Source organism: Oreochromis aureus, linkage group 3, assembly GCF_013358895.1.
Source record: "Oreochromis aureus strain Israel breed Guangdong linkage group 3, ZZ_aureus, whole genome shotgun sequence".
Classification (NCBI taxonomy): Eukaryota; Metazoa; Chordata; class Actinopteri; order Cichliformes; family Cichlidae; genus Oreochromis; species Oreochromis aureus.
In genome coordinates, this window is record NC_052944.1 from 53,168,628 (window position 1) to 53,234,540 (window position 65,913).

A 65,913-nucleotide genomic window follows, 5' to 3' on the forward strand; every position below is an offset into this window, starting at 1 on the left:
TCGAATAATGGTAATATTGATACAGAAGAAAACTCTGAGAAAAAAAACATGCAGTGTTAATTAATCTTAAAATAGGGTGATATGGTACTATAAGGTCATTAAGATAAGATGGGGCCTGATTATTCAAGACCTTGTATGTGAGGAGCAGGATTTTGAATTCAATTCTGCCAAAAGCCAAAGCCAAAACAGGAGAAATATGCTCTCTCTTTCTAGTCCCTGTCAGTACTCTTGCTGCAGCATTTTGGATTAACTGAAGACTTTTGAGGGAGTTTTTAGGACATCCTGATAATAATGAATTACAGTAGTCCAGCGTGGAAGTAATAAACATGAACTAGTTTTTCAAAGTGAATAGTACTCTTTTTTTGCCTGATATAAGTGGCAAACAGAAAATAATGGTGGGTGATCGAAGAAGTAAGGTAGTAAATATCTACAAAGATATCAAAGCTCCTGTATAGATTTTCATTCATGTATATTAAAACTGATTATTATTGCAAAAAGAACAAGAACTAAAAATTTCAGTTGACCAGCTGGTGGATTTAACACTTTATTTCGTCAATACAACATACATTTGTGGCCAAATGTTTGGGCTACAATTTATATGTTTATATGTTAATTTTGTATGTTATACGTCCCTACAGTATATCATAGAAACATATAAAAACAGTTATCTAAAGAAAAACTGAAGCAGCAAATTGAATGCAACAGAATTTGTGTCAGTAAAAAGCTTGCCACACCACTATTTTAGTATTGCAGCGCAATAATATAAATACTAATAATAAAACAATAGAGAATATTAAAAGAGCAAAGATGGAAGAATTCGGAAACATATGGTTGTGCACCCAAACTGCTTTAAGTCGTCTATGTTTAGTGTTTGCTTTAATATAGCTTAATGAAGTAATCACATAAAATAAATCATAACATATTTATGTTGTCTTCATCTGTAACTAGTTGTCCTGTATGTCTTGTGTGCAGTAACAGTGGCTCTTTTTTCTGACAGTTCAAGAGATAGGTTGACAGAAAAAAAAATCCCCCACACGTAGCTGTGGCTTCTATGCTGCACAGAAAAAGGGAAGTACTACCCTGTCACGTTTTACTTTTATTCAGTCAAATAGTGAGGCCCATGTGAGGTACAAGATGGAGCTCTGCATCAAACTGAGTGAGTACTGATCCTCCTTTGCATCTATGTGTGTGTCTATTAAGCAGTTGTGAAAATTAAATATGTGTCTCTGCTTAAATACTTTTTTCACAAGTCACATTTATTTATAAAGTACAGTGCATGTGAATTTACACTGAGTGATTAATAAGATTTTTTTATATGGTGCAAGTGTTAACTCTGTTGCCTTAAAGAAACCAGATCATTTGGTAACTTTAAATTGCTTCTGCTGATCGCTCTAGAGTGTCAGCTGGACACTCTGAACTAAAAGTACATAAAAGCAGGACTAATATTGTTACTATTATTATTATTAGCAGTAGCAGTATTAGTATTTTTTGCTGATGAGATTCCATGTCTTACATATAAAGACATCTGTAATGTGTCAATTTTTTTTTTTTGCCTTTACAGTGGTGAAAATACTGTTGCTGCTCACAGCTCAAGACCAGAAATATTGTATGTATGCTAAAGAATGTAAGACATTCATTTGTTAACAGATACAAATGTCTGTAAGACAGACTTTTTTTTAACTGAATACACTTGCTGGTCACTTTATTAGGTACACTTTGCTTATGCCTGGTTGAATGTAATGACAAAACAACCTTTACTTTCTTCAAGTTGGGAAAATGTAACGTTATAAAACAAGATTAGAAAAAAATATCAACATAAATTATTATTATACTATTTGTTTAGGGGTGCTATCATGAAATCAAGGGGTGCTTGAAAAAAAAAAGTCTATCTATGATAAATGTATGACTTACGACAACCCATTTGGCACCATGCCACATTCAAAGTCTCTCAAATCAGTTTTGTTTTCTATTCTAATTGTTGATTTGAATGATTAGCTATTTCGTTAAAGAGCAGTTAAACATATGCCCCTAATAAAGTGACCTGTTAGTGTATATAACAATTACAAATACTTCCGTACATGGCTTATCTTTCAATTTCCCTGCAAATGATTTGGGAAAATAAGTATATGGTACTTTTTTTTTGAAGAGTAGATATCAAATGTCAGAAGTAATCTCTTCATCTAGCCTTTTTTGATTTAATTTTATCCATATACTTATTTTTGTGTGTGTGCAGCAGAAGGAGCTTATCTTCATCTTCATCCAAACAGACTGCAGTTCTTTGAATATGACTCCATCTCATTAAACTGCTCGGGGTATCGTGGCCCAACAGAATGGAGAGTGATCAAAAAGCTTGGCTTAAATTCTACTCGGTGGGAAACATCAGCAAGAACCTTGTACATTGAACCTGCCTTTAAGTCACACAGTGGAGAATACTGGTGTGAAAATGAAGATGGAGAGAAAAGCATGACTGTCACCATCACTATTACTAGTATGTTTAGTAACCACCAATTTAATATTTTTCAAAACTTTCAATATGCTGCTAAGACTCCAGAAAAAGTGAAGATGGTCTTCAGTTAAAATATTTTTACATTTATCTTCACTTTATTCAGAACTTTGTATTAAATGGAAAAGGGGGGGGGGGCATTGTATTAATCATTAAAATTGTTGTTTTTTAAGGTGGAGATGTGATCCTGGAGATTCCTGCTTTTCCTTTTATGGAGGGAGACAATATCGCTTTGGGCTGCAGAAAAAAAATACAATCTTCCAATCTTCCAGCTGATTTTTATAAAGATGGCCACTACTTGGAAACTGGATATGTAGGGAAGATAACCATTCTCAATGTTTCCAAGTCTAATGAAGGACTGTACAAGTGCATCTTTACTGAATCTCAAGGGGAATCACCAGAGAGCCGGATGGTTGTGAGAGGTGAGCTATGACATTATTTAGCACAATAGATGTATGATATTTTCAAATAAACTATACAGTTCTGCATTTGATCAAATGCAGTGCACAAATACATATGCAATAGTTTCTTTGTTATATTCTAAACTTTGTGTGGTGATGTCAGAAGAAAATTACAGTTTTAAAACAGGTCTCTGCTTGCCTGTAAGAAAATATCAAGCATAAGGAAAAGCTTGAACTGAATGTTATTCAAGAATAAAGCCACATTTTGGGGTTTGTAAAGCTCTAGTTTTGTAAGGCACAGTGATGCTTTGCGAAATATCAGCATCAGCCTTCAAACATAATTGTAATTTTCACTATTTCATGTCCCACTGTATAATGTTCAGATTTACCATAGATAATGATTGAATGACTGGAGACTATATTGTCATCATTATTACTATTTTTTTATAAGTCAGACAACTAATGTAACTAGGACAATGTTAATGCAGTTCACCTCTGGATACCATGGATGCCCGTGCCCAAATAATTCAATTGAATTCAATTGATGTCAGTTTTATTTGTATAGCACAAAATCACAACAACAACTACCTCAAGGGGCTTTATATTGTGAGGTAAAGACCCTACAATAATACAAAGAGAACAGAGAAAACGCAGACAATCATATGACCCCCTATGAGAAAGTGCTTTGGCAATGGTGGGAAGGAAGAACTGACTTTAAACAGGAAGAAAGTTCCAGCAAAACTGTTTGGGAGTGAGGGGAGGAAGACAGGACAAAGACACGCTGTGGAAGAGAGCCAGATTAATAATAACTAATGATTAAATGCAGAAAGGTGTATTTAGCACATAGAGGGTGGAAAAAGTGAGTAAAGAAAAAATACTCAATGCATCATGGGAATCCCCCAGGAGCGTAGACCTATTGTAGTGTAAATAAAGGTGGATTCAGGAGCAACTAATCCAGCCCTAATCTTAAATCTAATCTTAAAAGTAGAGCGGCTGTCTCCCCAACTCTGAACTCGAAGCTGGTTCCACAGAAGAGGGGACTGAAAGCTGAATGCTCTCCCTCCCATTCTACTTTTAAATACTCTAGGAACAACAAGTAAGCCTTTAGTCCAAGAGTGAAGCGCTCTAATGAGGAGTTTTTTAAGGACATTTTGATAATAATGAATTACAGTAGTCCAGCATAGAAGTAATAAATGCATGAACTAGTTTTTCAGGGTCACAATCCTATCTCCAGAATTATTAGAATGAATCGTCTGCTGACCATGACTGTGCAAAAGGTCATTGCAGTTTTTTTTTAGTTATTGATTTAGTTGGTCTATTAAAAAACACTGCCTTCACTCACGTCAAGGTAATATAAATTAGATTGTTATCCATTTCATCATCTTGAAATACTTAACCAAAATTAACAAAATACTATATTGTATATTTATTGTGTTAGCAGCACATGTTGCTCCCACACCTCAGAAGACAATACCTCAAGATGATGAAGAGACTGAACAGGAGAGCTCTCCATCCAGGTCCACTGGACTCTCCATCTTATTGCCAGCTATGTTGATCATTTTGGCTGTGGATGTGATAATAGTGGCGGGACTACATTACTGCCAGAAACACACAGGTTTCTTTCTTTCTATATTTGTGCATTTACTTATTTATTGTGCCAATAATTTAAGGTGAACAGAAAATTAAATAATACAGTTTAATTCATATGATGGTCATCGAGGTAGAGCTCTTATAATAATAATAGATTAAAATGTTCAGTAGCAAAACAAAGAAAGAGAAATAATTTTTGGAATTATTAAATGGATGTTTATTGAAGTAAGATTACTGGTTACTAATTGTTGAAGCTAAAATTCAGCAAGATATGCCAGTTTCCTGTTTGTTCTTCAACTTTTTATGTATTGTTCTTCTTTTTATTTTATTTTGTTCCATCTAGTAGCAAGCTCTTCTGCTGTCATGTCAGTAACAGGTGAGTAGTTTATAAAAGTATATAAAAAATAGGCAGTGTTGGGGAGTAACGGAATACATGTACCGGTGTTACGTATTTAAAATACAAAATATGAGTAACTCTATTCCGTTACAGTTACAGTTTAAAAAAGGTGGTATTCAGAATACAGTTACTTTGTTGAAATAAAGGGATTACATGGTGGTCTTTTCCTGTTTCATATGTTAGGCTACACCCTCTCTATTTTTGGTAATTCCACGCCGGTGGAAACCCAAACAAAACACGAATTAAGAGGCTCTAATACCTAATGTCTCAATCTCGTGGCCCATGTCACCCCTATTTGCGGCCCGCATAATGATGTGAAGAATTTTTTTAAACTTTTTTATTATTCAATATGAAGGCAATAGGCAGAGTGTTACAGGCATAGCCCTAAAGAATGTAGCCTCATGGGCAGTGTAACCCAGTTGTAAGTAATTATTAAGACTCGACTGTACACTGTGTTCGTGTTTTACTCCGAAACAATAAGTTCTGTTGGAGCAGCCTTTTCATAGCCTCTCTCTGTCTCCCACTAGCAAAGTTGATCCAGACAACAAAGTAAAGCTAGTTTTTGGCTATGAGCCCGACACGGAACCCACCGTATTAGCCAGAGGTCCCTTTACTATGGTTCGGAGCCGTGCACCTGTTTTATACATGCGCGGAATAGTTTTCTATACGAGATTGCTGCAAAAAGAGCAGCCTTACCTAATGTCCACCCTACTGTTACTCATTTTATATTAAGATTTAAAGATCTAGTTGTTATTGGTATGGCGAGTATCCTTCAGTAATAGTAATAAATCACACAGCAATAGTACATTCATGTAGTTGTAAAAAGCATGATAATATATTAAGTAATCCAAAGTTTTCAGAATATGTTACTCTCTTTGAGTAATGTAACAGAATACGTTACAAAATATATTTTGGAGCATGTATTCTGTAATCTGTAGTGGAATACATTTTAAAAGTAACCTTCTCGACACTGAAAATATATCTCCAAGAGATATAAAAACTAGAAATGATTAATAAATAACAACTCGCTAAATTTAAGTAAAATTAAAACGATAAAAAGATACTGCCACTAACTATGTACAATAAACACAGACAGGACAACAGACAATACAAAATGGTCATGTGCAATTGCAGTAAAGTGAGATGATTGTGCAGTAGGTATTGAATACCAGGTTCAGGTTATGGTCAGGTTTTAGTAGACAAGATAAGCCGAAGACATGTGCAAGGTGTAAAATGTGCAAATATAGCATAATGTAGATGTGTTCAGTGACCATGTGACTGAGGTGTGCGAATAAGCATATCGTTCCAAGGTCCAGTTTGTAGTAGATTTGTGGAAGTTTTTCTTGTTTTTGAGTCTTTTTGGTGAGTATTGTAAAGGTGTTTGTAAGAGTGTTTGTGTTTATAGAACTCAAATAGAACTTAAGTAAAACTATAATAATACTATACTCATCTCTCCTGCATAGTTTTGAGTCTCAGTGAACTAATTGTAAAATTAGGAGGCTGTAACACAGTAGCACCAAGATAGAGTGCTTTTACGTGAGTAAGTTATCTTTCTGTCACCACACACTACTTATGTCAAAACTTTTTTTATCTGTTTCAGTGTATAAAAATGCTCAGGTAACTCATCTACAAATGGATACTTACAACAATGAGACAAAACAGAAAAAGAAATGAGGTACTCATTTTACATTTTATTATTATTATTACTATTGTTACTTTATTTAGGAAAGCCATATAGGAAAACTATATTTTCTATAACTTATAGAAAAATATATATCTTCAAATATGATCATAATCATGATATCATCATTTATAGTGTTCTGTATTTGACATTTGACATTTTATATTTTTGATTTGCTTGATTGTTCACTAACAATGGGACACAAAGCGCATTATAAACATTAGTGCTGAAATAGACACAAAGCTATTCAGGGTGTACCCCACTTGCTGGGGAAGTGCAATTAGTGAGAAAGCTCCTCCAGATGATGATTGTTATCAATTGACAATGAATAAAAAAATACATTAAATTAAAATATCCAGTGCCAAGTCAAGTCAGTTCATTTATAAGCACACAAAACAATTCTGACCAAAATACTGTTCAACTATATCATGAAAGCAATAACAACAACACAATACACATAACCGCAAGAACAACCTAAAAAGAAATATGAAGGCTTGCCAAGGAATGAAAATTAGTGTTGAAACAGGTTTTGAAAGGTGTTACTGATTGTTGGTGAGGTCCTAATGTGAGGCCAGGCTGTTCCAAATTACTCTCTTCTTTAACTTCTTGGTACAACCAGAAGCAATTTAATGACTGAAACAAATAAAATATTACAATCAAATCCAAAATGCACAGGCATTTGGATATGATGTTTTATCCTAAGAGCCTCAGTGGGTAAAAACTAGCTCTGACATCAGCATTTTCTTTCTTAAACGTAAAGATATTGTCAAAAATAACCCACCAGGCTTATTACCAAAGGTGTTTTTCAGAGGATCAAGATCACCTTTGAAGTATGAATCTACAATTAATAAAAGATCACTGAACATGATTAAAAGTGCTGATTCTGCACTATGATGCGCTTCTAAACCATTCTGAAATGATCCATCCAAGTGATGGTTGAATTGATTGCTGATTTTGATGCTTTTCATGTTGCTTTAGCATTTACTTTCATCTATTCAAGATTCGTTGCTCTTAAGCCATCAGCTTTGAATTTTTCAATATGGACACTGTTGTCAGCTGCTATTACAAGTGCAGCTGTCAATACAGGGAGTGCAGAATTATTAGGCAAGTTGTATTTTTGAGGAATAATTTTATTATTGAACAACAACCATGTTCTCAATGAACCCAAAAACTCATTAATATCAAAGCTGAATGTTTTTGGAAGTAGTTTTCAGTTTGTTTTAGTTTTAGCTATTTTAGGGGGATATCTGTGTGTGCAGGTGACTATTACTGTGCATAATTATTAGGCAACTTAACAAAAACAAATATATACCCATTTCAATTTTTATTTTTACTAGTGAAACCAATATAACATCTCCACATTCACAAATATACATTTCTGACATTCAAAAACAAAACAAAAACAAATCAGCGACCAATATAGCCACCTTTCTTTGCAAGGACACTCAAAAGCCTGCCATCCATGGATTCTGTCAGTGTTTTGATCTGTTCACCATCAACATTGCGTGCAGCAGCAACCACAGCCTCCCAGACACTGTTCAGAGAGGTGTACTGTTTTCCCTCCTTGTAAATCTCACATTTGATGATGGACCACAGGTTCTCAATGGGGTTCAGATCAGGTGAACAAGGAGGCCATGTCATTAGTTTTTCTTCTTTTATACCCTTTCTTGCCAGCCATGCTGTGGAGTACTTGGACGCGCGTGTGATGGAGCATTGTCCTGCATGAAAATCATGTTTTTCTTGAAGGATGCAGACTTCTTCCTGTACCACTGCTTGAAGAAGGTGTCTTCCAGAAACTGGCAGTAGGACTGGGAGTTGAGCTTGACTCCATCCTCAACCCGAAAAAGGCCCCACAAGCTCATCTTTGATGATACCAGCCCAAACCAGTACTCCACCTCCACCTTGCTGGCGTCTGAGTGGGACTGGAGCTCTCTGCCCTTTACCAATCCAGCCACGGGCCCATCCATCTGGCCCATCAAGACTCACTCTCATTTCATCAGTCCATAAAACCTTAGAAAAATCAGTCTTGAGATATTTCTTGGCCCAGTCTTGACGTTTCAGCTTGTGTGTCTTGTTCAGTGGTGGTCGTCTTTCAGCCTTTCTTACCTTGGCCATGTCTCTGAGTATTGCACACCTTGTACTTTTGGGCACTCCAGTGATGTTGCAGCTCTGAAATATGGCCAAACTGGTGGCAAGTGGCATCTTGGCAGCTGCACGCTTGACTTTTCTCAGTTCATGGGCAGTTATTTTGCACCTTGGTTTTTCCACACGCTTCCTGCGACCCTGTTGACTATTTTGAATGAAACGCTTGATTGTTCGATGATCACGCTTCAGAAGCTTTGCAATTTTAAGACTGCTGCATCCCTCTGCAAGATATCTCACTATTTTTGACTTTTCTGAGCCTGTCAAGTCCTTCTTTTGACCCATTTTGCCAAAGGAAAGGAAGTTGCCTAATAATTATGCACACCTGATATAGGGTGTTGATGTCATTAGACCACACCCCTTCTCATTACAGAGATGCAGATCACCTAATATGCTTAATTGGTAGTAGGCTTTCGAGCCTATACAGCTTGGAGTAAGACAACATGCATGAAGAGGATGATGTGGACAAAATACTCATTTGCCTAATAATTCTGCACTCCCTGTACAGATGAGTTTGAGTTGAACATGTTTACTGGCAGATGTCTGACATGAAAAAAAAGAAGAAGAAAGAAGTGATTAAAGATTAAGTTTATCTAAAATTCCACCGTAGCAAAACATAACATAGCCATGTGTGTTTTAGTTAATAGGTATTTGATAATTATTTGGCATTTGTTTTTAATTTTAGAATCTTTCTGACTCTTGCATACAAAAGGCAAATAATGAGTGAATATTATAGTAGACTCAATTTGCAAAGGTCAACTTTAAGTGCTATGTAACTACAGCAAAGAGTCATTTTTATGATGTTAATTGCTATTGGTGTTATTAGGTGTTATCTTCATATATTATACTGGCATCTGCATTTATGTTTGACTCTTTGACTTCAGTTGCAATACATGTGACTTCTGGAAGAGCAGTTGCATAACTTTTTGTAACTTCTATGGCCAGATTTCTTATATTGGGCATGTAATACACTGTCCTGTATAAAATTATTTTTTAGCCCATGTGTCTCTTTATTTGTGCCTGTATTATGTGGACCTATTAGTTATACATTTAGAAGACATGTACATGTATTAATTAGAAACATAATAAAAATAGATATTCAGATTCAGTTTATACAATGGAATATGGAAAACAGCATATTTGTCAGATATATTTATGAATTTATGACATATCAAGACAAAAACAAACAAAAAAGAAACCTTGAAATGCAACAAACATTTAGAATTACTATTCTTAAACTGTTTCAACATTTCAAACTTATACATGCCTTCCTATTAGAGCTTCAATTTTTGTTTTTTAAGGTAGTGGTTTATTATAGTTTAGCAGTTATACCACAATGCAGTTTTACTTTAGATGCTGGTAGATACTGTGGTTATTGTGAATATAACCATTGGATGTTCGCTAACCTGAAGTAGACATGCAATGTGACAGATATAACTGTGGCTTAAGACATTAGAATATATATAGAATGCAATTTAGCGGTCCAATTCAGAGGACCTTTAGAGGTCACCTGCCCTCTAAAGGCAATAAATAAAAATAAAACTTGTTTTTATAATAAAAGAAAAAGAGAAATGTATCTATAAGATAACATCATGTATCCACGTGTGTTCATTAACAGCTATTGTATAATGTGTGAATAATTATTTGAACACTTTTGCATACTCCAAGACATGCGTCGTTCTGTTTTAGTACTCTGTGCTATCGTGGCTCAAGAGTTGGGAGTTCGCCTTGTAATTTGAAGGTTGCCGGTTCGAGCCCCGGCTCGGACAGTCTCGGTTGTTGTGTCCTTGGGCAAGACACTTCACCCGTTGCCTACAGGTGGTGGTCCCGGTGGTGCCAGCGTCCGGCAGCCTCGCCTCTGTCAGTGCGCCCCAGGGCAGCTGTGGCTACAATGTAGCTTGCCATCACCTGTGTGTGAATGGGTGGATGACTGCATGTAGTGTAAAGTGCTATACAAATACAGGCCATTTACCATTTATGCCTCCTATCATGTTAAGAAAAGAGCGTGTGCAGTGGTGATTTTGGAGGCAGGCTGAGGGCTGCATTGTTGGTTCTCCACAGTCACTTCTCTGACTTTCTCTGTAGGTTAAGTACACTTTAGAGGTTACAAGGAAGGCCCAGCAGCATCTCCACTTTCTACTCAGAAGCCTCAACTTGAAGCAGAAGCCCTTGACCGTCTTCTACCAGTACTTGACCTTTTTGCACCGATATATTTCTCTTTTTAATCTCTGAACGTAATGCACATTTCATTACTGTATATTGTTGTATATTTTATTCTGTACATATGTTATTTATTAGGACTACTGCTTGCCCCATTTTGTGTATGGTGACCCTGAATGGCCAAATGGACTGCACACAAAGGAAACTGAAAAAAGATGTAACATGAGAAATTGATAGACCATATCCAGACATTACAAGCTAACCGTAAATAGTTAATGAGTTAATAGCATGTATGTGATTAAAACACGGATTGCCTTGCATCTTTCTTCCCTCACAACATTAATGAACCCTCTGCTTCTCTTGAACGTGTCTCAGTGGGTTAATATGCTTCATGAGACCAATGACAACCAAGCTTTGGTAATATAATGTAAATATAATACAGGGAGTGCAGAATTATTAGGCAAATGAGTATTTTGTCCACATCATCCTCTTCATGCATGTTGTCTTACTCCAAGCTGTATAGGCTCGAAAGCCTACTACCAATTAAGCATATTAGGTGATGTGCATCTCTGTAATGAGAAGGGGTGTGGTCTAATGACATCAACACCCTATATCAGGTGTGCATAATTATTAGGCAACTTCCTTTCCTTTGGCAAAATGGGTCAAAAGAAGGACTTGACAGGCTCAGAAAAGTCAAAAATAGTGAGATATCTTGCAGAGGGATGCAGCAGTCTTAAAATTGCAAAGCTTCTGAAGCGTGATCATCGAACAATCAAGCGTTTCATTCAAAATAGTCAACAGGGTCGCAAGAAGCGTGTGGAAAACCAAGGCGCAAAATAACTGCCCATGAACTGAGAAAAGTCAAGCGTGCAGCTGCCAAGATGCCACTTGCCACCAGTTTGGCCATATTTCAGAGCTGCAACATCACTGGAGTGCCCAAAAGCACAAGGTGTGCAATACTCAGAGACATGGCCAAGGTAAGAAAGGCTGAAAGACGACCACCACTGAACAAGACACACAAGCTGAAACGTCAAGACTGGGCCAAGAAATATCTCAAGGCTGATTTTTCTAAGGTTTTATGGACTGATGAAATGAGAGTGAGTCTTGATGGGCCAGATGGATGGGCCCGTGGCTGGATTGGTAAAGGGCAGAGAGCTCCAGTCCGACTCAGACGCCAGCAAGGTGGAGGTGGAGTACTGGTTTGGGCTGGTATCATCAAAGATGAGCTTGTGGGGCCTTTTCGGGTTGAGGGTGGAGTCAAGCTCAACTCCCAGTCCTACTGCCAGTTTTCTGGAAGACACCTTCTTCAAGCAGTGGTACAGGAAGAAGTCTGCATCCTTCAAGAAAAACATGATTTTCATGCAGGACAATGCTCCATCACACGCGCGTCCAAGTACTCCACAGTGTGGCTGGCAAGAAAGGGTATAAAAGAAGAAAAACTAATGACATGGCCTCCTTGTTCACCTGATCTGAACCCCATTGAGAACCTGTGGTCCAACATCAAATGTGAGATTTACAAGGAGGGAAAACAGTACACCTCTCTGAACAGTGTCTGGGAGGCTGTGGTTGCTGCTGCACGCAATGTTGATGGTGAACAGATCAAAACACTGACAGAATCCATGGATGGCAGGCTTTTGAGTGTCCTTGCAAAGAAAGGTGGCTATATTGGTCGCTGATTTGTTTTTGTTTTGTTTTTGAATGTCAGAAATGTATATTTGTGAATGTGGAGATGTTATATTGGTTTCACTGGTAAGAATAAATAATTGAAATGGGTATATATTTGTTTTTTGTTAAGTTGCCTAATAATTATGCACAGTAATAGTCACCTGCACACACAGATATCCCCTAAAATAGCTAAAACTAAAACAAACTGAAAACTACTTCCAAAAACATTCAGCTTTGATATTAATGAGTTTTTTGGGTTCATTGAGAACATGGTTGTTGTTCAATAATAAAATTATTCCTCAAAAATACAACTTGCCTAATAATTCTGCACTCCCTGTATGTTCAACATTACATTGATTGTATTAATAAATTCAATGTATTTAATTAGAAAATCACAGTAGTAGTAGTAGTAATCACAATATGAAATTTAACTCTGTTCCAAATACTGTGCTTAAGCAAACATTCAAGGTGCAATTATTTCTGTTTCATATCACTTTATATCTTTTTTATCTCAAAGAAAAAATATGTTACAGTGAACAGACATGAAATGTACCCAAAGATCAGATTCAACCAGAACACAGAGATGCATGAGAAGAGTTTATTTACACATGTGAGCAATAGATACAGTGGTGGTTGAGGTAATGCAAGCTATATACATGTGACAGTTAAAACAGGTGTATAACTATAACACAGGTGCATGGGCAGGGAATATATGCAGGGGACTAGACACTGTGAAACTATTAACTATGAGAACGATTTAACTATGACAAGGGCTAAGGATGCTGTGACTCTGAATCCTAGAGACAAAAATCCATGGAGTAAGCACATTCACTATGAAGACATATAAAGCATAAGCTATAACTGTGAATCTTACTGTGGGAAAATACACATGAACTAGGGAGCTCTACTTATGTGAAGAGAAAGTCATGACTATGAATAGCTTATGCTGTGGATGAAACTAGAGTCTAAATCTGGGAACGGGCCAGGGACTGGGATAAGCGATCCGGGAGACAGGGTGACTGTAACACAGGAGAGGTGAATTAGCAAATGCAGGAGGAACAGGTTACAGTGTTACTTCCTGTGTGAGTCCTGTGTGGCTTACTTGTTGGCAGGGAGAGGCAAGCATGAGCGGGGGGTTGACAGGTGAAACTTCGGATAAGTGTAAGACAAAATTCTGATTAAGTAACCTGTAAGGCAACTGTAAGGGAGGCAGGCAGGTGAGTTTGGAAATACTCCCCAAAATGGAACTACAGCATTGAAATCTCCAAAAGTTGATTCTGTTCATCTGGACGTAGCGTTTTGTGGGAGAAACGTTTCGTCACTCATCCAAGTGACTTCTTCAGTCTCAGCTGACTGCAGGTTTCCAATCTTATAAACAGTACATTTGCATAATGACTGAAACCAGCCCAGTGAAGGAACAATGGGCTGGGAGGTCAGTTCCTTAATCTTAATTATGCAAATTCTCATGACCACTGATCAACAACCACTGATCAAAACCCACTGATCAAAGAACACTGATCAATGGCCATGAGTACCATTCACAGAGAGTTGGGGAATGGCTGCAATCACAGCGTTGTAAGATGGCGAAAGATGGACCCTTAGCCCCCTCCTCAATTCAGAGATGGTCTTTCCCTTTTCACATAAACGGCCTCCTTGACTCCGCGCTCAAACCAGCGTTCCTCCCTGTCCAGGATGTCAATCAATCAATCAATCAATCAATCTTTATTTATAAAGCACTTTTCATACAAAAAAACTGTAGCACAAAGTGCTTTACATGGTTAAAAGCAGCCCACCCCACCCCACCCCACCCTCCCACTCATTCCCCACACTCTCATTAACAGAAACAGTCATGGATACACACATCCCCCCCCCCACACACACACACACACACACACTTAAAGAGTAAAATTGGGCTGGGTACGCATTAGCCAAGTGAGGAAACACTACCACAGGGAGCTGTCTGCACCGGGAGCCAGTCACAGACCGCAGCCTCCAGGCTGGGCACACAGCAGGAGGGAGGCAAAGAAGCCCCCCAGCCAGGCTGAGAGGATCCACAGGGCCCCAGCAGCCACGGTCGATCACAGCCCCGGTGCAGAGAGCCCCCTCCGAGGAAACACTGGAGATATGACCTAATAAGAATATAAACAGGATAAAAAGATAAAATAAATAAGAATGGGATACAATATAAATATAAGTATAAACAGAGTAAGAAGATAAAAAATGAATAAGAATACAATCAATAAATATTAGGTAAAACTAAATTAATAATATAAATAGAATAACAGGATAGAATAAATAAACATAAAATAAATAAACGTTAGGTAAAAGCTAAATTAAAAAGGTGGGTCTTGAGCCTGTTCTTAAAAACATGTACGTTCTCTGCGGCCCTGAGCTCCTCCGGCAGGCTGTTCCACAGTCGAGGACCATACCACTGAAAAGCTGCCTCTCCATGAGTATGTGTCCTGACTTTAGGGACAATCAAAAGGCCAGTACCAGAGGACCTCAGGGTCCGCGAGGGTTCATATGGTAAAAGCAGGTCTGAAAGATAAGAAGGCCCAAGACCATTAAGACATTTAAAAACCAATAAAAGAACTTTAAAATCGATCCTGAAACACACGGGGAGCCAATGCAGCGATTGTAAAACCGGTGTAATGTGGGCCCGCCCTCTGGTCTTCGTCAGCACACGAGCTGCAGAGTTTTGCAAAAGTTGCAAAGGTGAAATATTCTTTTTGGGGAGACCAGAGAGCAGGGCATTACAGTAATCAATGCGACTGGTAATAAAAGCATGCATCAGCATCTCCGTGTTGGCCCGAGAGAGAATAGGGCGGACTCTGGCTATATTTTTTAGATGATAAAATCCAATTTTGGTTACGTGTTTAATATGTGGGATAAAACCAAGCTCAGAGTCAAGAATAACACCCAGGTTTTTCACTTGTAGTGAAGGGCATAGTGAAAATGCCTGTAATTTAGACAAGAGTTTCTCTCTCTGAGCCTCAGGACCGATGATTAAAACTTCAGTTTTGTCCTGGTTAAGCTGTAAAAAGTTTTCTGCCATCCAAGATTTTATATCTAGAATACAGTTAAAAAGAGCATCCATTGGTCTGGTGTCATCAGGAGACACGGAGATGTACAGCTGAGTGTCATCAGCGTAACTGTGGAAGTTCACTCCATGCCTCCTGATGACGCCGCCAAGAGGGAGCATATACAAATTAAAAAGTACAGGGCCTAAAACCGACCCTTGAGGCACACCACATGTCATTTTATGGATCTTAGAGGAGCATGTATCCATACTCACCATAAAAGTTCTGTCTGAGAGATAGGAAGTGAACCAGTTGTGTACAGCACCAGAGAGGCCCACCATGTGTTTCAGTCTCTTTAAAAGAATAGCGTGGTCTACTGTATCAAAGGCTGCGCTTAGATCCAGTAGCACCAGGACTGAGAGCTTTTGGGAGTCCCAGTTACATCTAATATCATTTAAAACCTTTAGGAGAGCGGTCTCTGTGCTGTGGTTCACCCGAAATCCAGACTAAAATATCTCTAGGATCTGTTTATCAATCAAAAAATCATTGATCTGAGTAAAAACAAGTTTTTCTAAAATTTTACTTAAAAATGGTAAGTTGGATACAGGTCTGTAGTTATTAAAATCATTACAGTCCAAATTGCTCTTCTTCAGAAGGGGCCTCACCACCGCCGTTTTAAAGGCAGCAGGGAAGACACCCGACTGAAGAGAGCAATTCATCATGTATAAAAGCTCAGCTTCAAAAAATCCATAAAGTGTTTTAAAAAGTGGAGAGGGGATTGGATCTAAAAGACATGTGGTGGGTCTCACTGTGGAGAAAACTTTCTTAAGTTTCTCAGCATTAACCAGGGCAAAGCTGTCCAGTGTCTCCTCAGGTACAATCGAGCCCTCAAATGTGTTTAAAATCATATCGCGAGAAGATAAAATATCACATCTGATGGTGTTGATTTTTCCCCTGAAGTGGTCTGCAAACTGCTCTCAGAGTGAGTCTGTGGGGTTCTTTGGGAGCTGTTAAAATCAGGGTTAAATAAGTGATCTATGGTGGAGAAGAGGACCTTGGGATTATTTTTGTTATTACTGATTATTTTGGCGAAGTATGAATTTCTTGAATTCCTTAGTGTATTATTGTAAATTTTAAGTTGCTCGCAAAGTATTTGATGGTTGATTGCATTTTTATATTTCCTCCATCTCCTTTCTGCTGCCCTGCAATTTCTTTTGAGTTTTGTGACTTCTTCGTTTCTCCAGGGTAATACACGTTTTACGTTAATCTTTTTGGTGGTGAGTGGAGCAACGGAGTCAAGGCTTTTCTTCAGTTTGAGGTTAAAATGATTAAAAATAAAATCACAGGGTGCAGGTAGAATCACAGGGGGGCATTCGTCTAAAACCCTGGTAAAATTTGCAGCCACTTCAGAGGTTAGATAGCGCCTCCTCACAGTTCGCACCGAGGTCTCCCGCTGAATAAAACCGGTGTGTACATCCTCATCATTGAAAGAGTGTCCACTGGCCTGTAGGTGTAAATAAACTGCAGAGTCCTGGCCTGACGAGGTAGCTCTTCTGTGTTGTGCCATCCGCTTTGCCAGAGGTTGTTTGGTTTCCCCGATGTATAAATCCTGGCAATCCTCCTGGCACTTAACAGCGTACACTATGTTACTCTGTTTGTGTCGGGGGACCCGATCCTTGGGGTGGACCAGTTTTTGGCGCAGCGTGTTTTGGGGTTTAAAAGCCACAGAGACCCGGTGTTTAGAAAAAATGCATCTCAACTGCTCCGACTGGGGAAACCTGCAGTCAGCTGAGACTGAAGAAGTCACTTGGATAAGTGACGAAACGTTTCTCCCACAAAATGCTACATCTAGATGAACAGAATCAACTTTTGGAGATTTACTTACCTGGATAAAGGGTTAACTAAAGTCTTCATCGTATTTAGATTGTTTTTTTCAAAGTGATTAATGATGAGAAAGTAAAATAAATGTACATGTGTAGATTCATTCCAAACGGTTCTCATGTTTCTCATGCGTAACATACAGACGGGTTGGGTGGCCAAAAGCATAACATACCGACGATTTGTCACATGGCGTCGTATGTTACATTTTGGGATGATTATGTGTTGGAAGTGATGATATCTATAGTGAAGTGAAGCAGTGATCCGTATAGTAGTGGTGGGAGGATTGATCCAAGCATCGATTAGATCAATACCAAGTCGGTATCGGATCAACACTAGCCTGGTGAGATTGATTCTTTACTTTAACTTCTGCCTTTGTTTGTACTTTTTGCAAAAAACGAAACAGCTAGGTTGCTGGACTCACCACTCCTGTGTCAGCGCAGAGCAGGCACACTTTCCCCCACACCATTTGTTTAGATGTTGTGCTGTCACATGACGTGTCTTAGACGCTTTGGGGGCTGTTAAGTTCTTTACATATATTTATATATTTACCAGTTGTTTTTGTTGTTGAGAATTTTAATTGTAAATCTTGTATTATAGTTCCTCAACAGTGCTTGTTTTAATTTGTTCACTGGTTTGCACACTTTATTGTAAGATTTTTATAAAAAAATAAAAAAAAGATAACTAAACCACCACGGCAGACCCGATGGCATTTTCATGCTTTGCATCGTCATTTATTCTTACAATAATCACACAGTTGCTTTAACAGTACATTCAATGGCTGCAGCTCTCATGCTGCCAGCTATACACATCAATACCAACTACAACACAGAACAGAGCACAAGTTTTAAGCAGGCGAGGCGTGATTGTAGATACCGTGCATGTGAGTCCATCTCAGCTACTGTGGCATCGCAGACCGGCCACAATAATAAAAAAATATGCAGTATCGCACACCACTACTGTATGGCAATCTTGTCAGCAGATGTTTCCACGAAGAACAGTTGCTGGACTAAATACTGCTGCGATAACCAGCATCAGGTGTGGCTTTTAAGGGAAAGATGAATGCTCCACCCAGAGGACGACACTGAGGCTATGTACACACGTGCACAGGTATTTTTGAAAATGCGGCTTTTCCTATGTGTTTGGGCGTTTCGTCCACACGTAAACAGCGTTTTGGGTCAGTTTGTCAAATTCTCATAAATCTTTGATCACTAGAAGTGCGACTCTGAAGTGTTGTACTGTATGTTTGTATGTTTTCTCTCCAACAAACACAACAATGATGATGAAAGGTTTTGCACCATCAAAGGCACCTGTGGTATTACCCAGAAGACAGAGGAAGATGCTGCCCTTCACACAAAAAGTTGGACTTCTGGACATGCTAAAGGAAGGTAGAAGTTACCGTATTTTTTGGACCATAAGGTGCATTAAGCAAAACAAAACAGTCAAATAAGTCAAACTTTACTCAACTCATTCTTCTTGTTTCCTCTACTTCCGTATCATTGATTCATTAATGTTGAATTCTCTCGCAGCTGCTCTATTCTCATGTTCTGGACCTGAAAACAGGGTATGATCTTTGGTTTCATTCTATAATACTGGACTTATTTTTCTACGAAGGTTTGTACTTTGAGAGTGTTTAAACAAGAGAGAAAAGTATGAAAATGTTGATGCCTGTCTGAGAAAAGTGTATAAAGTATGTAGTGAGGGGTTTTACAGCCTTAAAACATCTATAATAATTGTAAAAAATAAAGATGTCTACTTCATGGATTTCATCTATCGCAGGTTATTTTTAGAATGTAACACCCGCGATAAACGAGGGACCACTGTACTACTAATCCAAAATACAACATGTTTCATTTACCTGAAAAAAAAAATACTGACATTTATAATCAGTTACATTCTGCTGCTGATACATAGTTTAGGTTTCTGAATACAGAACTCTAACTGCCTTTTATACTTTTTATGTGAATGACCTGAGTACTTTCTCCCACACTGAAAACACTTTAATGATAAAATTATTTTAACATTAACTATAAAGATGGATTCAGGTCAGATAAATAGCTGTTTGAAACTTTTAAGTGAGAATAGCCCATCTATTCTCTCCATTTCTCAGCTGTTGCTCTTCTTCCTCCTTCTCTTCCTCACACACTGCTGAGTTTGTCCTGATGTATCATCAGGGATGTAAAGCCTCCATCTCATCATCTCTCCTTCAAAGACACCACAGATGATCTGCAGAAGTGGATTTCTCAGTCTGTCTTGACTCTGGACACTTGCAGTTTTCACACATGGTAAAATGCAGGATTAGAACACAGGTTTAATCTGAATAAACTACTATTTTTCTGCTCGTTTCTCCTTATAACAAACGTCCATTTAGCTCGACACCACCAATAGAAGCAGCTTAGGCAGCAAAATATCAGTACTAACATTATCATTAATGTAAACGATCCTGATGTTTGTGGAGGACCGTAAAAGTGATATTCAGCTGAGCATCATGGCCCTCCTGTCCTCCACAGCTTTCTGCCAGTGTTTAGACAGCATTCACATCCTGTGTACGTTTTTCATATTGTTCTATTTGTGGATATTGTGGCATTAATTATCTACAAAATCATAATCTCTCCTTTAGGTAAGACAATCTTTGAACGGTGTGCATTCTAAAGTGGAGGCTTTTAAAGCAAGTAGAACGTGAGTTCTATTTGATGGACTGACTGACGATGAGAACACAGCTGAACATAATCGGACACATAGGAAGTAGAACATATGAAAAATAAACAGTGAACATGAATGAACTGAAAACACTGGGTCACAATTCAGGAACCCTGACATTACTCTTTGTCATGCTGTTTGAGCATTCAGCCATTTTTGCAAAAAAAATTATCCACCACCCCACTTCCGCATCAGGTTTGTCAAGTTAGTGACTGATTTGTTTATTCTTTTAGCTTTTGCTGCATTTTCTATTTGTTTTCTTTCTATTGTAATCTTTTTTCGATTTCTGTTGTGTTTGTGGTGTTTTTATTTGCTGGTGTTTTCTTAAGTTGCACTCCTTTTGGCCTCTCAGGACCACCGTAACTTTTGCTGTTTTTTGTTAAGTGCCATGGTTGGTTAATTTTGCCTTAGGATTGTGTGTCCAGAGTCAAGAGAGACTGAGAAATTCATCAAGGCCAGAGGTGCCCAGACACAAGGTTTTTCTACTCTTGATGATACACCAGGACAAATTCAACAGTGTGAGGAAGAGGAGGAGGAAGAAGTGCCAGCTCAGAGATGGATAGAAGAGCGGAGGTGAAGACACAGACTGCTCTTTCTTGATGAAGGCTGTTAGAAAAGTTTAAAACAATTAGCAATGGTCAAATAAATAAACTAGCAATGGGCAGTGAAAAGGTATACATTCAAAAAGTTAAAGTATGTAAGCACTCACAACAAAATATGCCTGAAAATAAATGTCAAGCATATTAACTTCAGTTTTTATGTTTCTTCAGTTAAACATGAAATATATATATATATATATGTTTGTTTCATATTGCTGTTTATCTGCTTTATATATTTTGAGATAAGATTATCTGCTGCATTACATCATATTTTCTAAGCATGTTATACATCTGTATCATGCTCTGTTAGGCCCATTCAGCCATTCATGGATCAGATATCTTTTCTATCTGACCTAAGAAAATTATATGTCATGATTTTCTCACCCAATAAAGGGATACAGGCTATTCTTCATTTTATCAGCAGCTTACTCGTTTACAAACAAGAAGGCCCAGAGGTAGCACTGATGATTGCCAGAATACTTTACAGTATGTAACTTTATTTGTTTTGTTTATGAAATGTATAGTTTTGTTTTTTTTAAAGAACCTTTTGATATAATGTGATGTGCATTACATGTCGAATCATGACTTAATGGCTGAACTGCAGCACAGATATAAATGAGATCTTATCTGGACAAGATGCTAACTTTGATTTCTTCTCTATTTTAGCACAGTTTTTAAAAAAATAACTGCCTTCAGAAAATGTCATCAGAAAAATGCAAAAAGATATAAATGTTTTTTATTCAGTTAAGCCTTTTCACCAAAAGAGCAAATGACTCTTGCTAGAGATTTAAGCAAACAAGCTGAAAAAAAGAAAGCTCAAACTTTACCTTCATGTATTTCAAAAACCTCACATCTAAAATTGCATTCATCTTATTTAACTCTACTCAAATAAAAAATACTGCTACATTAATATACAGTACATCTATAGTGTGTGTGTGTGTGTGTGTGTGTGTTTGCTTTAGCACCTGAGTTGTTTTTTTTAAGTAGATGTATATTTTGTATTTAAATGTTTAAGGTTTCCTGGTTTGACTCTAAATTTGATTTCTTATGAATAGTTTCGTTCTGTTTCTGTATCTCCGACAGTTGCAAAATTATGTTTTCCTTCTGTTTCTCTGCTTCTGTTTTTATGTTTCTCATTTTATTACATGCTCGCTGTGTGCTAATCAGATGTCTTTCAATGTTTGTTTTCATCTCTTCATATGCTAATCTTTGCTGTGGTAATTTGTTTTTGCTTTTCATTATTATTTCTTTCAGATCCATGTATCCCTTTGCTCTGTCCTTTTCTGTGTTCTTATCCACTTCCAGAAACTGCTCGCCCAGGTTCTCCACCTCAGATGCAAATGTATTGCTTTGATCTTCGAGTTTATCTTTCACTTCTTTCAGCTCAATCTGTTGTTTCATCAGGATATTAATCAGCTCTCCCAGGTCTTTCAGTTCTTCATCTTTCTTCTGTAATTCTTCAGACTCCTTGCTTTCTGCCTTTAGCAGCTCTTCTACTTTATGTCTCTTTCTCTCTGTGTAAATGCATAAATAGTTATTTTGTTGAAATTGGCAGAAAAAACGTGTCACATAACTTAATTAAAATATTTCTAATATGGTTTGAAGGAAGATTATGGACATTAAATAAAGAATATTAGAAATTACCCTTCAACAAAACAGATTTTTTTTTTTTTTTTTTTTTTTTACATTTCATTGCTATAGATTCTGGGCCATGCATCTAGTATCAGGGGCTTTTTAAATGAATTCCATCTATCATGATACAGTAAGTACACTGTAAAGGTTACTAATGCTTATTCACATTAAATTGTTAAGAGTTACCAGAGTTAGATACCTTTAGATCTGTTTTGTTTCCATTTCCACACAGAAATAGCTGCTGCAGTTAATATGAGACAAATTGCTAAGATAATGCTGACACGGTCAGCAGGAAAATGTGGAACTGCAACACAATCACCTGAAATGAAAAAGACAAGGGAATTACATTTATACAAAAATCTGTTTCCCCAAAATTCTGGGACTCTATAAATAATGTCTAAAAATCAAATAAGAGAAAAAACATTTCTTTCATATCTGAGTTAATAAAAATGATGCCAGAAGCAATTGTATAAGTGTATGGAACCAGAGGAGGTTGTTTCCTGTAGATTTGAAATTAAAGTATATATTTTTCATATTCTTAACGAACATACGAATTGGGGCAACTGAGACTTAGGAGGGTCGTTTACCAATCACAATGTCGGTTGCTCAATCCCTGGCTACTCCAGTCTACATGTCAAAGTGTCCTTTTTGCCTCCACCCATTAGGAGTGTGAGCATGTGTGCAAGTGTGAAACAAAGTGCTTTATTGCATCTTAAAAATTGTTTGCATGAAAGTGTGTTTGGGTGAATGAGCCCTGTAGTAAAAGGAGCTGTGAGTGCTCGAATAGACTAGAAAAGTGTTTTTTTCTTGATCCTTTTCACTACAGATTAACAACAATTTTTAATGCAGTGATGGTTTTCCTAGTTTCCTACGTGTATTGCATGTCTTGTTTATTGCCTGATGCATTATATAATTTCTGTATGGTTTTGTTATTTCATGTTAAGTTAAATTTTGGAGAGCCTTGGGCTTACTTAGTAAATTCTTTTTTGTGTTCCCATTCTGTTCATCCAGTCTTGTCTTTGTATGTTTGTCTGCACATTTAGCTATATTTAGTTTTATTTTGGTAACTGCTGTATTCGGTGTGTTGTGTTCTTTTCACATCCCTCTACCGCCATATGTCTGTAGTGTTCAGTCTGTCTCCATCTGTTCAATGTTGTGCCGTGCTAGCTGTGTTTTCCCAGGCTTTGTATTCCCAGTGTTTCCAGGCCTACCCAGAGCTCTCTTGTTCTGTATTCCCTAACCCACTCTCTGGTTTTTGGACTTTATATATTCTTCAGATTTCCCTGCACCTATTTGAGTTTAAATCCTGCCTTCAGCATTCTGGATTGGGGTCATCCTTGAACTGGTACACATAACATATGTGTAACACACACACACACACACACACACACACACACACACACACACACAAAAAAAAAAAACAATTATGTCTTAACATCCACTGTCAGATGTTTCACTGGGTTCTTTTTAAATTATAGAGATTTTTAAATATTGTGGCTTGTGTCCATTTGGGAACATCTTTTTTCAGTTTTAAGATTTGATAATGATCTTTTTAGTGCAATCAATTAACTATAGCATTTTTTTTAAAAAAATCTAATTTTGCCTTTATTTATATTTCTAAAGATTAGAAGAAATACAATTTACCTGAAACATGTATGTGTGTCTCTCTGCTCTGTTTTATATCCCTTTGCTGAACTCTGCACGTGAAGCTGTTTTTGTGTCTCTTCTCCACAGTCACTCTGCTGCTGACAGTATAGAGGTCATCAGGACCTCTGAGGGTCTCTGTAGGTCCAGCAGAGAGGAGGTTTCCCTCACTGTCCAACCACAGCAGCTCAGGCTCTGGATACCAGCCTGCAGACTCACACTGTAACACCACCCTGCTGTTGTTTATGTTGATTCCTGATATTGTTGGTAATGAAAGAGAGCCTGAGGATGCCAAAGAGAAGAATGTGTTCTTACAGAGCACAGTGTTTCTGGTCAATTATATCAGCAATAAAAATGTTTTAATCAGTTTGGATAAAGGTTTCCTCCAAGCGTACTGTGCAGAGTTTGATGTTCTTACAATAATTTACTTCCGCAAATTGTTTATTTCCAGCTGGAACATAAAGGTTGAACTGTTACTAGAAAATGTCACAGTTCAAGAAACTGCCATGGTGCTATTGCCAGTTTCACACAAAGTCATAGTGTACACAGCTCTATTAGGATGAAGATGGAAAACTAAGATAAATTATTTTCAAAAATATTCAAAACCTGCCTAGGATTAACTTTCTTATTTCCTGCCATATAATACAAAAATCAAACAATACATGCACCATTGTAGTTTGTAAAGGACAAAGTGACTGGTGAGTGATAAAATAATATAAAAAAAAAACAGCAAAGACTGGATAAAGTTGATTACTTAAAACAGCTTTATATTAACTGCAACAGGTTCATGTAACTATACAGCCAAATGCTCCCCACGGCATATGATGAGACATCTTTATAAGGATCACCTTACTGTGTATTAAAGTTTTTTCTTTAATTTATCATCTATCTGTATCTCACAGTGTGAAGAAAAATGTCAACTTACCAACAAGAAGTTCAATGATAGATTCTTTGTGCTGTGAGGGAAAAAAGCATCTATATCTGCCATTATCAGAGGGTTTGACTCTAGAGAGTTTCAGTGAAAGGTCTCCCTGCTTCAGTTTCTCAGTGGACAGAGATGTTCTTCCTTTGTAAGATGGGTTTTGATTAACCAGATGGTTTTGGCCCTCAAACCACACATGGACAAATCTGGGATCCAGGTCAGGTCTTCCCCACTCCAGAGTCTCAGAAACAGCGTCTGATGGAGGATCCAGGTGGCATGGTAAGATGACGTCCTCACCAACTAATGTGATTATTGTTTGAGATGGTGTTACTGTCTCAGACTGACCTGAAAAGCACAGGACAAAGTTTGTATCTTACAGTCACATTAACGTTTGTGGATTATTTGCAGCTGACTCGTGATTGTTTCATTTAATTTCAATTGTGCTGATATATATGTGCAAAATCATGAAATATCTTCAAACCTTGTTTAACTTTATATTGAGTTTAAAGTATTCAAATTAGCTGATGAGGTTTGTGTAGAAGTTACCTGTCCTATCTATCAGAAGGAGCAGAATCACAGCATGGTGAAAAAACAAAGAACATAACTGAGGTTTCAAGATGAGCTGACCATACTGGGGAAACATCCTGGTGCTCTGGAAATAGAAAGAAACAAACCAGTAAGAAGAACATACTTCAAACCTGATTACACAGAGTGAGTTGACCTTAAATATTAAATTACTGCGATATCAAGTTTGTATATTCAGTAGTAAGCATTTTGTCAAAGATCAGTTAAAAATTCAGTGAATTATCATAATTTAAATTGTGCATACACTTCCTAGATCCATAGACCATATTATATCAGTAGAGACAGCTCCCCTAAAATACAATCAACAGTCAAATTAGTCAAATGTATTTGTGCTATTCTGGTTAGTACTGTAAGTCCGTAAATATAAATAAAGTAAAAAGTAAAATAAGGTCTGTGAGATCACTTGTTTAAAAAATGTGAATTTGGTAATTACTTCTCTTAAGTCAGCAACAATTTACAACATAAAACAGATCATTCCACATAACTTAGTGATAGGATCGAACGGGAGCAAGTCTCAACCCCCCCCCCCCCAAAATGCTCAATGTGTGATATTCCGTGCAATATCCTCAGTTGGCAGCAAATGTTGTATCATAAGACCGTTAGTATCCAGTATCTAGCTAATATGTTATCATGGCATTGTAGCTATCTAAGGAAAATATGTTGCAACCACAGATCTTCCCCTTGGTGCAATCTTTTTTCCCCTTTTCATTTGGTCTTTTTTTCTTGCTGAGGTGTGGTGTCTTGTGAGGAGTGTGGTGTCTTGTGATAATTATACTCTTGATCACAAAGTCCAGCACTGGTGATACATTAACAGCAAAAAGTAAAGGCAGATTAAGACAAGCAAGTAAAAAGAGATCCAAACTGCTTCCCAATTAAGAAAAAAATGGTTGAGAGTGTTGTTTTTACATGGCTGACAGAAGAAACACAATATATCATTCTACATTTAATGAAAGCTTAGTGAACAAATACTCAAACAACAGTATAAATGAAGAGAACTAGTTTTAAATTCATATTTATCAAATTAGAACTACGACAAAAGAAATACAGTTAAGATTAAAATAGAATCATATTTAAGTAACTTTATACACTTACCACTTGTTTCTCTGAGTGAGTTTGCACCTACGTTCAAAATGCTACACAGGATCTTCGGCTGTGCTGAACTTGAAAATTGGGAGTGTGTACTTTGACCGTCTGTGTGATCTTTGGTACAAGGATCTGCTCCAACTGTCATAAAATCACAGCCTTTGATATACAGTTGTATTTTACAGCTCTCTGATTACAGATGATACAGTAAGAGTTAATGGACATTGACAGTTTACACTGATTCAGAACAAGGAGAAAAATTTCATGAAACTCTTCCTAATGTGAAAACGTGTTTACAAATACACATTTTCCAGTGATGTTAAAACCATCGTTCCTTTTAAGGGCACAATAATAATGCTGTGTGTGGTCATTTACAGTGGCTTGCAAAACTATTCGGCCCCCTTGAACTTTTCCACATTTTGTCACATTACAGCCACAAACATGAATCAATTTTATTGGAATTCCAGGTGAAAGACCAATACAAAGTGGTGTACACGTGAGAAGTGGAACGGAAATCATACATGATTCCAAACATTTTTTACAAATAAATAACTGCAAAGTGGGGTGTGCGTAATTATTCAGCCCCCTGAGTCAATACTTTGTAGAACCACCTTTTGCTGCAATTCCAGCTGCCAGTCTTTTAGGGTATGTCTCTACCAGCTTTGCACATCTAGAGACTGAAATTCTTGCCCATTCTTCTTTGCAAAACAGCTCCAGCTCAGTCAGATTAGATGGACAGTGTTTGTGAACAGCAGTTTTCAGATCTTGCCACAGATTCTCGATTGGATTTATATCTGGACTTTGACTGGGCCATTCTAACACATGGATATGTTTTGTTTTAAACCATTCCATTGTTGCCCTGGCTTTATGTTTAGGGTCGTTGTCCTGCTGGAAGGTGAACCTCCGCCCCAGTCTCAAGTCTTTTGCAGACTCCAAGAGGTTTTCTTCCAAGATTGCCCTGTATTTGGCTCCATCCATCTTCCCATCAACTCTGACCAGCTTCCCTGTCCCTGCTGAAGAGAAGCACCCCCAGAGCATGATGCTGCCACCACCATATTTGACAGTGGAGATGGTGTGTTCAGAGTGATGTGCAGTGTTAGTTTTCCGCCACACATAGCGTTTTGCATTTTGGCCAAAAAGTTCCATTTTGGTCTCATCTGACCAGAGCACCTTCTTCCACATGTTTGCGGTGTCCCCCACATGGCTTGTGGCAAACTGCAAACGGGACTTCTTATGGTTTTCTGTTAACAATGGCTTTCTTCTTGCCACTCTTCCATAAAGGCCAACTTTGTGCAGTGCACGACTAATAGTTGTCCTATGGACAGATTCCCCCACCTGAGCTGTAGATCTCTGCAGCTCGTCCAGAGTCACCATGGGCCTCTTGGCTGCATTTCTGATCAGCGCTCTCCTTGTTCGGCCTGTGAGTTTAGGTGGACGGCCTTGTCTTGGTAGGTTTACAGTTGTGCCATACTCCTTCCATTTCTGAATGATGGCTTGAATAGTGCTCTGTGGGATGTTCAAGGCTTGGGAAATCTTTTTGTAGCCTAAGCCTGCTTTAAATTTCTCAATAACTTTATCCCTGACCTGACTGGTGTCTAAATCCAATCGAGAATCTGTGGCAAGATCTGACAACTGCTGTTCGCAAACGCTGTCCATCTAATCTGACTGAGCTGGAGCTGTTTTGCAAAGAAGAATGGGCAAGGATTTCAGTCTATAGATGTGCAAAGCTGGTAGAGACATAACCTAAAAGACTGGCAGCTGTAATTGCAGCAAAAGGTGGTTCTACAAAGTATTGACTCAGGGGGCTGAATAATTACGCACACCCCACTTTTCAGTTATTTTTTTTTAAAAATGTTTGGAGTCACGTATGATTTTCGTTCCACTTCTCACGTGTACACCACTTTGTGTTGGTCTTTCACGTGGAATTCCAATAACATTGATTCATGTTTGTGGCTGTAATGTGACAAAATGTGGAAAAGTTCAAGGGGGCCGAATACTTTTGCAAGCCACTGTAATTTCCATGTAAAGTTCATATTGATGAAGTATTGAGTATTGTTTGTTTGTGTGTGACATGTTTACTAAATTAAACCTTTTCTCACGGGCCCTGGGTCTGGGTGACGGACATGTGTGTTTTTGGTGCTGCTGTCTCCTGTTTCCATGTTTGTGTATCTAGGGCTGTATCCCAATTCAGGGTCTGCAGCCTTAACGGTCCACAAGGGCCGCATACTCAAAGACCGCTAAGGCCGGAAGTGCGAGGCTTGTAGGCTTGTGAAATGGGACAGTCTAGCCTCCGTTGCGCTGCCCAGGTTGCCTAGCAACCATGATAGGACCCGCTGGAAACGTTTCATACAGCTTTGTTTGACAGAAATTAAGGAGAACATATTTTGATCATTTGTTTGTTTTTATATGATATTTGTGTGACTTGATAAGTATCTGAGGCTGAGACCACGGGACTGTAAAACATGATTGTTGGGCTTCATTTCTGTACGGTCATTTTAAGATTAGCTAGTAAATAACAATTAGCTAATGTTGTTCATGAGACTAAAGTCATCTCACTTTGGTAATGTAAATATAATATGGCCAATATTAAAGTTATTATTATATTAATCAATGATTAATAAATGATTAGTTATTACAGCAGTGAACTTGAACTCCGTGTCAAATACTGAGCTTCAGTAAAGATTCAAGTTGCAGGTATTTATATTTCCTATCACCTTAAATCTTCACTCAAAGACAAGTATCTTATCTATATAACATCTATATATAGATGTATCATATGTAAGAGACAAATATTGTTATTTTATTATGTTGGCATTACATTACATTTGGCTCAATGCTTACATATGTGTGTAAAAAGCAAATGTACGAGTTGTCTGTGAAGGTTCTCAGTCATCCAGGTCATTGTAGTCTAAGGAGCTTGGAAAGAAAAGCGTCTGGACTTCTTTAAGTTGCTTGAAGATGTTTCACCTCTCATCCAAGAAGCTTCTTCAGTTCTAAAGTCAAATGGCCAAGAGTCCCAGATTTAGTAGTATCCCCCCAAAGAGGGACAAAAGCTGTGATAACTGTTGGTGATAGAATGAAGATCAGACTGATATATGAAATATTCCTTTATTGGGTGAGAAAATCAGACCATGTCATAACTGCTTTAAGTCATACAGAATAGATATCAGAGCCTTAAACAGGCTGACTTCTGCTAAATGGGTCAAACTGGGCAAAAAGTATACAAACACATAACATCCTTATAGAATATGATGTAACTCTATAGATCAACTTACCTCAGAATATATAAAGCATATAAACAATTACAGCAATATGATGCAACAAACACAGCAGTACTACTAATCCAAAATACTCAAAGCTTCATAGAACTGAAACAAACATTTATTTTAGCTCCATTCTGCTGCTGATACATACTTTAGGTTTCTGAATATTAAACTTGTTGCTGCCTTTCATAGTGTGTAACTTGAAGGCCCTGAGTACTTTCTCCCACACTGAAAACACTGGAATGATAACATTATTTCAACATTACCTAATAAGACTGATTCAGGACAGACAATTAGTTATGTTAAACTTTCCTAGCAGTCCTTCACAAACAGGGAACAGTCTGTCTATTCTCTCCATCTGTCAGCTGCTGCTGGCTCTTCCTCCTCCTCTTCCTCACACACTGCTGAGTTTGTCCTGGTGGATCATCAGGGGTGCAAAGCCTCACAGATGATGTGCAGCAGTGGGTCCCTCAGTCTGTCCTCACTCTGGACACTTGCAGTCGTCACACATGGAAATCAAATGTGTGATAAGCTGCAGGATTCAAACACAAGTGTAACTTATAAATACATGTTCATACTTTTATTCCACAATCAGAGAGAAAGAAACAGAGAGAGAGTGCAGGACAGACAGACAGGTGACAGTCTCAGGTGTATACACTGCTACAAAACAGCACAAGAGAAGGAGGATTTAGTGTTTGTGTTATTACGAGTGCTAAACAAGAAGAGTTCCAGATGGTACAGTGGACACATGTGTGACTCCTGTGATTAAAGCATCTTTCTTTCAGCTTAACGAGTGAACCGTCAGCTCGTTCAAACACACGTTAAAGTCCGTTTGGCTCGACACCACCGAACAGAGGCAGCAATATAACATAGCTAACATTAACAGTGCAGTGAATCCTGCTTGTGCCGTCATATTCAGGACTGCAAACCGAGCAGCATCACTGACTTTCAGCTTGTTGTGTTTGTGGATATATGACTGACTTAATTAATTAATTGTCACCCAGGAGCCTGGCCACACCTGCCGAGGAGAATTACTCACACCTGCACCTGATTAAGCCTCATTGGATGAGCTACTTAGGAGTGTGGTGGAGCTGTCTCTGACGCTTACCTTTATATCTGATACTAGTGATGAGAAATTATCAAACAGAGATGAATTGAAAAGAGCAATTTTGAACCTGCTGCAGGAAGCTGATCAGATCAACATACTTAACAGAGAATTTAACTGCTGCTTGTTTTGTTGCTGCTCATGTGTGACGGAGCTATGCCATCACGGACTGCTGATAGCCGACATGCATGCCGGCATCTGGATTCCAAGCATTTCTATCTTCGTTATTGCTGCACGTTGCTAGGTCAACCAGTCAGACAAATGGGTAGGGGTAATGATGTTACGTCTGACACTGAAGCCCTGAGGCATGTGTAAAGTAAAGAGGGCTTGTCCAAATGAAGCCTGTGTCGAGGGCTGTATCATTCTTTAGAATATCAAGTAACCAAAGATAAACAAGACCCGTTATCTGACTCAAGCAGTTCGGAAGATGTAACCAATATATTAGTTTAGCAAAGAATAACTGTTATGGCCCAGGTCATGATGTTGTGTGTCGTTTTTGCTCCTCACACCTGAGGGTGGCATTGTTCGTTGTCTTTGTTTGTACCTATGTAAGTTCCAGGTGGAGCCGTACCATTGGCTGAGGATGTAATGAGGCTTTGAACTGGCCGAAGGAGGTTTGGGCCTTGCTGCTGCAGTTTAGGCTTGTGTGTAAAGCTCAGGAGGTGTGTGCTAGCCTCTCAGTGGACCAAAGCTTGGATTATGATGTGGTTAGGGCTACAGTATTGCTTGCTTTTGAATTGGTGCCTGAAGCGTACCGACAGAAATTCTGACATTGTGGGAAAAGGGACAACCAGATATATATGAAGTTTGCACGTGAAAAAAGGTTGCTTTCTGATAAATGGTGTCAGGCTAGCAAGTCAAAGATTTTGCACAGCTGAGGTATCTAGTGCTTTTGGGGGATTTTAAGAAATGCTTGCTAGAGCATTGAGTATGTGATATTTTATTTAAATGAACAAAAAGTTGAGTCTCTTGCAAACGCTGCTGTCTTGGCAGATGAATTTGGCCTAACTCACAGGAGTGGGTTTTTTTTGTTTTTGTTTTTTAAATCTCGGATGCATCAGGACGCTATGGTTTCCCCTGGTGTGGGAGGACACGGTCAGTTCTCAAGAACATACAATCCAGAAATTTGTGTTAGAGATTGGACACAGATGGTAAACTGCTGTCAGACCCTGAATAAATTGTGAAACGTGTCTGTGATTACTTGGGTCCAAAACTCGATGTTCCAGAAGAATATGTAGCCACCGCTAATCTCTCAGTGGCACCAGTAAGACGGCAGGACCGCAGGGCCTCTTCCCCATAAGAAAAGTCTCCTCCACCACTAGCAGTAGAATGAATAGTGAATATCTTAAGGCTACTGCTTGTACAGATATCATGGCTGGCTCACACAAGCTTACTCTGCCACTGCCACAGGCCATGTGAGTTTACAGCCCCTCCCACCAGAGTTTAATACCCAGTTGACTGTCGTGAAACAGGCATAAATCAGTGACATTGTAAAACTTGCAATTATTGTAGGGCATGTTCTAACAAAACAACCAATAGATGTAACTGAATGTCACACAATATCAAAAGACTAACTTAACACTGGGTTAAAACGACACAGGTTTTTACTTTGCTCCGTTTTTGCATGAAATGGATCTGAGAAGATGTTGAGGGTGATAGTATTTTGAGATGCTATCACCCAATAATAACATAAGTCTTGAATCAGTCTCAGAGAGGATGGCTAGTTGGGGATATGTGTGTGTGTGTGTGTGTGTGTGTGTGTGTGTGTGTGTGTGTGTGTGTGTGTGTGTGTGTGTGTTTGTATGTGTGTGTATGTATATATTTATATTACACAGGACCACAGGTTTATTGTCAGCTCAGAGTAAAATCTAGTCTCCATGTTCCTAAATGTGCCAGTCTGTGGGCATTAATACAACTGTCAGACTGTCAGTTCCATTGACTGCATATTACACACTGATCGGTGATCATTTGTCCTATTATTATCAATCACACTGACTGAAAAATGTTTATCACAGTTGGATCTTGGAGACGATGTAAATATTTCACAGAACATGAGGTGGAAATGACTTTATAAATTTAAACTGGAGTTTAAACTGAAGAAAAGAAGAAAAATCGGGTCAAAAGTCGTACTTGTAAGTTGAAACTCACACTCAGCCAGGAAACTTGAGCTCAGTTTTACACATAGTTTTTTGCTTTGTATATGTAAGCAGACCTTACCAAAAAAAATTTGTAACTTGTGTAAATATTTTTTACAAACACAAATCTTTTTACACACACACACACACACACACACACACACACACACACACACACACACACACACACACACACACACACACACACACACACACAAATTCTAATTTATAGATGCAAAAACATCATATTTTCATATATTTTCATTTGAAGGTTACAAAACTCACAACTACACATTCTGATTAACAAGTACAAAATATTTATGACCACAATTTGAGCCCATACACATGGGAACCTCAAAGATGCTGCCAGGAAAGCTGTAACAGTGAAATACCTGCAGAGAGTCAGGTAAGACCTGAAGAGTCAGCTGAATAGGAAGAAGAAGATCCAGGCAATCAACACCTACACACTGTATCTCACCCATGATCAGGCACCCTCGTGGGATAATAATCTGGCCAAAGGCAGAGATAAAAGCCACTGACATCAAGACAAGGAAGCTCTTTACCATGCATGGGGTTTCAGTTACACTTTACAGTTTAGAGTAAAACCATACATATTTAATCCCTGTAATGTTCTGGATATTTATAATCTGTATATTTGTATATATTAGAGCTATTTCTTATATTTTGTAACTTTGTTATATATTGTATTATTTAATTTCAGTCTGTTACTGTTCTTATTATCTTGGAGAAGGTGTACACACATAGTTTAATTAAGGATTAATAAACTATTCTAATTCTGATTCACCCCAAATCCATCACCCTGAGTCTGTACGCTAAAGCAAAGAAAGGTGACCGTGCATTAATGAGTGTCAGAACCACCGTCCAGGATGAGACAACAAACATCCATGAGGACGTCAGGAAGATGGCCACAACAGATGATGTGCTTAGTGAATACCTCAGGTAGCAGACACCTGAGAAAGAAGGGGAGAAGGGGATGAGATGAGCCATCATGGAAGGACAGGCTGGCGGTACGTACCATCAGCAGATACAAGAAGTACTTTTCAAACCTCTCTACATGAGGTTTGAGATTTTTTCTAAATGTTTAAAGTTTCCTGATTTTGCTCTAAATTAAGTGTCTTCTTAATCTCATCTTTCTGTTTCTGTAACTCTGCCAGTTGTTTCTCGACTTCCGGTTTTCTTTGGGTCATTTTATCATATATGTGCTGCGTTCTAAGCAGACGGTTTTCAATGTGTGTTTGCAGCTCTGAATTTGCTTCTTTTTTCTTTAGTAATTTGTCTTTGCTTTCTGTTATTATTTCTTTCAGATCCATGTATCCCTTTGCTCTGTCACTTTCTGTGTTCTTATCCACTGACTGAAGCTTGTTTTCAATATCCTCCACCTCACCATCCACCATATCCCTTTGTTGTTTGAGTTCATTTTTCACTTTCTTCAGTTCGTTTTCCTGTTCAATCAGTATATTAACCAGCTCCTCCGGGTCTTTCAGCTCTTCCTCTTTCCGCTGTAGTTCTTCAGACTTCTTGTTTTCTGCCAACAGCTGCTCTTCCTCTTTCTCCTCAGCTTCATCCTCAGTTTGCCTCTTTTTCTCTGTATAAGTACAGAGTTAGTTATGTAAAAGTTGTCTGACGAAAAGGTGTTACACACACCTTGATTAAGTTGTTAATCAAGGTGATTTTAGTTGTTAAAAACTTGAATTAGTACAGATTTGGTGACACCTAGCAGATAGACCAATATGATTACCTTTGATTTTGTTTTGTCTCCATATCCACAGAACAATGACTGTTGTACAAGTACAAATGAGAAAAACTGCCAAAATAAGACTGACACGGAGGGCAGAAGAAGGTGGAACTGCAACACAATCACCTAAGATTAAAAAGACAAGATAATTTAATTCATAGTAACTTCCAAAAATGCTCAGACATGCATTCAAATTGTAAATAAAACAGATAATCATTTTATGAGACACTTAGAGCCTATACTTTAAAAGAAATACCACAAAGAAAACCTGTTGAAACATGAAGGATCTTCCCTGACAAAGACATCTTCTGGATGGCAGCCGATGTTACTCCAAAACCAGTATGTATCATTATGTACCGACTGGCTGGCTTTCACAGATGTCCAAGCTACCAAGCCCCCACATACATCACTTTACATTACTTTGGACTGTGTGCTGAAAACAGCAGTACAGTTTCCCACTTCTCTTCAATCTATGTTTAATGAGCTCAGATGTTATTTCGATGCAGAAATGAACTGTGTTGACTGAAAATGGTTTTCAGAGTTGTTTCAGACCACAAAAATTATTTTCTCTTCAAAATCATGACAGTGTTTAAGGCACTGCCACCAGATGGTCTGAAGATCACAGCCAGTCAATGTTTCACAGACTGGAAAACTCATCCCTCTTCAGTTCAGAAAGACTCAGCCTCACTGGGTGGTTTTCTTTAACACCAAACATGAATTATGAAGTAACTTCATCAACTGTCAGATGTTGGATTGGTTTGTGTTACGTCCACTGACCTTTAGGCCTCTTCCTGCAAGAGAGTTGCTCTCTCCCTCGCTCTCTGTTCCAGGTTTCTACACCTGATTGACACAGCTGAGCAGCATCAAGATCACTTGTGGAGCAGCATAATCCCCCCAGCAGCAAGTGTGTTACTCGTTTTGTCTTTTGGCTACTGAGTCCTGGGACACATTAGTGCTGTTTTTGCTTTCTTTGTTTTGTACTTTGGAAGCCAATTTTACGGTTTAGTCGTGGTATTTAGAAGTTAGTGGAAGTTTGGTAGGGTCTCTGCCATTTCTTTTTTATGTGAACCTTGGAGTTTTTGTTTGTTGTTTTGGCCTTGGAGACCCTGGAGATTAATTTGCTTCCTTTTCCACTCCTACTTAATTTAATCATGTAAAACTGTAAGAATTTAAAAAAACCGCTAAATAAATTTTGACGCACACTTTATTGTTTGTAGTCTGAGCTTATAAACAGCTTGTGCTATTGCCCTTGTATTACACCTCTCATGCCCCATACAGACAAAGTCAGTTTATAACAGTTTGAATTTATCATTATATAAATTATCCAGTATTGTTCTTTCAGTTTAAGAAAATAGAAATGTTTCTTATATCAAATTTTAAATGAATTTAGATTTGCATTTAATTTCTTTGCAAGTCTTAATAATTATGAAAAACTGACTTTATTTAACTATAACATTTAAATATTACACTTCAGATTTTTTTAATCAGTTTTTAATCAGAGGTTGTAACATAACACATCTTAAGACTGAATCAAATTTCAGAAGAAAACATTACCTGAAACATGCATCTGTGTCTCTTCTCCACAGTCACTCTGCTGCTGACAGTATAGAGGTCATCAGGACCTCTGAGGGTCTCTGTAGGTCCAGCAGAGTGGCTGTTTCCATCACTGTCTATCCACAGCAGCTCAGGCTCTGGATACCAGCCTGCAGACTTGCACTGTAAAGCGACTGCACTCCTGTTTATGTTGACTTCTGCTACTGTAGGTAAGGAAAGTGAACCTGAGGATGGCAAAGATAAGAAGTGTTAATGCATTCACAGAACAGTGTATTTGATTAATGATATCAGCAGTAAAACATGTCTTAATCAGTGCGGAAAAAAGTCCGGTAAAACTTTGACTGCTTTTTTCAGTGCTGACCAATACTTCACTTCCTCTAATTGTAACATACTTGGTAACTCAACCACAACGTGAGAACAGCCATTTGAGGTTCCAATAATTTACTCCTGCCAATAGTTTACCTCCAGCAGGCTTTGTTACTTCAGCTGTTACTGGAGACGAAAACAAAACATGTTCCAGTGTAGTTGATAAAGGGTAGCAATACTGGGGTGTGATAAAAGAAAAATGAGCAAGGAGTTGGGCCACCAAGCACCATCTGAACTCCACTGACGTAAACTAGAGGAATAAACACCTTCAGTTATTACACCAAATAACACATACTGTCATTTGGTGTTTTGATGATGGTTGTGCAGAGCCCTGTCTAACTCAGTGGTAAAAAATCTTCCATAGGTGTTCATTTTTGTCTCAGGATAGAAATGTGTAGTCACTGAATAAAGGTGATCACATATAAAACAGCTTTATATTAACAGTGACTCTTCCCTGTAAATGCACAATTGGATTCAAACCCTTGCATTCAAACATTCGTAACAGCATAATAAAGTCATTGGATGTCCTTACTACAGGACAATTATTTGTCATCCATCTGTATCTCACAGTGTAATGAAAAATGTCCACTTACCAACAAGAAGTTCAACGGTAGATTCTTTGGACTCTGAGGGAAAAAAGCATCTGTATCTGCCATTATCAGAGTGTTTGACTCTAGTGAGTTTCAGTGAAAGGTCTCCCTGCTTCAGTTTCTCAGTGGACAGTGATGTCCTTCCTCTGTAAGATGGGTTTTGATTAACCAGATGGTCTTGACCCTCAAACCACACATGGACAAATCTGGGATCCAGGTCAGGTCTCCCCCACTCCAGACTCTTAGAAACAGCGTCTGACGCAGAGTCAAGGTAGCATGGTAAGATGACATCCTCACCAACTACTGTGATTATTGTTTGAGATGATGTTACTGTCTCAGACTGACCTGAAAGGACAGGACAAAGTTTGTATCTCACAGTTATGTTTATGTTCTTAGATTATCTGCAGCTTAAGCTTGACTGCTCAGTTTCATTTATATTTTTGTACACCTAACAAATTATAAAATATACACAGCCCTCCAAGAAGGATATATTTTGTGTAAAGTATTTACTTTAGCTGATAACGTTTGTTTAGATGTTACCTGTCCTTATATCTGTCAGAAGGAGTAGGATCACAGTGTGGTGAAAAAACAAAGTGCATAGATGACGTTTCAAAGTGAATTGACCACATTGGGAATTTATCCTGGAGTTCTGGAAAAAGAATACAAAGTCCCCAAATTTGAATTACTTAAAAGTATATCATGACTTTAAGACAGCAAAAAGCATAAACAAGTAAAAATATCAGCTGAGATCACCAATAAAAGGTGAACAAAAAATACTGATCATCTTGTAAAATTTATCCAATGACATGAAACAAAATACCAATTTGAATACTGATGTAAACTATACAATAAAAAATGCTTTTATTGCAAAGCTTATTTTGTTTTCCTTTTTTTTTCTGCCACAGACCTTCCTTTGGCAATCTGTGTTTTTGATCAGCAAAAACAAATATACCTTAAACTGGATACAAAGGGTAAGTTAGTCATAAAAACAAAACAAAAGACAACTTACCAAGACTGCCATTTTGTGTTAGTTATACGCTTGATCACAAAGTCCAGCACAGCCAACACCAAAAATAAAGGTAGACTAAGACAAGGAAGAACAAAGTGTTTAGATTCTGACATTAAACTACTTCCTGTTTAAGAAAAGAAAGCTTTACTGGTTGGCCGTTATTTTTATGATGGCTAACAGAAGAAAAACTTAAAATATAGTATTCTATGTATAATGAAAACTTAGCTAACAAATAGAGTTAACACAGTTTATAAAACAAGAAAACCAGTTTGCAATTTATCAAAATAGAACTACAATAAAGAACCACCATTAAAACTAAAATAAAACTGTAATTAAGTAACATCACACACTTACTGGTTGATTTTCTGAGTGAGTTTGAAACCTGCGTTCAACACGCTGCACAGAATCTTCGGCTGTGCTGAACGTGAATAAGGCAAGTGTGTACTTTGACCGCCTGCGTACCATTTAGTGGAAGGATCTGCTCCAACTATCATAAAATCACAGGGTATCGTGTATAATTGTATTTGACAACGGTTGTTCAACAACACATTTACACAGACATGAATATTAACTAACAATTAAATGACGAGTAATGTATAAATGCATGGTAAATGATGAAGAAACACTCGCTGCGTGATGTCTATAATCAGCTGCATTAAGAGTCATTTGATCCAGACCTAACTAGTGGTGAGAGAGTGATATTATACCCCTTCTGTCAAAAATATTCATGAGCTTTTTGAGTGTTAGGTTCTATGAATTATTCATGAGCTCAGGAAGTAATTAAATTATGATAATAATTAAATTATGATATTCATAAAAATATGATATTCACAAAAATTATGATTTTCATAAAATTATGATATTCATCCAAAATATGCTAGTTCATTGCTTTTCTTCCCCCAAAATAAGAACTAATTGCTTATTTTAGAAAAGTTTTTATATCAAATAGCACTCTTTTATTTTTTAATCCAATAAAAACTTTTTCCTTTTTTCCCTAAAGAAACGCCATCTGGTGGTGGGTCAGCGCATGACAGCGCATGAGTGCGCAGTGCGCGCCTGTGTGTCTAGGCGCGCTCGCCTGACTCGGGACCGGGCCTGTGTCTCTGGGACCGTGTTTATGGGTGAAAATGTGTTAAACCAGTATAAATGTGCTTAGTTAAACTTGTGCTTTTGTAACGTTCAGTATGGCCAGACATACAGGGTGCATGCCTTGTGGGAAAAGTTTATTTCAATTTATATGCATTTGTTTAATCCAAACAAAGAAATTTAAAATCAAACTCAGAGTCACAAAAAAAAACACTCATGATCTCCGCGGGTCCCACCCGATCCTTAGACAAATAAGCAGGGACAAACTCCTCAAAACCCTCCGCTTTTCTCCAAAACCCCTAGAAATAACCTGTAGGCACCCTCCTATCCCCAAGCCTTATACTCGATAACAGGGGAAATCCTGAAACCAAATCCTTAGTCTTTTTTCTCAAAAAACAGCCCTATCACTAGCTCCGTGTCTAAGTTCTTACTCGCGATCCTTAGGCACATAACCGCGAATCCTCCTGAAAACAAAACAAAACAAAAACCTCCGCGGTTTCTCTCCAAAATACGCAAAACAAAAAACCCCTAGAAATAACCTGTAGGGAACCCCCGTATACCCAAAACCTTATACTCGATAACAGGGCAAATCCTGAAACCAAATCCTTAGTCTTTTTTTTTTTTCAAATTCGCTCAGAGTCTAAGTTCTCCTTCGCTCCGAGCACGCACCGCCCGCAACCAGAGCAGTCTCTTTTTCCTTATTGTTCGCTCCACCATCTACTGCTTAATGATTCTGGGTCTTCCTTTGAAATTTGCGCCGGAGATCCACTCCGCCTCCCAGGTGCCCCGCTGCCAATCACATAACAAAGGCGGGCTCCATTCGCACCCGCTCACCCAATCGCGCTCAGCTTGGATTTTCACGATCCCCCGCTCAGGTTAAGACTGGCGTCCTCTCTCACAAGCCGTCTGACTTCGGATGCGTGGACAACTACCTCCACTCAGACTGAATCCACTCAGACCGAATCCACAATATTACCCCCGTCGCCAGACCACTCAGACTGAATCCACTCAGACCGAATCCACAATATTACCCCGGTCTCCAGACCACTTCGACAATTGGCGGCACTTTTACCTGTGTGCATATCAATCGGTAAGTGTTACTCTTGCTTTCCTTTTTTTAAACCATTTTCTCTCAAAAGCTTTTCAAAGCCATCCAGAAAATAGGTAGTCTAACACCTGTAATACACTTTAAAAAAAATATATATATAAGCTCCAGTTTACCACTCAGAGCTAAAAAGTCTTTGAGTACACTAGCAGCGATCATGTCCTCCTCAGGTACCTTTTTTTTCTTACTCTTGTTCATATAATGCTTATATTTTACTGTATTTCCTGTTTTTTAAATACTCCTTGTTATTTCTTTTTAGACTCTGAAATAAGCCTGTTCGATTCTTCGCTTTTGGATAATCTCGATCAAATCGGTAGGTCTGCTTCATTCTTCTTGTCCCTCTTAACAGTTAATTGTACAAGAAAAACAAAAACAGTAACCCTCTTTTTAACTTATCAAACTTTTTCAGACATATCGGATTTGGACAACTATGTTTTTTCGAGTTCACCTAGTTCTTCGCCCAGTTCTTCACCACCACCGGTTTTAGAGCGAGCTACAGGCAAGAACATCCGTCTCTCGACCCGCGACAGGCAGGCCCTACTTTCTGCAAGAGCTTGCCCGGCTTCTCCTCCCCAGCGCCCCGGGGGGAAAAACCTGCATCTAACCGCCCGGCAGAGGCAACTGTTCGCGTCACACGTGCCCAGTCCCGACGTTGGAGCTTCTCCTCCCCAGCGTCCCTCGGGGAAAAACCTCCATCTAACCGCCGGGGACAGGGAACAACTGTTTGCGGAACACGCGCCCAGTGCCGGTGTCGGTCTCGGAGCTTCTCTTCCTTCACCGGGGCCAAGACATCCACAGCCCCTGCCTCGGAGATCCAATCTAGGTCAGTCACTCTCGCTTTTTTCTTTTTCTCTCATTTTATAAAAACTATCTCCTTTTCTATTAAACACCAGTAACTGATTTGTATCTTACCTTAAATTCATAGGGCATCTCACAAGGAGGCGTAGGAGGACCCGCAGGCCTGCCAGCACAAGGAGGACAAGGCAGATACGTGTACGGCGAGACATACTTGCTTCCATTGCTCTCCGATCAGTTTCGCTGATCGCTGAATTAGTTCAGCTCATCTTATAATAAGTTTTTATTTAATTAATTGTTTTTATTTTTATTTTATTTTTATTTTTTAAATATATTCTTTGTTAAACAATAAAAATGGACAACCAGGAACAAGGTATTCCAAACCCATTTCTTGCTTTAGAAATAGAGTTAGCCCGGTTAAATGAAAACGCACATCATTCACAGAATACACCTCCGCAGAATCATGAACACCCTGAGGTGATCAATAATAATAACGATCCTCTAGAACTGATTGATTTAGCTCTTGCACAACTAGCCCGTAGTGAAAGTGCCCACCAGAATAACACTGAGAATTTAGGAGTCGAGCATGTTGAGGCTCATTCTCAGCAAAACATTGCCTCTTCTGACCCTTTCGCCGCTCTTAATAGCGCTTTAGAAGCCTTAGCACAAATACAGCACGAGGTTCAAATACCTCCAGAATTATTGAGTCAAATAAACAGGTTAAATCAAAATATTTTTAATGGTAGCCAGCATTCGCTAAGCTCTACACCACGCGGTGAGTCTGTTAACCACAGTCCACCCCCACCGTTGTTAAACGGTTTCAACAATAGTCCACATTTGCTCAGTTCTCCCCCAATAAACAATGCTCACGATCACCCCTTTCAACAAGGGGGTAATCCAGACCAGAGCTGCGCCAGCAATTCACCACAACCATCTATAGTTGTCAGAAATAAATTTAATAACGTTCAAATTAGAGAAATTTTGAATTTCCCTCCTCCAAACGATATACCTGATTATGCACACTATTATCAAGGCGTAATGGGTGGGGCCCGTGAAATTTCAGACAGGATTTTCTCCCATGCACGTCCAGGTGATCTTATACAATTAGAGTTGATAGGGCCTCAGTTGCAGAATAATGTTTCAGTCATTTTAAGGGACAATTGTGATTTGAGTGAATTTGAAAATTTATTTCTCAGGGCGGTACAGTCAAACTGGTCAGTAATGTGCGAGGGCTCGCTCGAGCTTGTAGCTCAGATCGTTAGACCCCCAGCCGGTAGTGGAAAGAGGATGCTTAAACACATACTCGACAATGAAATTGTCAGAAAGAAAAGGCGCTTTTTATATATTGTTCATAACCCCGCAAATAAGTTATGTTTTGCTATAAGCCTTGCCCACCTTCTGCACCCCTATTTTAACGATCAACAAGCAGAGGTTTTCGGTAGAGAAATTCAGCAAAAAGCTGGTTTAAATGATCAAACGCCTGTTGGTTTTAATCAAATAATTACATTTGAAAGGGTACTCGGATGTAAAATTATAGTATTTTACCGTAACGAACACGATCGCAGCCTTTGTAAATTTGAAACTAGTACACCAAATACAGAAAGACCCCTTTGTTTATTTTTATTTGATAGTCATTACTACGCTATCAAAAATCTAAAAGGATTTATAGGAACACACTATCTCTGTAATCATTGTTACATGGGGTACAACCACGTGTTAGCCCACTTTTGTCCTGCTCGCTGTTCAGTCTGTATGCAGCATGACTGTAGCCAATATTCCATCTCTCCTATTGTGTGTCGCGATTGTAATCGCACCTGTCGGTCTACCTATTGTTTCAAGAGCCATAAAAAACTCGTTGACAGGCGTGAAAGATCCGCCAGCAACTGTCAGCTCTATAAAAAATGTGTCAAGTGTTCCAGACTTTATTATTTAGCAGCAAACGAAAAACCTCACAAATGTCAAAACAGGAAATGCCCAATCTGTCGCCAGGAAATCTCCACTGATCAGCAAACGCATCAGTGCTACATGCAGGTTTTAGAACGCGAGACAAAACACAACAACAAGTTGATTTTTTACGATTTTGAAACGTTTGTAAATGAAACCGGTGAGCACACTCCTTTTCTGGTTTGTACGAAAGCTTTAGACGGTAAATCCTGGAACTGTGTTGGGGAGGACTGTGCAGAAAAGTTTCTCGCTCATTTTAGACGTCCACTCTTTAAGGGCTGTATTTTTATCGCCCATAATGCAAAAGGTTTTGACGGGTACCTTATTTTATCCCGAATGGCTAAACAAGGCTTAAAACCACATTTAATTATGCAAGGGTCCAAACTCATCAGCTTTACAGACTCAGACTATAATCAAAGATACATGGATTCAAGCTGTTTTCTCCCTATGCCCCTGTCAGGTATCCCAAAAGCAATGGGATTTTCAGACAGCGTAAAGGGTTTCTTTCCTCACTCTTTCAGTTCCAGAGAAACTCTAAAATATGTAGGCCCCTACCCTCCACCCTCAGCGTACAGCATAGAGAGAATGACAACAAAAGGCAGGGATGATTTTTACAAATGGTATGATTCAGTCAGCTCTGGTACCTTCAATTTCATGAAAGAGGCCCTGTCATACTGCGAAAACGATGTTGAAATTCTAGCTGAGGGCTGTAAATTGTTTAGAAACGGGTTTATTGAAGAAACAGGAGTAGACCCTTTCAGCCGCAACACGCTTGCAAGTGCCTGCCTAAAAACTTTTTTAACAAACTTCATGCCAGCCAATTCTTTAGCAATACCATGTCCCCTAAATTACCGTAATCAGGTCAAATCATTTTCCTCTGCCTCAATTCAATGGCTAGAATATCTCTCCTACACGCAAGGTGTTTTTATCAGACATGCGCTAAATCAAGGAGAAAAAAAGCTGGGTAGTTATTATGTAGATGGATATGCCCTAATTAATAATAAACCATATGTCTGGGAATTTTTGGGGTGTTACTTTCATGGGTGTGTCAAGTGTTTTTCAAATCAGGCCGACATTAATCCCTTGTTAGACCTAACTTTTGCAGAGCTAAACAGCAGCACTGAAGAAAGACTCGCTAAATTGAGAACTGAGTATAATGTGTGTCTTGTTACAATCTGGGAGCACGAGTGGACCGATTTAAAACTTGGTGATCAGAGTGTGATCAGGTTTCTCAAACATTATAACCCACCAGAACCTTTGAACCCCCGCCATGCCCTCTTTGGAGGGCGTACAAGCCCTGCACAGCTGCGCTGCAGTGCAGGCCCTGGGGAGAGAATCGGTTATGTGGATGTTACCTCGCTGTATCCGTTTGTAAATAGCACCTGCAGTTACCCCTTAGGACATCCTAAAATAATCTTTTGAAATTTTCAGCACCCTAAAAACTACTTTGGGTTTATCAAAGCGGTTGTATACCCACCCAGAGCCCTCTATTTTCCAGTTTTACCCTATAAAACTAAGTCAGGAAAGCTTCTCTTTACCCTCTGCCGCACCTGTGCTGAAATGAACAACCAACAGGGGGCGTGTAACCATAGCAACGAGGAGAGAGCACTCAAAGGGGTTTGGACCACTGTAGAATTTAATCTTGCATTAGAAAAGGGGTATCAAATAAGTAGAATCACCGAGGTGTGGCACTTTGAGAAACAGAGTAACACAATATTCACAGACTATGTACATCATTTCCTGCGCAAAAAACAAGAAGCTTCAGGCTACCCATCAGATGTTGTAACTGAGGAGGATAAACAGCTTTACATTAAAGACTACCAGGCTAAGCAAGGCATCACTTTAGACCCTGAAAACATAAAACTAAACCCAGCTAAAAGACAAATGGCCAAACTGTGTTTAAACTCTTTTTGGGGAAAATTTGGCCAGAGAAATAATCTCACACAGAGCAAACTGGTGAGTGACCCCGAGGAATTCTTTAATCTGATGTTTTCTCCAAAATACAAAGTGACCTATTTCTCTTTTGTCAGTGACGATGTAGCGCTTATTCAATGGTGTTATGGCGATCTATGTACCCCATTGCCAAACTCCACAGATAACATCTTCATTGCGGCCTTCACTACTTCATATGGGCGTATGAAACTCTACAGTTATTTGGATCAGTTGCAGGAGAGAGCAATTTACTGCGATACTGACAGTGTTGTTTATCTCACCAAACAAAATCAATCTGAAGTTGTCTTGAAAGCAAAAGGGATCACACAAACACATGATGTCTGCGAAAGGGTCAACTTTGAATCTGTGAAAAACCTGGTTGACAATTACATTGATAACAGTGAAGGAGGGTCTACACTTGAGGCACCACAGCACACTATCCTTCGTAATAAAGCTGGGTTTGCACTGAAAAATTCATCATTCCCCAAAAAATTCCGGGTTGTTTATGACAAGCGTAGATTGCTGCCAGGAGGTCTGACTTTGCCCTTTGGTTATTGATTATTCTTTTGTTTTTTGTTTTGTTTTTGTTTTGTTTTTTTTGTTTTTTTTTAAAAAAATGTTTCAACCTGCTTTAATCGAGTTTGATCCCAGACTTCATGTGCCATTTTCCTGTATGGTTGTTGGGCCAAGTGGCTCGGGAAAGACATTTTTTGTGAAATCTGTATTGGAAAACTGTGTACATGTTTTGAACAAGCTTATTGACAATGTTGTGTGGGTTTATACATCCTTTCAGCCTCTGTATTCTGAGCTTCAAGAGAAAAATAAAAGCATTAAATTCATTGAAGGTCTGCCTGAATCTTTTGAAGATGAGAGCTTGTTTCCCTCACACCAAAGTCATCTCATTGTACTGGATGATGTTATTTTTCAAGCAGCTAATCATCCAGAAGTAGTGCGAATTTTCACGCAATACAGGCATCATAACAATATGAGCATAATGTTTTTGACACAAAATGTGTTTTTACAAGGCAAACACAGCAGGACGATCAGTCTGAACAGTACTTATATGGTGTTATTTAAAAACCCTCGTGATAAATTACAAGTTAATACACTAGCTAGACAAATATGCCCAGGACGTGTGCATTTCTTTTGGAGAGTTTTGAAGAAGCCACGAGAGAGCCACACGGATATTTATTGATAGATTTAACCCCACCTGTCCAGAGCAACTAAGACTGAGAACAGGGATACTACCCTCAGAACAGCTGTGTGTTTTCTTACCCAAGAAAAATAACAGAAACAATGTCTGTAAGATTGAGAAGAAACTTTGCTTTGCTGAAAACACTAACCAGAAGCTCGCCTAAAATTCGTAAGGTTATTTTACAAGAATGCTCACCTGATTTAATTCAGGCTATTTGTGAGATTTGTATGAATCTCTTAAAAGGAAATATTCCAATCACACAATGCCAGCATCACAAGCTGAAACGATATAAGGAGACGATCAGACAAATGGCATGCCGAAAGGCTGGAGTTAGGAAGAAGAAAAAATTATTGAATCAAAAAGGAGGTTTTCTTTTACCGCTCCTCACAACAGTTTTACCCATGGTAGCTGATTTAGCTATAGGCGCGATCCGTAAATAACAATGCAGAAAATGTATTTGATCTCACCTGACCAGATCAAACGCTTACAGGAAACACACGCAAATGCTTATCGACCAACCATCAGAGACAAGGCTGCAGATGAGCTCGACAGTGAAATGAGACGTGTATTGGAAACTCAGGGTCTACCCTCGGATGAGAAGATAAAAAAGTATAACATGCTTTTACAAAAGTACCTTGTACTTGAAAGACAAAAATCAGATGAAAGCAGAGAAATAACACTAAGACTCCCTGGGGAGCGTGAAGTAGTGGAGCCTGAGAGATCACATGATTACCAACAAGAAGAGGCAAGCCAGGAGGGGGAGCAGACGGGTAGTGTGAATAAAGTTTTACAGGACGTATTAAGTCACATAAACCCTCGCTCAAAGAGAAACACTGAATATCTAATGCATAGAATATTAGCCTCAAAAGGCCCCGGAGGATGGACTGAGGACGGGGAATTCATGCATAGACAGAAGCCAATACCTGGAAGTCATATGCTCGATCTGATGAAATTCTTAGCAAGCTCTCGGACAGGTGCGAAACCAACAGGCTGGAGTTCGCTTGCACAAACTTTAGCAGATCTAAAAATACCCCTATCCACTATTACAAACTTATCGGCTAGAAGGGAAATAGCAGCATTAAAAGAGTCGAGAGAAACAGGAGAATACCAGAGATCATCTGAGGAAGATGTTATTGTTAAGAAAAAGAAGAAAAGGAAGAGAATTGCCTTATCACCCACATGGTTAAATTTCTGATGTAATCCAAACCATAAATAAAAGATTGTGTTTTTAAAGTTAATTTTCTCTCATGTTTTTATTTAACAATAAGCACAATACACCACTTTTTCACAGAAACATTTTCAGTTTTATTGAAATTATTTTGAGCACAAATGACAATCGTTAAAAGCTTTCAGAGAACACGAAGTTTGATTAAAATTGCTAGCTTTACATATCAATACACATCTGATAAATCGTCTTACAAAACACGAGACCATGGCGTCATTTTTAATCTGATTAGAGCTATATAAAGAAAGTACATCATCATAACTCTTTCCACGCGATTTCTGGGCCAAAAAAAATATACAGTGCTGTCCACATACCGTGGAGAGCAGGGCTTGTAGCTGTCTTTGATGGAAAGATACTCGTTTAGCATGCTTTTTCAGAAACGTTACAATGCTTTTAGGGTAAAAAGCATAATCTGGGGGGAAACCAAACGAGTCATAAAAACTAGCGTTTCCATCTTCATCTAATGAAATCGCCAGCCAATGAGTTCCAGGCTTGTCCCTGGAGTCTGTATTTATAATAAAATATACAGGGCGTTTAAATGAACGTTTGAGTAATGATAATAACTCATCTTCTGCATATACTCCAAAGAAACGGTCCCCAACTAGTAATCTCATTATACTCTCCAATTGGTGGTTGTTCATAATTCAATACAAAATGTGTGGAGCCTCTCAGTAATAATCGACCAAGACTTGTCTTTTGGAGTTGATCTCGAGAATGGAATCATAACATGCATAAACGATCAGTGTGGTTGTATGAGGCAGCGGTACTCTGAAGCGCATTTCTAATCTCAAATTTCCATTTATCACAGGTGATAAGGCCTGACTGTCATCTGATGGATTCAAATTGAAAACAAACAGTGTATATCCTTCTTCAAACTCCTGTCTGTCAATGCATAAGGAGAGATCCTTTAGGTTTCTTCCGGTAGCGGTGTACAGGCTGTAAAACTCTCTTACGGAGTGATTCTCAGCAAAATTGGGTTGAAACGCTTTGGCTGGAATCTGCTTACTCTCATGACATAAAGCCAGGAACTCCAGATCGTTATGTTGAAAGTTGAAAGGACATAAATCATAACGGCCTGTAAATGCTTGATGATCGACCATTCCGATGACTAAATAACGGGGGAGTGAACCCAGAAACAGATTCTCATGATGTGATATCCGCGAATTCTCGGGTATTGAAAATGTTTTTACGTTAATCCGGGAGATGGGATAAAGTGCATTGGCTTGCATGAGAGCGGAAGCGTGGCCTACGCGTACAGCGGGGGACACAGTAACTTTCCGCACATACAATGAAGCTCCTAGAATATTCAGGTGGTAATTAGCATTCTGAGGTGCCATAAGGCTGAAAGCATCGTTGGCTCTCATGAGCTTAACTCTCAGATCCACATTATTGAGCAATAATCGTTCACAGAAAAAAATATCAGAATGTAACGGTCCCATGACGTGGAACTCTCGCGACCGCTGACTGTAAGCTGCCCGCCGAACTAATCCCCGGTTCGGGCCGTTGGTTACCACGTGTGAATCCAAAGCGCCAGCAGTATCTTTGTAAAACAACCCAGCGCTAAATTGAGTCTTCAAACTTTCTTCTGAGTAATTTAAATATGTTTCTATTATAGCCCTGTAGGGGTGGGTTGAGCTGGCTTGTGAAATCAGTCTGTCGCCCAATGTGACGTCACATTGCGAGAAAATGGTATTTATAGGGTAATTTATAACTCCCACATTAGCATCTTGATCAATATCAGACCCATCCGCGTTTGTTATCTTCAATCTTAAACTTAGCAATGTGTCATTTAAATCCAGGTAATGCAGCCCGTTTCCTGGCACGTAAAATTCCACAGGTCCCCGATCAGTGAGCGCTGTTACTGGTAATATTTCTGAATAACATTTGTCCTCGATTGAAAATTGGGTCAGGGGGGCTGTGAACAGATCCAGTTCACTCAAGGTGCATTCGCTTGATCGTTCGTGAAGTAAAGACATCGTTGCTTGTTTCTTAGTTTTTTAGAAAATATCCTGCTTCGACCTGCGTGTTGCCCGTTTGGTGGTTTTAGCGCTCTGTCTCTTTTGACCGTTTTCCTCCGCTTTTAAACTCCGTCAGCCTCCTACCGGGAGGACGTTTTAGGGTCTCTTGGCGCAATAAGCTTAACCTGAGCCCTCTTGCTGTTCTTGTGTGTTTGAGCGAGTCAAGTTAGACAGCGAGGAGGTCACAACATCTGTAGCAATCCCTTTGACAGCTGTTTTCAAATGAGGTTTAACGAGGCTCACTCCACGCTTTAAGAATGGGGTTACAAATCTAAACAATTTTGAGAAAATAGATGCTATTCCTCGTCCGTAAATTACGGGCGCCCCTGAAAAGCCTGGCAGCCCGTTACCAGCTTGCGTTTCGTAATACTTTATAAATCTATTATTATCCATATTTTTGTTATTAGATGAGATCCTTCACAGGGCGGAAATGTAGCTTTACTATCGTTTTACCGTAGGTAAAGTTTACAGGCTCGTTCTGATCAGTTTTGATTTCAATATGGATATTTTCTATGTGTTTCCGAGCAACAGGAATGTAGTCTGGTTTGTTAAAGCAAAGGTTAACGATATCTCCGTAATTACCCTCTATTCTGACAGTACGCAGCAGGGGCGAATAGCTATCACCTACCAGCTGCAAGGCTGCTATATCTGAATAACAGAATAGATGATAACATCCAGCTTTTATATCTGCAGGATATGGGGCAAATTTGCGCTCAAACCGCTGCCAGACACCTGCCGGTACACCAAGCATATATGCCAGAGGAGGAAAAAACCTGAGTTGATATATGCCCCCAGCGGTGAATTCAAACTTTTTAACAATGGGGTGGTATTTTAGATATATATCCGAGTCGATACGTCTAAGGCATGCTTCAACCTCTGTTCTGAGCGTGTTAGCATCCTCGTAAAACCCAGCGCGTATTTTTGTCTTAACCACCTCATCAGGCCGCTGCTCAGCGTCACTCTTTTTCCTGCATTCAAAATAAGCCTTATCATTCGGGATATTAAGCCATGTATAGGGATATGAAATTTCAGTGAGAGCCACCTCCCAGGCCCCATCGAGGTTGAGATGGTGAGCCAAATCCACACGGAAATTGGAACTGGTGTTATTTTTAAAAACATTCAGACTTGCGTTTGATGGTAGTGTGACGTAAAAACCCTGCGCCCTGAGACTCATGCTGAAACCGTTACCAAGGTAACCAAGATGAGAGTGAGCTGCGGAGTTTGTTATGTCAGGTTTTTAAGCTCACTGGCTTTAATCCAACTATTAAACTTTTCAGGCCAATTCCTCCATTTCACCAGGAAATAAAGCTGTCCCCTCTGTTTACGTTTTGAGAGAATTTTGTCTATGTGATAAAGCTTATCCTTGCAAAGAGCGATTTTCTGCAGCTCATGCTCGTAAAAACTACCGATAATTTCTTCCCCATCGTAATCTTTGATTTTATAAACAGGAGGGTCTCTAGGTATGCATTGATCAATCGTAAATACCTCGCTTGTGAATGTTTGCTCATAACGCTTATCAAAGACACCTCTAACTTTAGAGAGCCTGACAAGATCTCCCTTTTTAAATTTCAAGGGCTTTTTTCTACAAGGAATAGTAGAAGTGCCATATAGGTTTTGAAATACTAACGCTACATTGTCCGAATTTACTTGATTAGGGGACATTTTTATGGAACGGTGGTAGCTAGTGTTATAGCTATGTAATAAATCCTGCAGCACATCGATATATCTACGTGTATTTGCAGCGGTGAAATATCTATACATTTTACTTTTAAGAGTTCTATTAAACCTTTCACACACTGAGGCTTTTAGATCGCTGCCTGTAGCAAAATGATTTATACCATGCTTTTTCATTAAAGATTGAAAACTGGAATTAAAAAATTCCTTACCACTATCTGTCTGTAGCTTTTGAGGAATTTGGCTATCTTTTAAGACAGACTCAAAAGCCTTAGTGACATGAGCTCCTGTTTTGTTTTTCAGGGCTCTTGCATAGGCTTTTTTAGAGAAAACATCTATAACTGTAAGTAAATATTGATAGCCATCGTTATGCTCGGCTAACGCTCGCATGTCACAAAGGTCTGCCTGAAATTGATTAAGAGGTCTGGGGACAAACACACGGTTTCTCGGAAATCGCAGACGTGCAGCTCGGTGTAGGGTGTAAGCATCCTGTTCTGCGAGGAAATTTTGAGCTGTTTGCGCGTTAATCTTTGTACCAGTTTCATTCTGCATGCCTTTAATCAATTTTTGCACTGCGCAAAAACTACCGGGGTGAGAGGGGTCGTAATATGCCCGTTTCAATAGAATCTGTTCTGCCATGTGTGTTCTTTGAAGTTATGTTTAACTATGGTTTTATTTCATGATCGAGCAGTTACTTATCTCATGTAACCAGTTCATGGAAATATTTTATTTCTTGTAATTAAAAACATTACACTTTTTGATTCTAATAAAAAACAAAAATAAATGAGTTTGATTGTTGCAATGCTTTTCCAAAAAGGTTTTACTTCATGTAAAGGTTTTCCAAAAACAATTTATTTCTTGTAATGAAAAACAATACATTTGAACGAGTAAAAACAAATAATGAGTTTGATTGTTGCAATGCTTTTCCAAAAAGGTTTTATTTGATGCAACGTTTTTCCAAAAACAATTTATTTGATGTAATGAAAAAACAAAAAACAAAAAAAACATTACATCTCAAACGAGTAAAAACAAACAAACAAAAACTTAACAGTAAGAAAACTTAACAGTAAGAAAAAATAATAGGAAAGAGAAGAAAAACAAATACTAGGACAGCCACAGTGAGTAATTGTCATCTAACACTTGATCAATTATTGTGCGGGTAACTTCAGTGACGCTAGCATCAATATCTTGGAGTGCAGTCTCTATGTCGCGGGCATCTCGGAGTTCAAAGAGATAGGCTTGGGCCACACCTCTGACTTGCTCCGATGGTGGTGAAAAGCCTTCTAACCGTAAAATTCGTAATAATGTGTTGGTGAAATGTCCATTCCATAATCTTTTGCAGAGTTCATCATAGTACTTGAAAAAGTAATATTTTTCCAGCGGGAAAAAGACAAGAATGGCGCCTCTGTGAGGGTGGAGACTGCGCATCCTTGACACACGTCTTGTCGGTGTTTCTGGAGTAGCGACATGACAAGGTACTTGAGAGTTAGTTTTATAAGTTCAAAAACGGCTGTGGGGAGTAGAGTAGCGGCCTCATCGATGTCCAGGGATGAAGATTGTCCACTGCTCACCCCAGGGTGGGGATCATTGTCTTCAGGCTCTCTGAAAAGAGCCCGGCACACAGGGTCACCCAAAGCCCAGAGCGAGACACCGGAGACTGAGTTGTTTACCGGGGTCTGTTCGGGTGACTGCCATCCGAGAGCAGGGTGGCTGGGCGAGTTCCAGCCTTGAGGTGATGAAGGCAGGAGCGGCGAATCTGCAAGCATAGCGGCCGGAGAGGATGAGGCCTGATGGGGACTGGGCGCTGGAGTAGAAGCAGCTGCTGGCCGAAAGGATGCTGGGGTTAGAGCAGAGGGAGTTCCAGAGCTGTGGTGACTCATGGCTGTTTTTACAGACGATGTGGAGGAGACGGTCGTTGCGGTTTTTAAAAGCACTGGGGAGGAGGAGGCGGGGTAAGGGGGACCGGATGAGGGGGCAGGGTTATTTTGAGTGCGGGGGGGTTATTTCCAACCAGGACCAACTCAGAGGTACGTGTACTTAGCTTAAAAAGCTCTAAAATTCTGCCGTTCTTTTCCCCCACCATCTTCAGCCAGTCTTGAATGGGAATCCGAAGCAATGTGTTGAAAACACCGGAGTGGGTGTTCGTAAGCTCCAGCACGAACTCATCCTTGCCGGCATTTTCTGCTGTCTGACGACTGGCCTTACAGACCCACCTGCAAAACGGCGTGCTCTTAGTCTCCCACTGCGCATATGTCACGGTTTTTCTCACCGCGTTTAAAGGCCGGTGTTGTTGGGTGAATGGTGGAGACGCATGGGCCCCTTTGAAAACACGAGGCGTCTGCGTTTCTTGGTCCCTTGTTCGCGGTTGCTGGGAGCTCGTATCCTGCAGGCTCTTCTGGATTTCAGGGGTCGCGATGAGGGTCAAAACAGCCCAATCAGAGGAGCTAAAAGCAATCCGTGGTGTCAGCGGGCCAAAACTTTCACCTGCTTTTAGCTGGTAGAAATAGATTTGGGGGTGTCATGGCGTAGTGAGAGGACGTGTATGGTGGCTGCTCCCTACAATCAGGATAGATAACACCGAAAACTCGTCAACAGACAACTTCACTGAGCAAGACAAAAGTAGTAGGTGAGGAATAAGGCAGAAGGAAGCCAAAATGCCAAGGGGACAGGACAAAGCCACTTCCTCCGCAAAAACAAATACTAACAATGCAACAGGACAAGCTTGCACGAGCCCTGACAGTATAATTAGTGACTCAGCTGGCGAGCTACTAAAAGCTATCGAATTAATGAAAACAGAAATGAAACAAGATAACGAAAGGCTGAGACAAGATATTAACACGCTACAGCAGGAGCTGGGCGGAAAACTTGACAAAATTAAAGAAGACATAAAAACTCTGTCGGAGAGAATGGGGAAGCTGAGGATCGAGTGGGAAATATAGAAGACATGACATTGGAGTTAACTGAAGCGCTCATCCAAAGCTTGACAGCACAGAAGTTAATTCAGAACAAACTGGCGGATTTAGAGTCCAGATCCCGCAGAAATAATATACGCATGTTTGGAGTGGAGGAAGGCGCCGAGGGGAGATCCGTCCAAGACTTTGTCTCGGAGTTACTACAGCACGAAATACTTATCCCAGACGGGCTGGAACTCAAGATCCAGCGGGCCCATCGTATTCCCACACGGAAAGCGCGCCCCGGAGAACTCCCACGCCCGATTCTTATTAATTTCCAGGAATTTACAACGAAAGAACTTATACTTCGAGAAGTTTGGAAGAAGAAGCAAATTCAGGTGAAAGGCAAGATGATTTATTTTGATCATGACTATGCACCAGACATTGTCCAAAAGCGCAAACAATACAGAGAAGTTAAACGGATACTAAAGGATGCGGGTGTGCGCTTCCAAACCCCCTTCACGAGCATGCGGATTCATTGGCGGGACGGAGCCAGATACTACAGCAGTGCACGAGATGCGGCTTTGGAGTTGCAGAGGCGAGGATACGATGTACAGATCCCGGCGGAATCTGAGGAAGAAGACGCAGCGTTAATTAGAAGGTGTCGAGAGTGAAACGGGTCCCAATTTCCAGTCGAGAGCAAACTACTTCCCCGGGGCAGAGAGCTAAAAAAAAGCTGAAGGAATATCAGAGAAATGTTGAGTAGCTCAGGGGACATCTTTCCCCTGTAACTGATTAGAATACCACAGAGCTGCCTCATTAATTCAAAGCACGGGAGGAGCAGCACCGGATGGAGGTAAATACGTTGGACTATAAGATGGGAACAATATTTTTAGTTTTCAAACTTTCTATAGGGCCCTCCCTTTATGGAGGTTTGTACCCTAGACCTACCAACGGGGTCACGGGGGGAGATTGCCCTCTCCAACTGATTGGGAGTCACAAGTTTTTGATTATTTTTTGTTTTATGTGTAGTAATATTGTTTTTTGTTTTTTCAACTCTGAGGGGATGGTTACTGCATATTGTACAAGTCATGAGTGGTGTAGGTAAAATAAACATTATCTCGATCAATATCAACGGTTTGGGGAATCCGGTTAAAAGGAGTAGATTGTTATCTAAATTGAAACGACACAAGGCGCAGATTATATTCATTCAAGAAACTCATATGTCGAAAGAAGAACATGAAAAATTTAAAAAGTTTGGCTATGTAAATATCTTTTACAGCTCATGTAAGAATAGCAGACGAAGAGGAGTTATAACTTTAATTTCTAATATGGTTGATTTTGAAATGTTAGAGGTAATCTGTGATAAGGATGGTAGATATGTCGCTGTTAAAGGAAGGATTAGTAATAATGTGGTATCCCTGATAAATGTGTATGCCCCTCCAGAGGGCAACCCAAAATTCTATCAAAAATTATCAGAAAAAATTATTAATTTTAGTGAAGGGACTCTGATATGTGGGGGCGACTGGAACTGTGTATTAAATCATACTAAAGATACTACAAGCTTAAAAAGACGCAAAAATAAGAAATCTAAGGCTCTTAATTTACTTATAAAAGAAGTAGATCTTTGTGATGTATGGAGAGAGTTACACCCTCTGGAGAAAGACTATACACATTACTCAGTGGCCCATAAGGTACACTCAAGGATAGACTTTTTTTTGATAAACAGAAGCGATAAATATAGAGTCATAGAATGTAGTATCGGTACAGCTGATCTGTCAGACCACAACGCCATACACTTGACTATTCACTTAAATAATCAGAATAAGAAATCATTGTGGAAATTAAATACTGGTATTCTTAACAATGAATCTGTGGTACAAGAGATTAAAAAGAATTACAACTCTGTATTGCTGACAACAAGGATGAACAGATGGATCCAACAATAATTTGGGATACTGTTAAAGTAGTAACTCGAGGGTATCTGATATCAAGGACTACCCATATCAAAAAAAATGAAAAAGCTCACACAATTCAAATTAGAACAACAATTAAGAGATTTAGAAAAAAAACAGCATACAGACTTGACTGCTGATTTGGCTGAAAAGAATTAAAGATGTAAGAAAACAACTAAATGATCTGTCTATGGAGGAAATAGAGAAGAAACTGAGATTCACAAAACAAACATTTTATGAGTCTGGCTCCAAAGCAACCAAAATACTGGCTAAACGGTTAAAATCAATACAAATAAATAATGCAGTTAATAAGATTAGAGATCCAAACACTAAGGAACTACTATATGAACCAATACAGATAAAAATGCCTTTCAAAAATATTATAAAACATTGTATAACCAACCCGATCAGGAAAACGGACAAGAAATTGAAGAGTACTTGGATCAGTTAGACCTTCCTTCTATCGGGATAACTCAAAATGAATTTTTAACTAAACCAATCACTAAAGAAGAACTGGATAAGGCAATAAGGAGATTGAAACCTAACAAAAGTCCAGGGAGTGATGGATACCCCAATGAGTGGTATAAAACTTTTAAAGAGGACCTGGCTCCTATTTTGATAAATTCTTTTAACTGGACACTAAAACACGCTAAAATTCCACCCTCCTGGAAAGAAGCCATTATATCAGTCATACCAAAAGAAGATAAAAACAAGGAATACTGTGAGTCTTATCGTCCAATCTCCATCTTAAATGTGGACTATAAATTATTTACATCCATAATCACAAGACGCTTAGAGCTGTTTCTCCCAGATCTGGTGGATGAAGACCAGACAGGATTCATTAAGGGCGACAAACACAAGATAATATACGGCGCATTATTGCATATAATTAATGAAGTTAATAAAAAGAAAATCCCAACAGTCTTAGTGAGTTTAGATGCTGAAAAGGCCTTTGATAGAGTTTCTTGGATGTTTCTTTTTGCAGTCTTGAAAAGAATGGGCTTCAACAGCCTTTTCATTGAGTGTATACAATCCTTGTACCACAGGCCATTGGCTAGAGTTAAAATAAATGGGGACCTGACAGACAGTTTTGAGCTCTTCAGAGGAACCAGGCAGGGTTGCTGCCTGAGTCCAGCCCTTTTTGCTCTGTACATCGAGCCTTTGGCTCAGTATATACTGACAAAGTGCAGACTTAAAAGGGTTTTAGTTTCTAAAATTGAACAACGAATAGGTCTCTTTGCAGATGATATAATTATATATTTACAGGATCCTGATACGGCCTTTCCCCAACTGATTAAAGCATTAAAATATTTTGGCAAAATTCAGGGTATAAACTAAATATTTTAAAGACCCAAGTACTTTGTGTGAATTATTTCCCCAAAGATTCAATTCAAAATGAATATAAATTAAAATGGGACTCAAATAAGATTAAATACTTAGGTGTCTATCTAACTAGCGAAATAAGTACACTATACTGAGGCAAATTATGTAAAGATAAGTAATATAATTCAAAAGATTTGACTAAATGGGCTCCCCTTGTCATGGACCTTAGTTCAAGAATAGAGGCAATAAAAATGAGTGTACTTCCTCGACTACTGTATCTATTCACTTCATTGCCAGTCCATATACCAGATGCACAATTTGTTAGATGGGATAAATTAGTTAGTAGATTCATATGGAAAGGGGTAAAGCCAAGAATAAGATTTAAAACACTCCAATTAAGAAAAGAAAAGGAGGACTTGCCCTCCCAAATTTCAAGGAATATTTTTATGCAGCCCAACTGAGATATATTGTTTACTGGTGCTCACCGGATTACACCTCAAAATGGAAGTGTATAGAGATAAATTATTGCTCATCATGTGATCCACAAGCAAGATTGGGAGAGGAAACTATACAGCCTACGAACGTAAATCTCATTACTGAATTCACTATTAAACTCTGGTGGATTATAGTGAAGAAATATAGAATTATAGAAGACTGTAAACTATTGATTTGGCCTGCATACTCTCAAAAATTCCAAAGTGGACAATGGGATAGTACATTCTTAAGATGGGTCAATAAAGGAATTACAGCAATGAGCACATTAATAGACGGGAAAACATTCAAATCCTTCGAGAATCTACAGAAACAATTTGGACTGGAAAAATCAGACTTATTTAGGTACTTTCAATTAAGACATTTTTACAATACAGAAATTAGGAAGAAGCTCTTGAGAGAAGGAAGCCATATAATAGAAATAATAACAGGCGCATATAAAAAACTTCCATCAAGAATTTTAACGAAATTATATAATGGTCTGCAAAATTTGAATAGGAATGAAACATTATATATTAAACAAAAGTGGGAATCTGAATTACATCTTGAGTTGTCAGAGGATGACTGGCGATCCGTATGTCTCTCACAGCATAATTCTACCAGCTCTAGACGATGGAGAGAATATGGCTGGAAAAATGTGATTAGGTTCTTTATTACTCCCCATATTAAAAGTAAGCAGCTGAAAATACCCCAACATTGCTGGAGATTATGTGGAGACCGGGACGCCAATCATTCCCATGTGTTTTGGAAGTGTAAACATATCAAACCATATTGGGAAAGTATTGCAGTAACAATGAAGAGAGTGCTGGGGTACGAAGTGCCGTGTGAGGCACGAGTAATGTATTTCGGATTATGGGAAAATGTAAGAAAGGAGGACCAATACTTGTTCAAAATTATGTTGTTGTCAAGCAAAAAGGTAATAACAAAAAACTGGTTGAAAAGTGACCCTTTAAAATTGGAAGAATGGACAGATGTAATCGAGGAAATATATGTAATGGAGAAAATGACCTACACTTTAAGACTGAAATCTGACAAACATCGAAAACAGTGGGCAAAATGGATAGCCTACAAGACTTATTCAGCCCCATAAGGCGGATGGCTGAGCCCCGAGAGAATGGGGCCCCTCTATTCCCCACTTTGCACTCAAATAGGTTATGATTGTGGATGGAACCGGACCTGCCGGTGAGAGGACCGGAACTTGGGCTTTCCTGGCCCCATCTTTATATATATGTGTATATTTACTCTTTATTCTGTCTCCCCCACAGAGTAGGTGTATGTTATAACTTTTAGTTGTTTTTTTTGTTTTTGTTTTTGTTTTTGTGTTTTTGTGTTTTTGTTTTGTTTTGTTTTGTTTTTGTTTTTGTTTTTTTGGTCTTTTTTTTTTGTTTGTATGTTTTTTGTTTTTTTGTTTTGTTTTTTGTTTTTCTGTTCCTTTTCAGACTTTCGTCTGCGTGTACTGTTAATTTGGAAAAGCACAAAATAAAAAGTAAAAAAAAGAAAAAAAGAAATAGATTTGGCTCTCCGGGAGGCTGAAAGCATAGCCCCAAAATCCCCCGGTGTTGAGAGGGATTCTCTCCTCCAAAGGGATAGCAGATGCAGGTTGGACCCTACAAAGATGCAATCGTCTGAGTTGCGCTGGCGTGGCAGAGGCTCTGTAGCTGGTTACGGGGGTCTGAGAGACCACAGTGAGGTTGGTAGGTCTGGTGGCCATGTTGTTTTGTGAAAAAAGGAGAAAACTTGTTTTTCTGAGAGGGAAAAACTGTTAAATTCAACTTGAAATGTGAGATTATTTATCCTGATGCAGGTGAGAGAATAGACCTATCGCTGAGAAGATAAATCGGGCCTGTATCCAATTGGGTGAGTAGGGTGCGAATGGATCCGCCCCTTTGTTATGTGATTGTCAGCGGGGCAGTAAGGTTTACCTGGTATGATTGATATGCACACAGGTAAAAGTGACGCCAATTGTTTTAGTGGTCTGACGACGGGGGTAATATTGTGGATTCGGTCTGAGTGGATTCGGTCTGAGTGGATTCGGTCTGAGTACCGCTAATTGTTTTAGTGGTCTGGTGACGGGGGTAATATTGTGGATTCGGTCTGAGTGGATTCGGTCTGAGTGGATTCGGTCTGAGTACCGCTAATTGTTTTAGTGGTCTGGTGGACGGGGTAATATTGTGGATTCGGTCTGAGTGGATTCGGTCTGAGTGGATTCGGTCTGAGTACCGCTAATTGTTTTAGTGGTCTGGCGACGGGGGTAATATTGTGGATTCGGTCTGAGTGGATTCAGTCTGAGTGGAGGTAGTTGTCCACGCGTCCGAAGTCAGACGGCTTGTGAGAGAGGACGCCAGTCTTAACCTGAGCGGGGGGATCGTGAAAATCCAAGCTGAGCGCGATTGGGTGAGCGGGGTGCGAATGGAGCCGCCCCTTTGTTATGTGATTGGCAGCGGGGCACCTGGGAGGCGGAGTGGATCTCCGGCGCAAATTTCAAAGGAAGACCCAGAATCATTAAGCAGTAGATGGTGGAGCGAACAATAAGGAAAAAGAGACTGCTCTGGTTGCGGGCCGGTGCGGCTCGGAGCGAAGGGAGAACTTAGACTCTGAGCGGAATTTGAGAAAAAAAAAAGACTAAGGCTTTGGTTTCAGGATTTGCCCTGTTATCGAGTATAAGGTTTTGGGTATACGGGGGTTCCCTACAGGTTATTTCTAGGGGTTTTTTGTTTTGCGTATTTTGGAGAGAAACCGCGGAGGTTTTTTGTTTTGTTTTGTTTTTCAGGAGGATTCGCCGGTTATGTGCCTAAGGATCGCGAGTAAGAACTTAGACACGGAGCTAGTGATAGGGCTGTTTTTTGAGAAAAAAGACTAAGGATTTGGTTTCAGGATTTCCCCTGTTATCGAGTATAAGGCTTGGGGATAGGAGGGTGCCTACAGGTTATTTCTAGGGGTTTTGGAGAAAAACGCGGAGGGTTTTTGAGGAGTTTGTCCCTGCTTATTTGTCTAAGGATCGGGTGGGACCCGCGGAGATCGCGAGTGTTTTTTTGTGACTCTGAGTTTGATTTTAAATTTCTTTGTTTGGATTAAACAAATGCATATAAATTGAAATAAACTTTTCCCACAAGGCATGCACCCTGTATGTCTGGCCATACTGAACGTTACAAAAGCACAAGTTTAACTAAGCACATTTATACTGGTTTAACACATTTTCACCCATAAACACGGTCCCAGAGACACAGGCCCGGTCCCGAGTCAGGCGCGCGCGCGAGCGCCGCTTAGACACACAGGCGCGCACTGCGCACTCATGCGCTGTCATGCGCTGACCCACCACCAGATGGCGTTTCTTTAGGGAAAAAGGAAAACGTTTTTATTGGATTAAAAAATAAAAGAGTGCTATTTGATATAAAAACTTTTCTAAAATAAGCAATTAGTTCTTATTTTGGGGAAGAAAAGCAATGAACTAGCATATTTTGGATGAATATCATAATTTTATGAAAATCATAATTTTATGAATATCATATTTTATGAATATCATAATTAAATTATTATCATAATTTAATTACTTCCTGAGCTCATGAATAATTCATAGAACCTAACACTCAAAAAGCTCATGAATATTTTTGACAGAAGGGGTATAATATCACTCTCTGTGGTGCAACGGATGAAAAATCTCACGGTTCGGATCGGATCACGGTTTTAAAGTCACGGATCGGATCAATTTTCGGATCAGCAAAAATAGAAAAAAAAGACAAAAATTCTACTCGCCGTTTACTTAAGTATTTTTTGCCTATTAAAAACATTCAACTGAAGACTCATTCCACGCACTTATATAAAAACTAATTAAGGTGCAATATGGACATTATTGACCATGCTGGGTATCCTCTGCATCCTCTGCACACGGCCATAAACAACCAGAGGAGTCTGTTCAGTGACAGGTTGCTTCTCCCAAAGTCAAGGACCAGCAGACTTAAAAAGTCCTTTGTCCCACACACCAACAAACTGTTTAACTCCTCGCTGGAGGGGAAACGGGGACAGAGGAGGGGGGAACAAGTAGCTGTAGTGCCTTTTCACTGTGCAATAGTTTTTGTTAATATCCAACAGTGTAATAGACTCACAATACTTAAAATGTGCCGTCCCCTTGTATTCTTATTCCTATTTATTCTATTTATCCATTTTGTATTCTCTGTATTTGTATATTTCTGCTCACATTCTGCAACTTCTGTGGGTGCTGTGCTACTGGAAACTGAATTTCAGTTTGAACCCACCCGAGGGATAAATAAAGTTTCATCTAATCTAATGTAATCTATAGGGCAGTGCAGGGCTTTGTATCTACCACTCCGCTGTGATATAACGAGCGGTCACGGTCACGTGGCTTTCCGTTGCCCTGGAGCTCCACCCATTTGTAGTTAGAGCAACAGAAGATGCCTGGGACAGTTCAGCCATAACTTTAAACTTCTCCTGCTCATACATGCTTGGAACGATCTTGTCACTGAAGTGGACGCGCAACGAGATATCATAGCGTGGCTCAAGCACGTTCATCACAGTTTAAACCCCTTGTTTTGCACAACAGACGACGGCCTCCCGTCTGCAGCTAAACACCACATTAGCTTTTGTAATAGCTTTAGCCCGGTCGGACTGGGCAGCAAAGGGCTGTTTAAATGCCGCAAACTCCTCTGCTCCGCTACTTGGACCGCTAGCGCTGATCATAACTACCGCTTGACAGACTGACCGCGCGCACCATACAAATACTTTTTTTTTCTTTTTCGAATCTTCGGATCACGTGCGTACCGAACTGTGGAGTGGGATTGGTTCGGATTTCGGATCAACCGTGATCCGTTGCACCACTAGACCTAACTATATGCTTTAGCAAAAAGAAACATTTAAAGTCTACTCTATATAGTGTCTGTCTCCCTAATCTAAACTGGAACCTCACATGTCTGAATTTACAGTTATTTTTTGATTTTGATATACTGTATTAAAAGAACTGACTTAAAATGAGACAGAAAAGTTCGAGTTAAAGTCATATTTCTTACTGTAACAACCACAAACATGTTTAATGAATCATTTTAACCATAACTTGAAATGCAAAAATAAATTGTGCATTTTAAAAATATATGCACAAGTTTTGCAAAACTCAAAATTACATGCAGCTATTTAGCTAAAAATGCAGCCTATGTGTTTTTTCTATAACCATTTCAAACTATTGCCAGAACAATCAGGTGTTCTGCATCAAATAATATGCCACACAAATTATTTGTGCCACTCCCAAAAAAATTGTGTCCACCATTAGAAAGAGGAGCACATCACAAGCTGATACCTGCACCTGCTGGCCTGACAACAGTTGTATCACTCCTCCTCTTTTCCACCTGATAACAGCGTTTACACTGCAGTCTGTCTTTGGTGGCTTATTGGTAGCAACTGTGACAATTAGCAGTTGATTCATTGTTCTGACACACAAAACAAAACTAATGACAACACTACACACTAAAAACACAAAACAGTAACTACACACTCCAAATATTCTAAACATTCCAAATCTCTCACATCTCAAAGGAGATCAAAGGAGACAAGGCAGTATCAAGGTTATGGGAGAGTGAGAGAAAATATTGGAAAAACTGAGTTTGAAATAGCAAAGCTTGTAGACAGAGTCTAAAACTTTAATTTATTACATTCAACACGCTAAACTTTCAGGATTAAATTAATTGTACTGTTTGGTTAGTGGATACTAACCAACTAACTCACAGGTATGTGATTATATGTGATGACATAGGGTGAGGTCAGTGGATTGTCAGTGTTTTTCTTTTGGGTACAGGAGTCTCAGAAATGATGCTCATATATAAGGATCTCCTTATATAGACACAGTAGTAGTGGGAAAATCTCAGGATTGCAGAAGCTAATATGTATGTAAACACATAATTAGATAACATAGTTATCAAATAGTGAGCCGTCTGAGGTCTGTCATCATATGTGCTATTTTTTTAAGGTGTAGGACTTACAGTGGCTTGCAAAAGTATTCGGCCCCCTTGAACTTTTCCACATTTTGTCACATTACAGCCACAAACATGAATCAATTTTATTGGAATTCCACATGAAAGACCAATACAAAGTGGTGTACACGTGAGAAGTGGAACGAAAATCATACATGATTCCAAACATTTTTTACAAATAAATAACTGAAATAATTATTCAGCCCCCTGAGTCAATACTTTGTAGAACCACCTTTTGCTGCAATTACAGCTCCCAGTCTTTTAGGGTATGTCTCTACCAGCTTTGCACATCTAGAGACTGAAATCCTTGCCCATTCTTCTTTGCAAAACAGCAGTTTTCAGATCTTGCCACAATACAATACAATAATACAACATAAATATTTTATGTGTCAATATGCAATGTGAAGATATGCTCATTGCCTACTAGAATATTTACACGTTTACATTGCAGTGGCAGAATTTTGGCCCACTCAGACCTGAGCCAGTAAAATGTACTGTTGTGTACTTGAGAAACTTGAAATTCAAGAAAGGCTTGATCCACATCCAAACTATCGAGCAATTGTGTTCTTTTACAAGTGCACCTCTATATTTAAAACTAAGACAAAACAAAATAATGATATATATAGATTTGACAGTACAATGTTTTAGATTTTTTTTGTATCAATAGATAGTATACTTTTTGTGAATGTTTTTGACAACCATAATTCTTTAGTTAAAACCAGGTGTCCTGAAAGCCTGAACACCCGATAGTTAAGCAACAAAAATAATTTCTAATGAATGCATATTAGGCCTTAACATACTGTATAAATGTTTCAGTTAATTCTGTTAATTTCAGTTAATTCTGTGATTCTGGAGAGTCCACCTTTCCCTGTCATGGAGGGTGAAACTGTCACCCTGCGCTGTAAAAAGAAAGGAGCTCTTCTAAACCACATAGCTGATTTCTATAAAGATGACCTGAAAATTGGAACTGGCTATTCTGGGAAGATGATCATTCACAATGTATCCAGGTCTGACGAAGGACTCTACAAATGTATAATCTCTGGAGCTGGAGAATCACCAGAGAGTTTGTTGATTGTGAAAGAACAAAAAGCAGAGGGTAATAAGTCTTGAATTTAATATGTTCTGTATATTATATTGTGAAGTGTAATTATAGGCTTCATCATTTAATAATTGAACAAAATTGTGTACTGTAATTTGTTTTTGGTTTATCTTTTGTTATTTTAGTTATTTGATTCTGCCTGTAGTCAAAAATTAGCGTATCTTAAAACTGAATAAACTGAAAATTGCATTCAGTTTAGATGGGTTGCCAGTGACCTAATGAATGTTAGAAGGTTAAATTATATAAATATTGATAAGCCCTATCTTGTTTAGTTGTTGCTTTAATCCTGGAGACTCCTGCTCATCCTGTGATGGAGGGCGAATCTATGACTCTGCACTGCAAAACCAAAATGGTTAGTGCCAGCCTTGCTGCTGTCTTCTATAAGGATGACATCTTCATTGGTACCAACTCTATGGGAAACATGACCATTAGCACAGTCTACAAGTCTCATGAAGGATTCTACAAGTGCAGAATATCAGGAGTTGGAGAATCATCAGAAAGTTGGCTGTCTGTCCAAGGTGAGGTATAAACATGTTTCAAAATAAAATCCTTACATTTGATACTTATATCTGGTCACTTTGTAGTAAACTTATATAATAAACTTTATTGATCACATTTAAACTTGACAAACCTAAATCATTTTAGTCATACCGGGAGCATTGTCAGTTTTGTCAGCTGTGTCACTGTTCTGTCCAGCCATGTAAGCATTGCTCAAAATAACACATAGGCTGGTAGGATTTTAAATTAAAGGATTAGCAAAATCTACATTAGGAGATAAATGGTCATGAATTCTGAAAAGCACGCTTTATCATTCAATATTATTA

General features: G+C 39.0%; 4 protein-coding genes across 5 annotated transcripts; 1 reads left to right on the plus strand and 3 right to left on the minus strand.

Annotated features, from left to right (window-relative positions):
• Window positions 1-408: 408 nt before the first annotated feature.
• On the plus strand, window positions 409-11,079 carry LOC120434179 (low affinity immunoglobulin gamma Fc region receptor III-like). Its single transcript, XM_039601768.1, has 8 exons — window positions 409-1,156; window positions 1,562-1,624; window positions 2,234-2,488; window positions 2,677-2,925; window positions 4,343-4,519; window positions 4,838-4,870; window positions 6,492-6,566; window positions 10,800-11,079. Exons 1-7 carry the CDS (start codon window positions 1,135-1,137, stop codon window positions 6,563-6,565), a joined length of 873 nt encoding a protein of 290 aa, XP_039457702.1. The 5' UTR covers window positions 409-1,134; the 3' UTR covers window position 6,566; window positions 10,800-11,079.
• Window positions 11,080-20,611: 9,532 nt separating this feature from the next.
• Window positions 20,612-26,685, minus strand: LOC120434168 (butyrophilin subfamily 1 member A1-like). Its single transcript, XM_039601728.1, has 6 exons — window positions 26,612-26,685; window positions 25,481-25,586; window positions 24,938-25,279; window positions 24,013-24,294; window positions 22,568-22,687; window positions 20,612-22,250 (listed from the first exon to the last, which is right to left on the minus strand). Exons 2-6 carry the CDS (start codon window positions 25,575-25,577, stop codon window positions 21,739-21,741), a joined length of 1,353 nt encoding a protein of 450 aa, XP_039457662.1. The 5' UTR covers window positions 25,578-25,586; window positions 26,612-26,685; the 3' UTR covers window positions 20,612-21,738.
• A 6,629-nt stretch (window positions 26,686-33,314) lies between these two features.
• Window positions 33,315-47,084, minus strand: LOC116330859 (butyrophilin subfamily 1 member A1-like). 2 transcript variants are annotated; one of them, XM_039601782.1, is made up of 7 exons: window positions 46,905-47,084; window positions 38,381-38,455; window positions 37,912-38,020; window positions 37,375-37,716; window positions 36,416-36,639; window positions 34,865-34,987; window positions 33,315-34,711 (listed from the first exon to the last, which is right to left on the minus strand). In XM_039601782.1, exons 2-7 carry the CDS (start codon window positions 38,390-38,392, stop codon window positions 34,607-34,609), a joined length of 915 nt encoding a protein of 304 aa, XP_039457716.1. In that variant the 5' UTR covers window positions 38,393-38,455; window positions 46,905-47,084; the 3' UTR covers window positions 33,315-34,606. The 2 variants fall into 2 exon arrangements, with proteins under 2 accessions (XP_039457716.1, XP_039457710.1); XM_039601776.1 differs by lacking the exon at window positions 46,905-47,084 and adding an exon at window positions 38,735-38,815.
• Window positions 47,085-52,980: 5,896 nt separating this feature from the next.
• Window positions 52,981-59,968, minus strand: LOC120433925. Its single transcript, XM_039601026.1, has 3 exons — window positions 59,529-59,968; window positions 53,376-53,863; window positions 52,981-53,287 (listed from the first exon to the last, which is right to left on the minus strand). The coding sequence occupies exons 1-3, from the start codon at window positions 59,724-59,726 to the stop codon at window positions 52,981-52,983; spliced, it is 993 nt and encodes a 330-aa protein (XP_039456960.1). The 5' UTR covers window positions 59,727-59,968.
• Between the last annotated feature and the right edge of the window lie 5,945 nt (window positions 59,969-65,913).

Bases quoted from the DNA above. Each gene is read 5' to 3' on its own strand.
- LOC120433925 (XM_039601026.1), bottom strand. From the start codon at position 59,726: ATGGCCACCAGACCTACCAACCTCACTGTGGTCTCTCAGACCCCCGTA. The intron at 53,864-59,528 runs ATCTATTTCTTT...TGACACCCCCAA, and splicing joins TCAGCCTCCCGGAGAGCCAA to ATCTATTTCTACCAGCTAAA. The intron at 53,288-53,375 runs GTTGGTCCTGGT...CCTCCTCCCCAG, and splicing joins CTAAGTACACGTACCTCTGA to TGCTTTTAAAAACCGCAACG.
- LOC120434179 (XM_039601768.1), top strand. From the start codon at position 1,135: ATGGAGCTCTGCATCAAACTGA. The intron at 2,926-4,342 runs GTGAGCTATGAC...TTATTGTGTTAG, and splicing joins GAGCCGGATGGTTGTGAGAG to CAGCACATGTTGCTCCCACA. The intron at 4,520-4,837 runs GTTTCTTTCTTT...TGTTCCATCTAG, and splicing joins TTACTGCCAGAAACACACAG to TAGCAAGCTCTTCTGCTGTC.
- LOC116330859 (XM_039601782.1), bottom strand. The intron at 37,717-37,911 runs GTAACATCTAAA...CTGTCCTTTCAG, and splicing joins TCTGACAGATATAAGGACAG to GTCAGTCTGAGACAGTAACA. The intron at 36,640-37,374 runs GTAAGTGGACAT...TGCCATCCTCAG, and splicing joins TACCGTTGAACTTCTTGTTG to GTTCACTTTCCTTACCTACA.
- LOC120434168 (XM_039601728.1), bottom strand. From the start codon at position 25,577: ATGTTTCCCCAGTATGGTCAGCTCATCTTGAAACCTCAGTTATGTTCT. The intron at 22,688-24,012 runs GTAAATTGTATT...TTTTCATTTCAG, and splicing joins GACACACATACATGTTTCAG to GTGATTGTGTTGCAGTTCCA. The intron at 22,251-22,567 runs GTATCTAACTCT...GCATTTACACAG, and splicing joins GAAACAAAACAGATCTAAAG to AGAGAAAGAGACATAAAGTA.